General features: G+C 45.5%; 1 long non-coding RNA gene across 3 annotated transcripts; it reads left to right on the top strand.

The window, feature by feature from the left end:
• The first annotated feature begins 14,785 nt into the window (after nt 1-14,785).
• On the top strand, nt 14,786-44,130 carry LOC148138617 (uncharacterized). Of its 3 annotated transcripts, none has more exons than XR_015753894.1 (7): nt 14,786-14,893; nt 17,874-18,048; nt 20,413-20,512; nt 34,973-35,042; nt 39,450-39,568; nt 40,589-40,780; nt 43,389-44,130. It is a non-coding gene; the product is annotated as an uncharacterized LOC148138617 (long non-coding RNA). The 3 variants fall into 3 exon arrangements; XR_015753893.1 differs by having other exon boundaries at nt 34,970-35,042; XR_015753895.1 differs by having other exon boundaries at nt 34,914-35,042.
• Nucleotides 44,131-72,089: the final 27,959 nt, after the last annotated feature.

The following is a 72,089-nucleotide window of genomic DNA, read 5'->3' as shown; positions in this document are numbered from 1 at the left end:
CCCGTTCGAACTGGTCACATATGCGCATGGGTCTGCGCACGGACAGCGGATCCGAGCAGAAAACGGCGACGTCATCCATGTACAGGGAGGCCTTAACCTGCAGGCCCCCACTGCCAGGAACAGTCACCCCTCTCAGGCTCGCATCCTTCCTGATGGACTCGCCAAATGGCTCCATGCAGCACATAAACAAGGCAAGAGAGAGAGGGCAGCCCTGCCTGACTCCAGATCTGACTGGGAAGCTATCTGATTCCCACCCATTGATTGAGACTGCACTGACAATGTTGGTGTAGAGCAGTCTGATCCAATTGCAGATTCCCTCCCCAAAGCCCATTTGGGAGAGAACATCTCTCATATACCTGTGTGATATCCTGTCAAAGGCTTTCTCCTGGTCCTGGCTGATCAGGCAGGTGTCCAACCCTCTGTCCTGCACGTAGGCGATTGTATCCCTGAGGAGTGAGAGACTCTCAGCGATCTTCCTGCCCGGCACAGCACAGGTTTGGTCAGGGTGAATCACCGACCCCAGAGCAGACCTGACCCGGTTGGCGATTACCTTTGACAGAATATTTTAATCCGCATTCAACAGTGAGATTGGTCTCCAATTTTTGAGTTCCTCCCTCTCCCCCTTCCGCTTGTAGATGAGGGTGATGATGCCTTTCCTCGTGGATTCACTCATGGTACCTGCCCGAAGCAGACTGACATCCACCTCCAGCAGGTCCTGGCCAATCAAGTCCCACAGAGTGGAATACAGCTCGACCGGTAAGCCGTCACTTCCGGGAGTTTTATTCTTTTTGAAGGACTCGAGGGCCTTGGTCAGCTCGTCCAGAGATAGCGGCTGGTCCAGCCTCTCCCGTGTTCTGTCGTCTAAGGCCTCCGTGATAGAGGACAGGAACGACTGGGAGGCCGCGCTGTCGGTCGGCTTCGCGTCATACAGACTGGCATAGAAGGATTTACTGATCCTCATGATGTCAGCCTGAGATGAAGTTACCGAGCCATCTTCTTCCTTCAGGCTGCTGAGCACGGAGCTCTCTTTGTGCACCTTCTGGAAGAAGAAACGTGAGCACGTCTCGTCCTGCTCCACCGAGCGGACCCTGGACCGGAAGATTATCTTGGAGGCCTCCAAAGCAAAGAGCGAGGCTTGCTGGGCCTTCACCTCCTTGAGGTCCTCTGTGACATCGACCCCCATCGTCTGCAGCAGGAGCAGGTTCTGCATACTTTCCTGGAGCTGGGACAGTTTTCCCCGCCTCTTTCTCGCCTCCTGAACACCTTTGAGGATGAAGAACCTCTTGATGTTCCCTTTTACTGTTTCCCACCAGTCCGCTGGGGACTCAAAGAGGGGCTTCACGGTTCTCCAACCTGTGTAGTCCCTCTTGCGCTCCTCAATGTTTCCCGGGTCAACAGCTTTGTGTTCAGTTTCCACGTTCCCTTACCAGCCTGCTGCTCGTCCTGTAGGTGACAGTCGGCCAGCAGGAGGCAGTGGTCAGAGAAGAACACTGGCTTGACGTCGGTGGATCTGACCGAGAGCGTTCGGGACACAAACAGGTAATCTATCCTTGAGCGGATAGACCCGTCTGCCCGTGACCAGGTGTATCTACGCTGCGCTCTGTCTGCAGGGGCGCTGAAGATGTCATGCAGCTTGGCATCTTTTACCGTGTCCATCAGGGCTCTGGACGTGGTGTCCAGTTTACTGTTTCCCCCCGCCGGATCGTCCATCTGCATCAATGATACAGTTGAAGTCTCCGGCCAGAATGACCGGCCTGGACGTAGCCAGCAACAGTGGAAGCGTGCTGCAGGACGGCCAACCGTTCCCTCTTACCCACTGGGGCGTACACATTAATCAGTCTCAGGGGAGCATTCCTCTACATGACGTCGGCGATGAGGAGGCGCCCGCCCACCACCTCCTTAACCTCGGAGATGGTGAAGTTGCCTCCTCTCAACAGGATACCCAGGCCGGAGGCGCGGCTATCGTTGCCCCCCGACAAAACTGACGGCCCATGGGCCCACAAGCTCGACCATCTCCTGTAGCTGCTGAGGTGCGGTATCCCATACTCCTGCAGGAACAGGACGTCGGCTTTAACGTTGGCCAGGAAGGCCATCGTAGAAACACATTGCGTAGCCGATTTGATGCTACGCACATTGATGCTGGCAATTTTTAACCACATTTTAACAGTTTACAAGGTTGACACTGTCCATTTGCTGCTGGTCTTGCCCCTCTGGGGTAGCTGTGTGCATCCCCATGGTGACGGCAAACTGCTGGACCCTCCCAGGGCTGCCCGCTGTCCGGCTCCACGCTGGAGCCATTTCCCCGCTCTGGTGTCTTCGGGTCGGGCCCAGGGTCCGTATAGTTCAGTTCTCCATCTGACAGCGGGGCTGTCACAGAACCGCTGCTCCCAGTTACCTGGAGCTGTGGGCCGGTGGGTACCTCTTGGTTCTCACCGGGTGGGGGGAGGGCTTTACCCGTCCCCTCAGAGGGATCGTCTTTTCCTGCTTGGGTGGTGCTGCCCTCCTTTTTCCCCACGGCGCTCTGAGTCTTCCTCTGGTGACGACCCTTCTTGCGCCCGTCCTCACCGTCGGAAGAGCTGCCTGTATTCTCGCCGTGTAGGTGTCGCTTCCCCCCTCGCTGGGTGGCTTTGGGAGGTTTCCTCTTCCTGCTTTTCACGGTAATCCAATCCTCTGCCTCCTTTGATCCCTTCCCTTCCATTTCCTCCGTCTGTCCTGAAGGAGCTTGGATCGGCTGTTGCACCTCCCCGCTGTCTGCCGTCTGCTCCGCTACAGCCCGCCCTTCCTTCTGGTTGCCTCCAGACACCGTTCCCGTGCTGTTTTGTGGTACCTTGCTGATCTTTGGCGGTCCACGGCTCATGTTGCCACCTCCGGCCATCTGTGCGTAGGTGGCGGCCCCTCATCTTGGGCTGGCCTTGTACATGTGGCCCGTCTCTCCGCACAGATTACAGTTCTTGGCCTCCTTACAGTCCTTGGTCGGGTGGTCTTCCTGCTTGCAGTTTCGGCAGACGGTCACCTTGCAATCCGCTGCCATGTGGCCTGACCTCCCGCAGGTTCGGCACACTTTTGGCTGCCCTGCGTATGTCAGGTAACCTCTGCTTCCTCCGATGGCAAAGCTGGAGGGTGGGTGAAGGATGTTCCCACTGGCATCGACCCTCAGGGTTACCCTGACCTGTCGTTTGCTGGTCCAGATCCCGAAAGGATCGACCACATCGGTACTCTCTCCCTCGACCTGGACGTATCTCCTCAAGAAGATCAGGACATCTGCTGCTGGGACGTGAGGGTTGTACATCTGGATTGTTACAACCCGACTCCTCTGCGCAGGAAGCACACACAATGGGACCACCGACAAGATGGAGAACAGAGGTTCCCCTTCCTTCTCCTTGAAGACCTTCAGGAGCTGCTCGCAATTCTTCACGCTCCTGAAGGTCACATCGAAATAGCCTGCCCCAGGGAAATCCTGCAGGCAGTACACGTCCGCTGCTTCGAACCCGCAGCACACCAGCAAAATCTTCTTCACAAACACTCTCCGATCGACCGGTGTGTGCTCCTCCACCTTCTTCACAGTCACCCTGACTGTGTTGCGAATGCCCTGGCCAGGGCTGCGAGCGGCTGCTGAGGCCATAGCTCTGAGGTTGGCTGGTACCTGAATTGGCATTAGGCCGAAGCCAGCATAAAGATCCACCAAGAGCAGGTCAGCACAACCAAACGATCCTCCAACGTCCAATCACGATCCAGCGATGGTATCCAGCAGCTCCGACGACTCGCAACACGATCCCCGTGGTTTCTCCCCCGCCAGCACACTTCCGCTGTGTCGAACCGACAGCCCTCGAGCAGAATCTCTTCCTCCGGTCCTCAGGAACTACCCATATTCCGAGCCAAAAGGCCAAGAAGCGAACGTCCACTGCTTCAAACCCACAGCACTCCAGCAAAATCAGTCGCTGGAAGATAGGACAGTGAAGAAGGCATTTGGTATGCTTCCCTTTATTGTTCAGAGCATTGGGTAAAGGAGCTGGACAGGACATTGGTTAGGTCACTTTTGGAATATTGTGTGCAGTTCTGGTCTCCCTCCTATCAGAGGGAGGCACAGAAATTTGAAAGGTTTGAGAATTGATTTTCAAGGGGTTGCAGGACTTGAGTTGCAGGGAGAGGCATAATAGGCTGAGGTCATTTTCCCTGGAGTGTCATAGGCTAAGGTGTGATGTTATAGAGGTTTATAAAATCGTGAGGGACATGGATAGCATAAATAGACAAAGGTTGGTGGAGCCCAGAACTAGAGGATATAGGTTTAGTGTGGGGGGGGGGGGGGGGGGAGGGGCGGGGGGGCGGGAGGCGGGTGGGAAATTCAAAAAGAGCCTAAAGGGCAACTAAAATTGTAACATTTAAAAGCATTTGAATAGGAAGGGTTCAGAGGGATGTTGGCCATGTGCTGGCAAATGGGAATAGATAAGGTTAGAATATCTGGTTGGCATAGATGGGTTGGACCGAAGATCTGTTTCTGTGCTAGACATCTCTGACTGTGGGATCATAAAAGTGAACATTGCTCTGATTCATCTCTGGGCTCCTTGATGTCCACTTGTTTGTTATCCAGCTTCCTCAGTCTCTCGTGTGTATTTTTGTTCTGTATAGTATTTTACAATTATATTCACAGATCTTTTTGTAAATGAAGTCTTCACTGCTGCCCAGGTCCTGACCATATGCTCCATTATCAAGTTATTTTTTCCACAATATCTTTGACAGCCAAGAATTCTTTTTTCCAGTAAGTGAGTGGATTTTCCTTCCATTTCTGACAGTCAAATTCTGCACCATTTTCATTCCCCCATAAATCATATTGCACTCCCTGAAACATGATGTGTATTTCTCCTTCCACAGATACCAGTGATCAAGGCCAAAGCCTTGTTGCCTGTGGAGAGGGTGATGTTTGACTTCCTTGTACTGCTGCAGTTCGTATGGTGAAGGTGCTCCCACAACGTGGTTGGGTAAGAGACATTACAGATTATGCACTCAGAGATAGTGAAGAGTAGAAGATATCTGTACAAATCAACACGTTTTAATTTCACAAATATATTGAGAACTTTTAACATAAGGCCACAGATGGAGAATATTATGTCCGGTGACCAAAACCTTTGTGAAATAAGCAATTTTTCGGGAATGACTTAAAGGAAGAAAGCAGATCTTAGAGGGTGGGAATTCCAGACCGTGTTGCCTTGGAATCTGTAGAAACAGTCACACAGCTGAACTCAAAAATAAACATATCATTGGGAGTCTAAACTGAAATGAGTTATTGAGATGTGAAAGGGTTATCTGGTGCATGGAGATAGGAATGATTACAGCCAGGAATTAAGTCAAGGGTGTGAAAGTAAATTGTTGTTGCTTATAAATGGGAGCCTTCTGACGGATCAGCAAGTTCTGGAACAAGTGAGCACTTGGGCGGTAGAGTTTTCAATATTCTGGAGATTATAGGGAGGGTGATTGTGGGATGCTGGCCAGGAGTGGGTTTAGATAATGAAATCTAGAGTTAACAAAATGAATGAATGAGAGTTTCAGTAAATGAGCTGAGACTGTGGTGAAGTCAGGTGATATCACTGAAGTCGAAGTAGTGGTCTTGGAGTGGGACTGGGCTATCACCCTCACCTCACCTCTGGAATTCAGCTGTTTGTCAGTTTGTGAATCAAATCTGTAACAAGCTCAGGAGCTGAGTGGCCCTGGCAGAACTCAAACTGGGTGTCACCGAAGGTTATTGCTGAGCAACTGCGTGACAGCACTGTTGATGACACCTTCCATCACTTCACTGCTGAGCGAGTGTCGACTGATGGAGGGAAATTGGCTGGGTTGGCTCTGTCCTGCATTTTTGTGTTGACCATCCCTGGGAAATGTTCCACAATGTCAGTAGGTGCCAGTGTTGGACTTGTCTGGTAGGCAGCAATTTCTGGAGCACAGCCATCAGTATTATTGCCACAATGTTGGTAGGGCTGACAGCCTTTACACTACTTCTCCATTTCTTGATCTGATTTGAAATAAGTTTTCAACCAATTCGATTCACATCTGTGATGTGAGGGACCAATGGAGAAGGCTCATCCACTTGGCACTGCTGGCTGAAGATTGCTGCAAATGCTGTTGTCTTGTCTGTTGCATGGATGTGTGAGACCCCTCCATCAGTAAGGGTGGGGATATCTGTGATGCTTCCTCCAGTGAGTTGTTTAATTGCCCATCACCATTCCTGACTAGGTGTGGCAGAACTGCAGAGCTCAGATCTGATCCATTGGTTGATGGATCACATAGTTCTATTTGGTGTTGCTTGCGCTGTTTCGCTTCACCAGGTTGGCACCACATTTTTAGGTATGCCTGGTATTGCTCCTGGCATGCGCTGTGGAACTCTCCATTGAACTAGGGTTGATCCCCTGGCTTGATGTTAATGGCTGAATGGGGGATATACCAGGCCATGAGATTTCAGATTGGGCTGGAGTACAGTTAGAACATAGAACAGTACAGTACAGAACAGGCCATTCAGCCCACGATGTTGTGCCAACCATTGATCCTCATGTATGCACCCTTAACTTTCTGTGACCATATGCATGTCCAGGAGTCTCTTAAATGTCCCCAATGACCCTGGCTCCACAACTGCTGCTGGCAATGCATTCCATGCTCTCACAACTCTCTGTGTAAAGAACCCACCCCTGACATTCCCTCTATACTTTCCTCCAACCAGCTTAAAACTATGACCCCTCATGTTAGTCATTACTGCCCTGGGAAATAGGCTCTGCCTGTCGACTCTATCTATGCCTCTCATTATCTTGTATACCTCAATTAGGTCCCCTCTTCACCTCCTTTTCTCCAATGAAAACAGTCCGAGCTCAGTCAACCTCTCCTCATAAGATAAGCCCTCCAGTCCAGGCAGCATCCTGGTAAACCTCCTCTGAACCCTCTCCAAAGCATCCACATCTTTCTTATAATAGGGCGACCAGAACTGGACGCAATATTCCAAGTGCGGTCTAACCAAAGTTTTATAGAGCTGCAACAAGGTCTCACGTCTCTTAAACTCAATACCCCTGTAAATGAAAGCCAAAACACCATAAGCTTTCTTAACAACCCTGGCCACTTGGGTGGCCATTTTAAGCGATCTATGTACCTGCACACCAAGATTCCTTTGTTCCTCCACACTGCCAAGAATCCTATCCTTAATCCTGTACTCAGCTTTCAAATTCAACCTTCCAAAATGCATCACCTCGCATTTATCCAGGTTGAACTCCATAAACAGCAGTTCTGCTGCTGTTGTTGGCCCACAGTGAGGCAGAAGTTGCAGGGTCAAGAGGGCTGATTGTGTTGTTGTATTTTCTGGTGCATTGGTAGATGTAATGTGGTTCATCCAGTTTCATTCCTTTGTTGAGACTGTGCAATGATTAATACAATGAGTGATTGGGTGTGCCACTGTCAGGAATGCAACTTTTTAAAAAAGATTTTGTGATTTACTCATGACAGAAATGAAACTATCATGGTATACGAACATGAAAGGTGAAAGACTCAACAGACAATCAATGGATATTTCAATGGATAATTTCAGTTACATCACACTGTAAATTTTTGCTATAAATTCTGTGCCTCAGAATTGTGCCCTCCACAATCACCTGATGAACGAATGGCGCTCTGAAAGCTAGTGTGCTTCCAATTAAACCTGTTGGACTATAACCTGGTGTTGTGTGATTCTTAACTTAGAATATTACAGCACTAACACCAGGGCTGCATGTAAACAGGCTCAGTGCAGTTAATCAATACATTCGGAAGGATTTCCTCCAAGTTTGATGACGCAATATTAGTCAAAACCGTCACCTTCAACCTGCAATATAGTTCTTAACAAAAACTTCAGGCTGACACAAAGCTCCCCACCCAACTGCAATGTGGTAACTGGGCCCGGCCCAGGAATTGGAACTGGGACATTTGTGGACTGTGATCTCAAAGGAAGTAAGCAAACAGAATTCTGACAGATTAGTTCTCAAAGATGAGTAGCAAGTTTGAGACAAGGCAGGTGGTATGCCGCCTTGCACTTAGCTTAATTGCATTTCTTATTTACAGTCGTGTTTTGCAAAGTATAACGAACCGGTGTGTTTTCCGTGGTTGGGGAGTTTTATCCCAGTTGATCACAGTTGCTGCCTCTCGCTCCCCAAGTCAAATCATAGGATCGATAACAAAACAATAAACTGCAGGTGCTGGAGATCTGAACCCCAGAAACAAAGTGCTGGAGAAACTCAGCAGTTCTGAGGGCATCGGTGAAGAGAAAAACATGTTACACTTCAATTTCAGTGACTCTTCGTCTGAACGGACAAAAGGTCACTGGACTTGGAACTTACAATGTGTTATTCCCCACAGAGATGCTGCTGGACCTGCGGTTCTCCAGCACTGTGCTTTCTATATTGAGCTTTATTTACAAAACACATTGGAAAATTACTGATCTTCACATGTGAAAGGTTCAATGCAAACACGAGCATAGTTTCCAAACTTGAGTTACACAAGCACGCCTCAGTTTAAAAACAAGATTTAACTCAAAGTGACATTCCATCTCAAAATTAGCCAAGTTACACCAGTTGTAAAGCTCCTCCACCCAATGAGGCACTTCAGCACAACATCCTGCAGTGTTGCACACAGCCAACTTTATCAAAGAATGATCACATGTCACAAAATTGAAGGCCAAGAGCATGTCTCTTTAAAGGAGCTGAAATCAAACTCTCAGTTTTTGAAGGATTTTTATTAAACCTGATTGAACATTTAAACCTCAGAGCATAATCTTTGCTTTTTTAAACAAAATGTGTGGGAAACATCCCACATCTTGCTAAAGGTTCAGTTTAGTCTGATACATAGAGCCAAAGGTCAAGCAAACATCACACTTTCCATTCACCCCTACAAAGGGCTGACATCACATTTCTTCAGGATTTAAAGTATTTTATAAATTGTTTGTAAAATCATTGTCACTTTAAAGAACTGGACATTAAATGTCATTGTATACAATAAGAGTGAAGCCTGTGACAGCAGATTTAGCTTTGGAGGGCAGTGTGTGCGCTTCCTAAATTCTGGGAGCATTTTGGGAGACTGCTCCCAGATGGTGATAGTGAGCATATCTGGAATGCACTGTTTAGATTTTGGAATCCTTGGGAGACTATCTGTGGTTTCAATAGTACTTGGCTAACGTTGTTGGTGTACAGTAAGCAATTCAAAAGATTATTTATGCATTGTTTTTGACGACCAGGTTGCCTCAATAGTGTAAATGCATCTATTGTAAATATTTGGAATATTCCAGAACTGCCCAGTGCTTGGAAAATTCAGGGGGGAAAAAAATCACATTGAGTAATTCGAAATTAAGAATGCACGAGGACTTAAGTACTTCAGTGATTAATTCAAATAGTTAAATGGAGTGCTCAGATTTAAAATATCTCTTATCCATAGGAATGGATGGACCGACAAAACAGGAACCAAATTCCTAGCTGGGGAGTGTGAAATGTGTTTTGATAATGTCACCTGCATTTAGCAACAATAATTTGGCAAGTTTGGAAATTTAACAAAGAATACTAACTTCGGTGATGCTCTCGTCAGGTCCCAAGCTCTATGAAAAAAATAACAATGTTCAGGTTTATTGCATACACTCTGAAACACGTGTTTCTTCTACAGATCCTGCAAGTTTCCCCAATGAGCACAGTCCATCCAAATGATGTTGCTAACTTTGGCCAACTCATTTCTTTCCTAGCCTCTATAGCCTGAAGAGTGACCAGAAGCAATTACTCCACATATGTGGGAACATTACTGACGAGAATTTTTTTCCTTTAGAATTGACTTCCATATATTCAGTGCTCAGAAAAAATAAAAAGCTTGTCACCTTTTATAGAGCAATGATTCAGTGGGAGTAAATCACTAACCTATTCTTGCTTAATAATCAAACTGCTTAAATTTTAAACATGAACACTTCTTAATAGTTCACTAGATCGTAACGAAATATTTTGTACGAAATAAATCACATGATACATAGTTATTCAGATAACAAAACATGTTTGGTCATTGAAGAATCAAGAGGAAAAAGTAATGAAACAATGTGAGTTTGATATACCTCAATCATCATTTCAGGTGCATTTTATACATAAATCCTTTTCCTCCTCGAAGTATTAAACTTCTTGAATAATTGAGAGAATGAAGTCACAATTGTACAACACACAATCAGACCCTTCAGTCCAACTTGCCCATGCTGACCAGATATCCTAAATTAATCTAGTCCCATTTGCCAGCATTTGTTCCATATCCATCTTAACCCCTTTCTACTGAGTATCAGTTTATTTTACTTTATTAGCACTTGAAACACTGACGTTTTTCTCCCAACATTGGTTAAAGAAATCGTAAGTTCATTCATCCATGTTAATTTTGTAATCTTTCACAAAGAAACAAGTGAGAACAACAAATAGCTGAGTGCAAAATAAAATACTGCAGCTGTGCGATATCTGGAAACACTCTAAAGGTCAGGGAGTATTAATCTTTCTGGTCAATGACCTTATACTCGCTAAGTACAACATACAGGCAAAGCAGAAGGAAAGTAGAATTTGGAAGGGTGTATAATGACCCAATTGGCACTGCCCCATGGCACAGCTTTATGTAACCTAACAATAGTTGAATGGCATTACATGCAGTTTGAAAAGAACAACAAATCAACAGGAGGAGATGGGGAAGGTGGGTGCAAAAATGACTATTTCAGCGATCTGCATAATACAGGGTTACTGAATCACTGATACTGCACGAGTTTGTCAGTATGGTTTCGATTATTGATAATAATTTGGTAATGTCTTAGCCTTCACATAATTAGGGTAAATGTGCAATATCTGAATTTCATGAATTGGTTCCTATTGCACTTTGATCAATAAAAATTTTTCTTGGTTTAATCTACACAAAGGAGAAAGTGACGGCGCAGAAGCTGGATTTCAGAGTCGAAAAGTGTCATACTGGAAAAGCACAGCAAGTCAAGGCAGCATCTGAAAAGCAGGTGAGTCGATGTTTTGGGCATAAGCCCTTCATCAGGAATCATAGGCTTCAGAAAAATAACTGGCATAGACTTATGCCAATATATTACCTAAAAGGGTCAGAGCATGTTACTATCAGATTAGAGACTAATCTCAGATTTGGTACCATTCGGTGCAACATTTCAGTATGGTAATTACATATGTACCTAAAAGAGAAGTTGTCAAAAATTACAAGCTCGAGAATGATTTTAGCATTAAACCTGGATATAAAGTCGTTGAGCAAGAATGGCAAAGTGAAGTCCCAACAGTATCGCCTTGGGCAGTGGCAAGGTAAAAATTTGAGAGCAGAGTTGCAACTTTAGTGTAATCTTCAGTCTGGCCAAATTGCAGCAAACATCTGTTCAATTTTAACTGCAAATTACTGAATGCAAAATCCTCCTTACACAATAATGAGGGAGCATTTTGGGATGTCATTTTTAAAATATATTATTTTCAAAGTTATTCACAATTCAGAGTGATCACTTAGTGCTGTCTGTATAACATAGTATGAAAAGGAATTAATGGAAAAAAAAAACATAACCCAAAATCAGAGTCCCGAATTAATTGATATTGCATGGGTCCAGCATTTACAAGTAATTGATTTTTAAAAATATATACAGATACATTTACTAACTATATTGGAGTACAGTCAAGTTTCTTACTGAACAATGACAGGATTGGACAGAGTTCGCATGGATTTAAGAGAGGGGAATCATACTTAGCAAATCTACTAAAAGAATCTACAGAGTCGAATATTAAAGTAAGAAATTGCAGACCATTTGGAAAAACTTATCATTAAACATGGTAGACTGAGTTTTGTGAAAGAGAAACTATATTTGACAAATTTGCGACAATTCATTGAGGAGATAACAAGCAGGGTTGATAAAGGGCAACCAATGATGTTCTGTATTTGGATTTTTAAAATGCAAATGATTAGATGCTACGTAAAAGTTAATTGCACAATATCGGAGCTCACAGTATCGGGGTAATGTATTAGCATGGACTGAGAATTGGTTAACCACACTGGCTGTTGCTGAGACCTCACTTGGAGTACTGTATACGATGTTAGCTCCCATATTTAATAAAGGATAAATCAACATTTGTGACCATTTAAAAAAGGATTCACTTAGCTGCTTCGATGATGAAATGGTTGACCTACCAAGAATAGATAAGCAGGTTAGGACATTATTCAATAGAATCTTGATAAATAAGGGGTGATCTTATGTAAAAAAGATTGAGGAGCTTGACAGGGTAGATGTTGACTAGATCTTCTCACACCAGTGAAATCTCAAACCAGGGGACATTACATTATAGAATATTTTTTTTTTAAATGTAAAGAAGTTTTTTCTCTGTGAATGGCTATAATTTTCTAGCCCAAACAATTGTGAAAGTTAAATGTGGGAGGGGAATGGTTGAGTTACTCTTTGGACGGCCAGTGTGGCTTGTTGGTCTGAAGGGCCTGTTTCCACGCAGTAGGGAATCTATGATTCTATCTCAAATTATTTTAAAAGAGGGCAGATAGATTTTTGAAATATTGAGCAGTTGAGGGCTATGCGGATCAAGCATAAAAGAGGTATTGAGGTCTGGGTTGGCCAAGCCATTATCTTATAGAATGGGGGAACAACTGAAGGCGATGAATCCACTACTCCTGCTCCGCTTCCTTGAGGCTTCATTTCATACTTTTTTGTCTCCAAAGAAGAGCTTGATATATTGTGTAAAGATCTCAGATGTTGTGAAGGAGTAAAAATGGGGTGTTTATGTATCGATTCAGATGGCATTGATTCAACAATCACAACTATGCAGTCATGAGTAGGAAGACAATTCCCTCCATGAATAAAGGAAATCAACTGCAGAGCTCACACAAAGGGAATCCTTCCCCTCAATAAACTCTCCCATCACATTACCCAACATATCAGCTAACGCAGGACGCAGGACGCAGTGCGCATGCTCTAGCCAACAAAGGGACCCCGGGTGATGTCAGCACCGGGCCAATGAAAGGACAGTGGGCGGAACTGGATGACCTAGCGGGAGGTTGGTCCAACCAATGAAAGTGAATGTAGGGCGGAACTAGACCACGTGATCACCTTCGAGTTCGGCGCAGAGTCACTGTAATGAATGTTCAGGAAGTTATGGAGCGAAAGGATACGGTAAGGAAAGAAATAAACAGAGGAAAACGGGAGAAAAACTGTGTTGCTAAGAGCGGAGAGGTTTTACAAACATGTTGTGCACGTCGGAAAACACAAATTTGAACGTCCCAGTCCCGTGGTTGCAGTAAATGAGGAATGGCCTCGGCGCGGCTGCAGGCCTGAGTGCACGCCGCCATCTTTATTCGGGGCAATGACTCACTGGACACGTGCGTGGCCGCCATCTTTGTAGCGGGCAAGATGCAGCCAAGCGCATGTGCAGCCTTTCTCTGGTACTGAGTCATTGGGCAGGATTTTCTCAGAGCACATTCAAACTCAGAGAAATAGATGTTTATTTCTGGATTTGTTTCGTCATTCATTTAAATGATTTGGTATCGTAAATGAGTTTGCATATCATACAAAATTGGAGATATTGTGGATAGTGAAGAAGGTTACCTCAGATTACAATGAGATATTGATCAGATGGGGTTTAATTTAGATAAATGTGAGGTGTTGCATTTTGGAAAAGCAAATCAGGGCAGGACTTGTACACTGAATGGCAAGGCCCTGGAGATGCTTGTCGATCAAAGAGACCTTGGATTGCAGGTTCATAGTCCTTGCAAGTCAAGTTGCAGGTACATAGGATGATGAAGAAGGTGTTTGGTAAGTTTTCCTTCATTGGTTAGAGCATTGAGTATAGAATGTGGGAGGTCATATCGCTGTACAGGACATTCGTTAGGCCACTTTTGGAATAGTGTGTGCAGTTCTGGCCTGCCTCCTATCGGAAGGGTGCTGTGAAGCTTGAAAGGTTTCAAAAAAGACTTACAAGGATGTTGTTAGGGCTGGAGGATTTGAGCTGTAGGGTGAGGCATAAAAGGCTGGGGCTGTTTTCCCTGGAGTGCCAGAGGCTGAGCAGTGATGTTATGGAGATTTATACAATCATGAGGGGCATGAATAGAGTAAATGAACAAAGGTGTTTTCCCTGGAGTAGGAGTGTTCAGAAGTAGAGGGCATTGCTTTCGGGTGAACGGGGAAAAATTTCAAAGTGACCAAAAGGGCAACTCTTTCATGCAGTGGATGGAATGAGCTGCCAGAGGAAATGGTGGAGGCTAGTACAATTAAATTTTGTTAAAGGCATCTAAATGGACACATGATATGATTAGGAATCTTTTACAGGGAAATGGGTCAAGTGCTGGCAAATGGGAATAGATTAGGTTTGGATACCTGGTTGGCTTGGATGAGTTAGACTGTCGGGTCTGTGTCGGTGCTATACATCTCTATGACTGTGGGATCATAACAACTTATACTGCTCTGTTTCATCTCTGGGCTCCCTCATGACCACTTTGTCAATATCTAGCTTCCTCAGTCTTGAACAATGGGTGTATATTTGGTCTGTTTAGTATTTTACGATTACTTTTACAGACATTTTTGTAAGTTATTATTTTCTCTGCCGATCAGCCCCTGACCATGTGCTGCTTCTTCATTTTTTTCTGGAAAATCTTTGACAGTCAAGAATTCTTTTTTCCAATAAGCAAGTGTATTTTCCTTCCATTTCTGACTTTCAAATTCTACACCATTTTCATTACCTGTAATCCGTTTTGCACTCCCTGAAACATCAACTGTGTTTCTCCTTCCACAGATACCAGTGATTAATGCCAAAACCCTGTTGCCTGGGGAGAGGGTGATGTTTGACTTTCTTGTACAGCTGCAGTTTGTGTGGTGAAGGTGCTCCCACAATGTGGTTGGGTACGAGACATTACAGAGTATTCATTCAGCAACAGTGATGATTTGAAGATAATGTCCAAATCAAGAACAGTTTGTGGTTTTATTATCCTGCTTATAATTTCACAAAAATATTAGTGGGAATTTCAGACCTCAGGCCAGAGAAGGATGATATTAGGTCAGGTGACCAAAAGCATTGCCAAATAAGCAGGTTTTGAGGAATGTCTTAAAGGGGGAAAGCAGACCTGAGAGGTTTTGCCTGCGAATTTCAGACCTTGTTGCTTTGGCAACTGTAAAAGCAGCCACAAAGGTGAAGTAATGAATTAACAGATCATTGGGAGTCTCGAAGAGAATGTTGTCGAGGTCTCAAAGGGTGTGTTTTGCAGCGAGCTCGGGATGATCACAACCAGGAATTGAATCCAGGGTGAGAATTTTAAATTGAGGGATGTGGGACTGATGCTGGCAGGTGAGACTAGATTGGGTTGGGATATCTGGTCGGCATGGACGGGTTGGGTTGAAGGGTCTGTTTCCATGCTATACATCTCTGTGGCTCTATGTTGTTGATTATGAATAGGAGCCTTTTGATGGATCAACAAGTTTTGGTACGAGGGAGTACTTGGGTAGCAGAGATTTAGAATTTCTTGAGATTACAGGGAGGTTGAATGTGGTAAGCTGGCCAGGAGTGTGTTTGGATAATGAAGTCTGGAGAAAACACAAGGTGGATGAGAGTATATGAGCTGAGACAAGGGTAGACACAGCTAGAAATAGAGGGTTTGGAGTGGGACTGGGCTGTCACCCTCAACTCACCTCCGGGATTCAACTGGTTGTCAGGTTGTGAATCAGGGCGGTCACACAATCGGGAGCTGAGTGGTCCTGGTGGAGCCTAAAATGAGTGTCACTCAGCTGGCTGTTGCTGAGCAGCTGCTGCTTGGTAGCTCTGTTGATGACATCTTCCATCACTTTACTGCTGATCGAGTGTGGACTGATAGATGGAAATTGGCTGGGTTGGATTGCCCTGTGTTTTTGTGTTGAACATGCCTGGGCAATGTTCCACATTGTCGGTATATGCCAGTGCTGGAGCGGTACGTGACTTGGTGGGTGGCAAGTTCTGGAGCACAAACCATCAGTATTATTGCCAGAATGTTGGCAGGGCCAGTAGCCTTTACACTACTTAACCATTTCCTGATATTATTCAAACTGGCTTAAAACTCACATCTGTGATGTTGGAAATCACTGGAGAAGGCTGAGATGGATCATCCTGCTTTGCACTTCTGGCTGCAGATTCCTGCAAATGCTGTTGTCTTATCTGGTGCATGGATGTGTGAGGCCCCTCCATCAGGAAGGGTGGGGATATCTGTGATCCTTCCTCCAGTGAGTTGTTTAATTGTCCATCACCATTCACAACTAGGTGTGGCAGAACTCCAGAGGACACAGCTGCAGATGGGCGGCACGGTGGCACAGCGGTTAGCACTGCTGCCTCACAGCTGCAGAATCCCAGGTTCTATTCCTGCATCAGGCAACTGTCTGTGTGGAGTTTGCACATTCTCCCATGTCTGCGTGGGTGCTCCGGTTTCCTCCCACAGTTCACAAATGTGCGGGTTAGGTGAATTGGCCACTAAATTGTCGTTGTGTTAGATGTAGGGGAATAGTCTGGGTGGGTTGCTCTTTGGATGGTTTGTCTAAGTAATCTAATCTAAAAAAATCCTCTTAAATATCATTCCTAACCCCCTCTGTACTCCTCAAAGATGTATCTTAAAATTGTTCTCTTTAGTCAACGTTTCCAGCATTCATGAAGCACTTTAGGTGAATTGTCGTGTGAAAGGCTCCATACAATGCAGGAAGTTGTTATTAATGTCTGACATTAGGAGAAACAGGAATTAACCCTCTCTATTATACATGATGAATAGCAGCAAAAGCAGGAAACACTGAGCATGCTCCAGCCCACAATGGGCATCTGGTGATTGATCTCATTGCAGGACCAATAAGATGATGGGGATGGGTCTAGAAGACTAGCCAGTGCCGGTTGATCCTCCAACCAATCTGAGTGAATGAGGGGCGTGGCTATACTCAACCACGTGATAAGCTTCACTGGCAGCACAGTGTTGTTGGGACCAAGCCATTGGAAATGTGTGAAGGTGCAGGGCACGGTTAAGGAAAGATCTATTGACCAGGAAGGGAAGGAAATTTTAATGGAATGGGCTGAGACGTTTTACAGAACTTAGTGCACGTCGGAAAATACAAATTTGAAAATCCCAGGCCCGTGTTTGTGGCAAACCAGAAAATGGTGAAAGGCGTGAGTGATCACCACCATCCTTATTGGGGGCAGTGATCCATGGGACACGTGTGTGGCTGTCGACTTTGTGAGGGGCAAGCTGCAGGGGGACGCATGCGCAGCCTTCCCTGGCAGGCTGTGATAGGGCAAGATTTACACAGTGTCAGCGTCAGGATGTTTTCAATGTCAAAGAGTGTGATGCTAGAAAATCACAGCCGGTCAGGCAGCAGCCGATCAGTGGGAAGGAAGATAGACATGTAGGACAGGTCAAGAGGACGGTGCTGAGTTGGAAGGCTGGATTGGGATAAGGTGAGGGGAGTGGAAATGAGGAAACTGGTGAAATCCACATTGATCCCATGTGGTTGGAGGATCCGAACACAGAAGATGAGGCGTTCTTCCTCCAGGCATTAGATGCCTGGGATTTGGCGGTGGCGGTGGCCCAGGACCTGCATGTCCTTGGTGGAGCAGGAAGGGGAGTTAACGTTTTGGGATACAGGGTGTTTGGCTTGTTTAGTGTTTTACTGTTCGTTCACAGACCTTTTGTAAGTTAATTTTCCTCTGCTGCCCAACCACTGGCAATGTGCTGCTCTCTAAATGGACTAAATTTTCCACAGTATCTTTGCCAGTGAATAATTTTTTTCAACAAGAGTGCATTTTCCTTCCATTTCTGACCATTAAATTTTGCAACATTCTCACTTCCTGTAATGCATCCCTGTGTTTCTCTCTCCACAGATACCAGTGATTAATGCTAAAGCCCCATTGCCTGTGGAGAGGGTGATGTTTGACTTCCTTGTACAGCTGCAGTTCGTGTGGTGAAGGTGCTCCCACAATGTAGTTGGGGAAGAGCTGTTACAGATTGTTCACTGCGACAGTGAAGAGTTGACAATGTGTCTGCAAATCAACAACAGTTTGTATTTTTATCATTTTTATAATTTCACAGAAGTTGAGAATTTCTGACATAAGGCCACAGATGGGGATATTAGGTCAGGTGATCAAAAGTATTGCCAAATAAGCAGGTTTTCAGGAATACATTAAAAGAGGAAAGCAGGTCTGAGAGGGTCAGGGTGCGAATTCCAGATTGTGTTGCCTTGACCGTGTCGAAACAGCCAGACCGGTGAAGCAATGAATAAATGCATCTTTGGGAGTCTGAAAGAAAATGAGTTGTCGAGGTCTCACAGGTTGTGTGGTGCAGGGAGACAGGGATGTTCACAGCCAGGAATTACATCAAGGGAGAGAATTTTAAATTGTTGCTTGTAAATAGGAGCCTTTTGATGAATCAGCAAGTTTTGGTACAAGTGAACACTTGGGCAGTAGATATATAGATATTCTTGAGATTATATGTAAGTTGAATGTGGGAGGCTGGCCAGGACTGTGTTTGGATAACGAAGTCTAGAGATAACACAAGTATGGATGAGTATTTCAGTGAATGAGCTGAGACTAGGGTGGAGTTGGGTGATGTCACTGATGTAGAAATAGTAGTTTTGGAGTCTGACTCCTCCTCATCACTCCCCCTCACCAATTCACAAATTATGTTCCTTGTTCTGTCTGTCTTTTCTGGTTATGTCCTTCTCTCCAATTCTGCTCAGAACTAATATTTGACATCAAGGTTGTTGGAAAATCCTGCTCCATCTCCACTCTCCCTTTCCTTTCTGAATTCTTCATATGTGGTGTCCATCCAGGATCTATCTTTGTCCCCTCCTGTATCTCACCTATATACTGCCAGGAGGTGACATCGTATTGGTTTCACATGTACACTGACAATGCCCAGCTCTCTCTCCCCATCATCCCTCTCCATTGCTCCACTGTTACTCATTCATCAAACTGCTCACCACACGCCTACAACTTGATTGGCTGCAATTTCCTCCAATGAAACACTGCAATGATTAAATCCATTGCCTTCAGTTGCTATTACAAATTTCTTTCCCTTACTGCTGGGCCCCTCCCTCTCACTGGGAAATGCCTGAGGCAGAACTACACTCTTCACAATATTGCTCTCATATTATGACCCCAAGGTAATCTTCTGATCAGATGTTTACACAATTGCAAACACCAGGAATTCCAATCTCTAAAATGTTGCTTTTCTCCACCTCACCCCAGCTCCATTGCTACTGAAACCCCTTACCCATGTCTGTGTTGCATTAAAATTGGCAAATCTAAAACAGAACCCTTGATTCTGCAACTGACCCAGAATCTGGTTCTAGGTTCCCTCATGATGGGACACATCCTCTCAGTATATACCCTGTCATACTCCTTAATAAGCCTATATGTTTCAATAAGATCCCCTCTCATTCTCCCCCAAATCCAATGAGTCGAGTCCCAACTTCTTCAGCCTTTTCTTAAAAGATAGTCCCTGCAAACCAGGGATCATCCCACTCAATCTTCTCTGAATGCTTCAGATGAAGTGATGTATTTCCTTAAATAAAGGGACCAAACCTTCTCTCATTACTCCAGATGTGGTCTCACTTGCACTATATAAAGTGGCTCTCAGGTATATACTCCAAACTCTTATACTGCAAATCCCCTGAAATCAGGAACAATATTCCTTTTCCCTTCCTGATGACCTGTTGTAACTGTGTGCTAGCCTTCTTTGTTTCCTGCACAGTTACCCACTGGTCCCTTTTGTGTTGCAGGTTTCTACAGTTTCCACCATTTAAATAGTCCTCTGTTCTTTTATTACCTCCTCCAAAATGAACAACTTCACATTATCCCAAGTTATGCTCCATTTACCAACTTATCCACTTCTCCAACGAATCCCTCCCTGTAAGCAGTTTATAATCCTTTTGGAAGTTTACTGTTCTGCATTTTCTAGGAGATTCCCCCGTCATTCTAAATCTTTCCAGGGAGCACCGGGCAGTGGGAAGCATGCTGAGTTGCTGTCTTTTCAGAGAGACGCTTTGGAGTGACTGGGAGGATCTTGCTGCCCATTGGTTAGAATGGAGACTACTTGCCCATCAAGCTGCATGAACCTTTCACTCCCCATGTCTTATTGATGAGGCACAGCGGCAACACGGAAGGAAAGAAAAGGAAGCAAATCCTACTCTCCGCATCTCACTGACTCTTGGAACATTCTGTACCATGTGTCAAAGATCTGCCCTGTTCAGTCACATGAAGTACCAAGGTGGAAACTCATAGAAACCCACATAGATTTCCCCCTGAACTGACTGATGACCTCAAGGAGTAATGTCTACAGTCGTCCTGGGCCAGGTGGAGGGGATGGTGTGAGTTACTAACCTGACCTGACAGTGACAGATTTTATAAACTTGTATTACAGGATACTACAGGTGGATATTCAGATGGGAATCTCAGTAATTGTAACGCCAAACTCTGACTGAATTACTCCATTCATCAGGACCTGGATATTTGCACTGTGTGTGAGTATTTTGTTCCTGCTCAATTCCATTTTCTGCATAAAAATTCTCCTTTGAATCAAACCACCCTGTCAATAGATCTCCCCGAAATCTTCAATATGTGTCCAGTAATCCTTTTATGATGAGTTGATGAGTGTAAGGTTTAACATCCTAATGTATATGTTTTGTAAGCACTTGTTTCTCAGCTCTCTTCAATTTCCTTTGCTACAAGGAGAACAATCTCAGTTTCCCCAAACCCCAGATTCCCCAATGTCTGATTGTTGTCTATAAGGCACACATGGGTTGTTTTGGAACATTCTCCACTTGCCTGCATCAGTGCAGCTCCCAGCAATGTTAAAGAAAGTGAACATCCTCCAAGAAAAAGCACTCTGCCTGAGTGAAGTCCCATCCACCACATTCAGCATTCCCTCTCTCCACCCCCGAGGTACAGTGGCATCACTGCGCAAAAGGTATAGTCAGTATTGTCCTACCAGACCATCGGGCTGCTCTCTCGTTATGGAGAGATGTCTGGTGGTGGTTTAACCTGAAGGTTACCACAGCCCAGGCAAGGGGAGAGGTTGAGAACAAGAGTCCATCTATTATAGATGGATATTCTTGATATGTATTAACAACACCCATGTCCCTGCAACTAAAATCCCCCATTCCTTGAACCATCCTGGTAACTCTCCTGTGCCCCCTCTCAGGGATCCTGCCATCCTTCCCAATGTGTGGGCGACCTCTGGTTTGCACAGACCCAGCTGCTCTGTGTTTCTGCGGGTGATGTCGTCATCGAGCAACAGTTGCACTAAACCTCACTGTCTGTGAGGGTGGGAGACACAGAAATCCCGAAAACATTTGAGATGTATTTAGTGTGCACTTGCGATGCCATGATACATGACACTTTTCCACAAGTAATGGAAAATAGATGAGGATAGTTCGGTGGTAGTTTTTTTTTCTCACAGACCCGATGGACCACCAGACCTTTTTCTGTTCTGTAGACCGCTGAGCTGTTTATTATAGGAATATGACAGGCTCCATTGGACATCAGGTCAGAAAAGGTGATACGAGAATTGATGACACGTGATTGGTAAATGTTTTTGGGAGGAAAGTGAGACGCAGAGGTTTAAGAGGAAATTCAGAAGCTCAGCACAGGAATTGGAAAGGGCCATCATCAAGTGAGAAATAAACATTGGGCATCTTGAAAGCTGGAAATAAAGAAAGGCACATATAGCAGAGCTTTGAGAGACTGGAGGGGATTAGACATGGGGAGGATAATGAAACTGGAGGAGATGCAAATTGGTAAGGATTGTGAGGATGGAGGATATTACAGAGATAGAGATATTTGTGATAGAGATTTTTGGATTTTGAGGCTGGAGAGGAATTATAGAGATGAGGAGGGTTTGTAAGGCTGGGTGAGGTGGCACTGGTAGGGAGAGATCCAAGCATAGAGGAATTTACAGAGGTAATGAGTCATAAAGTTATACAGCATCGACACAGACCCTGTGGTCCAATCGGTCCGTGTCGACCATAAATTCGAACTGAACTAATCGCATCTGCCTCCACTTGGTCCAAGTCCATCCTAGCATTCCCTATTGATATATGGGTCCAAATGTTTTTTTCCTATTAGAATCCCATTCCACTACCCTTTTGCTCTACATTTACCCCTGACTAATTCACTCAACTCAATCATTCCTGAACACTATGGGCAATTGAGCGCAGCCAGTTCACCTTCCCTGTACATCTATGGATTGTGGAAGGAAACGGGAGCACCTGGAGGAACCCACGCTGACATGGGGAGGAATATGCAAACTCCACATGGACAGTGACCCAATACAGGAATTAAGCCTGTGTCCCTGGCGCTGAGAGTTAGCAGTGCGAATCGTTGAGCCACTGTGCCACCCTGAAATTGCAATTGTATTCACAGCTGCCATGTCCTCTGCAAGTTTATTCCACATGTGAAACACTCTCTGTGCAAAAACAAAAAATAAAATCCGGAACTTCTTTTTAAAGCCTTCCTTTTCTTACGTTAAAAAGTATGTCCCCAATCTTGAATCGCGCCCCCTCCTGGAAAGGGCACCTGCTGTTCACATTACTGAAACTCTTTAGGATTTTATAAACCTCTAATAAGGTCACCCCTCAGCCTCCTGTGCTCCAGTGAAAAAGGACCCAGCCTATCCAGACTCTGCTTATAATTCAATCCCTCCGTTCCCATCACCATCCTGGTAAATCTCTTCTGAAAGTGCTCCGATTTAATAATATCCTTCCTATAACAGCACAACCAGAACTGGGCACAGTATTCCAGAAGAGGCCTCACAACACCCTGTACAACCTCAACATAACGTCCCAACTCCGAGGTTCAAAGATCTGAGCAATGAAGGCAAATGTGCGAAACCCTTTCTCAACCACCGTGTCTGCATGTGACACATACTTCAAAGACCTGAACCCCTCGGTCTCTTTGTTCCATATCACTATCCGAGGCCCAACTTTTAATCAGTGTAAGTCCTGCCCTCGTTTGTTTTACCAAGATGTAATATTTTGCATTTATTCCAATCCAAAAAATCACAAACATCCTTCGAGTATAAAGGCAAGAATAGTATACTTAAGAGTAAAATCAGTAAGGCAAAAAAGGGGACAGGACTCCGCTTTGGCGAATAGGATAAGGAATAGGGAAAGGGTTTTTAGAAATGCATTAAGAGCAAATGGGTCACTAGAGAGAGAATAGGCCACTTCAAAGATCAACAAGGCAGCCTTTGTGTGGAGACGCAGGAGATGGGGTTGTTGGGGGGGATACTAAACAAGAGGCATCAGTGTTTACTGTGGAGAAGGACAGATTTGTGGGGGTTGTCAAGATTTGAGATCGTGAGGGTGATGAGATGGGAGGAGATTGGAGGATGTTACAGAGATTGTTATTTGTGATACCAGAGATAGTGATGGTCCTGAGTCTAGGGAGGATTTCTAGAGATAAGGAAGGGTTTAGTCTGGATGAGGTGAAAGTGATCTGAGGAGTTGTGAGGACCGAGGAATTCACAGTGATAGCGAGAGTTAGTCATAATGTTATACAGCAAAGTAACAGACCCTGTGATTAAACCAGTCCATGCTGACCATAATTCCCAACTAATCTAATCGCACCTGCCTCCGCTTGGTCCACATTTATCCAAATATTTCCTATTTATATACTTGTCTGAATGTATTTTAAACATTCTAATTGTTTGTTCCATATCACGACTCAAAGCCTTACTTTTAATTAGTGTAAGTCCTGCCCTCATTTGTTTTATCAAGATGTAATATTTTGCATCAGTATTTACTGTGGAGAAGGACACCGGAAATGTAGAATGTGGGGAAATAAATGGTGACATCTTGAAAAATGTCCATACTACAGAGTACTGGATGTCTTGAAACGCATAAAGGTGGACCTATCCCCAAGCTTTGTTCAGGTGTACCCTAAAATTCTGTAGGAAGCGTGGGATGTGATTTCTGGGCTTCTTGCTGAGATTTTTGTATTATTGATAGTTACAGCTGAGGTGCCAGAAGACTGCGGGTTAGTTAATATGGCGCCACTATTTAACGGAGGCGGTTTGGACAAGCCCGGGAACTACAGACGCTGTGCTAGACTAGGTGTTGGAGGGAGCCCTGAGCGACAGGATTTGCGTGTATTTGGAAAAGCACGGACTGATTAGGGATAGTCAGCATAACGTTCTGCATGGGAAATCATGTGTCACGTACTTGATCTGGTTTTTAAGAAGTAACAAACAGGATTGATGAGAGCAGAGCAGTAGATGTGATCTATATGGACTTCAGTAAGGCGTTCGACAAGGTTTCCCATGGGAGACTGGTTAGAAAGGTTAGATCTCACGGAAGTAGCCATTTTGATATAGAACTGGCTCAAAGGCAGAAGACAGAGGGTGGTGGTGATGGATGATTATTTTTCAGACTGGAGGCCTGTGACTAGTGGAGTGCCACAAGGATCGGTGCTGGGTCCACTACTTCTCATCAATTATATAAATGAATTGGATGTGAACACAGGAGGTATAATTAGTAGGTTTGTAGATGGCACCAAAATTGGAGGTGTAGTGGACAGTGAAGAATGTTACCTCAGATTTCAATGGGATTTTGATCAGATGGGCAAATAGGCTTAGGAGTGGCAGATGGAGTTCAATTCAGATAAGTGCGAGGTGCTGCATTTTGGAAAAGCAAAGCTTAGCAGGACTGATACCCATCATGGTCAGGTCCTGGGGAGTGTTGCTGAACAAAGAGACCTTGCTGTGCAGGTTCATAGCTCCTTGAAAGTAGAGGCGCAGGTAGATAGGATAGTGAAGGTGTTTGGTATGATTTCCTTCATTGGTCAGAGTATTGAGTAAGAGAGTTGGGAGATCATGTTGCGGCTGTTCAGGTCATTGGTTTGGCCACTCTTGCAATATTGTGTGCAATTCTGTTCTCCACCTATCAGAAGGATGTTGTGTAACTTGAAAGGTTCACATAAGATTTATAAGGATATTGCCAGGGTTGGAGGGTTTGAGATATAGGGAGAGGCTGTATAGGCTGGGGCTGTTTTCCCTGAAGTGTCAGAGGCTGAGGCGTGATCTCAGATTAGATTAGATTAGATTACTTTACAGTGTGGAAACAGGCCCTTCGGCCCAACAAGTCCACACCGACCCGCCGAAGTGTAAACCACCCATACCCCTACATTTACCCCTTACCTAACACTACGGACAATTTAGCATGGCCAATTCACCTGACCTGCACATCTTTGGATTGTGGGAGGAAACCGGAGCACCCGGAGGAAACCCACGCAGACACGGGGAGAATGTGCAAACTCCACACAGTCAGTCGCCTGAGGCGGGAATTGAACCCGGGTCTCTGGCGCTGTGAGGCAGCAGTGCTAACCACTGTGCCACCGTGCCGCCCAGAGATTTATAAAATCATGAGCATGGATCGGATAGATAGACAAGGTACTTTCACTGGAGTGAGGGAGTCTAGAACCAGAGGGCATCGATTTAGCACGAGAGGGGAAAGATATAAAAGGGACCTAAGGGGCAACATTTTCATGCGACGGTGGTGCGTTTATGGAATGAGCTGCCAAAGGGAGTTGTGAAGGCTGCTACAATTGCAACATTTATTAGGCATCTGGATGGGTATATGAATAGCAAGGGTTTACAGGGATATCGACCAAGTGCTGGCAAATGGGAAGGGATTAGTTTCTGATATCTGGTCGGCAGGGACGAGTTTGACTGAAGGGTCTGTTTCCGTGCTGTATGTCTGTGACCCACAGCCGGGGATCAGCTCAGTGGGTTTCAGTCTCTTAAAAGGTAAATCTTACTCTGTTTTACATTTTAAAATCTGCAACATTCAGTAGAGTGAGTGTTTATTAGTTTAAATGCTTCTATTATGATCTTTTGGTTGAACGTTTTAAATATAAAATACAGGTACTACTGTATTCGAGTAGTCTTTTGTAAAGCTGTAAGACTGCCTTTTTCTGGGTCTACCGATTAAAATGCAGAGATGGCCATTCATACAGTGATGTGCACTTCCTGGAGGAGAGTAGGGAGAGGTTGAATGATCCTGATGATAGCGTGCAGGAAGTGAAGCAATACCTCTTGTATCACATGCATCTGATGGAACGGTGCTTAATGGTAATGAAGAATTTACAAGAGTCAGGTGTGTGATAGGTGGCAGTTTCAGGCCGGAAAACTGCAGATACAGTTAGGTAGATAGGTTACCTCTCGGTAAGGTAGGAGAGGGAGATAGGTAGAGCAGGAGTCTCCTGTGGCTATCCCCATCTGAAACAAGTATACTATTTTGGATAATGTAGGTGGTCATAGACTCTCAGGGGAATGTTGCACTGACAGCCAAGTTACTGCTACTGAGACTGGCTCTGCTATAATAAGAGGTATATCAGATTCCAAACACTCAATGATGATAAGGGACTCTGTAGTCGGGCACAGACTGCTGTTTCTGCAGCTGACAGTGAGACATCAGAATGGGATGGCACCTCCCTGGTGCCAGGATCAAGGATGTTTCGGACAGGTAGCAGAATATTCTCAAAGGGAAGAACGACCAGTGGGAGGTCATTGTACATTGGTACCAATGACATAGGAAGGGGAAAAGATGAAGTCCTGATGAGAGAATATAGCAAATTAGCCTGGAATATAAAAAAGTAGGTCCTCGGTCATAATATCTGCATTACTCCCGGTGTTACACGCTAGTGAGAGTAGGAATAGCAGGATGGAGGAGATGAATGATTAGTTAAGTAGCTGGTGTAGGGCAGAAGGATTCACATCTTTTGATCATTGTAATCTCCTCTGGAGTAGAGTGGACCTGCATAAGAAGGATGGATTGTACCTGAATTGGAAAGTGTCTAATATCCAGGCAGGGAGATTTGCTAGTGTTACTCAGGAGGCATTAATCCAGTGAGGGTAAACCCAAAGAGATAGTGAGAAAAGAGTTATGTCTGAGACTGGTACAGTTCAGAAGTCAAACAGTTAAGGCAGGCAAGGGCAAGGCACTGAACCAGGTAGAACTGACAAGTTACACTGCAGTTACTTCAATGCAAGAGGCCTGACAGGGAAGGCAGATGGGCTCAGGGTATGGTTTTGAACATGGGACTATGATATCAAGAGTATGACAGAATCGTTGCTCAGGGATGAGTGGGACTGGCAGCTTAATGTTCCAGGGTGTCGATGCAAGAGGAAGGATAGAAAGGGGGACATGAGAGGAGGCGGAGTGGCCTTTTTGTTTCGGGATAGCATTATAGTTGTGCTTAGGGAGGATATTCCTGGGAGTACGTCCAGTGACGTTATTTTGGTGGAACTGGGAAATAAGAAAGGAATGATTACCTTGTTGTTATTATCTGCGTGGGCTTTGTCTGTTTGCTCTGGTTTCCTCCCACTATCTAAAGATATGCAGGTTGTGTGGATATTCTGGGCTGAATTGCCCATATTGTTCAGGGATGTGCAGGTTAGGTGGATTGGCCGTGTGAAATTGCCCATAGTGTTCAGGGATGTGCACGCTAGGTGGATTAGCCATGGGAAATGCAGCGTTACAGTGGTAAGGTAGGAGTCTCTGAGGGTCGGTGTGGTTGTGATGGGCTGAATGGCCAACTTCCACGCTGTCCGGATTCTCTGATAATTCTTCTAGTTTTAAAATAGTTACAGAAAATAATAGACCAGATATAAACGGTGTTCTAAATTGGACAAAGGTGAATTTTGACAGCACAAGGCCGAGAAATTTTAATATTCCTTTGCTATTCCCAGGGAAAGGGACGGCTGGAAAGTGGGAACATAAGAACATAAGAAAGAGGAGCTGCAGCAGGCTACCTGGCCCCTCAAGCCTGCTCTGCCATTCAGTAAGATCAGGGCTAATCTTTTCATGTCCTCAGATCCACATTCCTGATCTCTCACCATCATCCTTAATTCCTTTCCTGTTCACAAATCTACCTTTTGACCTAAAGATAGTCAAGTTGATAATCTAAACTGCTGCACTCAGCAGCAAATTCCACAGATTCACAGATTTAGCTGAAGAAGTCCATCCTGAACTCAGTCCAAAATCTGATACCCCCTTATTTTGATGCTCTGCTTCCTAGTTTGACCCACCCCCAGCGGAAATCACCTCCTTGCTTATATCTTATCTACTCCGTTCATAATTTCCTATCCAACCTCCCATACTTCGAGATTCCAATGAGCATACTACCAGTTTCCTCAATCTCTCCGCATACACTAACCCTCTGAAATCCTGACTAAAACTAGTGAGCCTCCTTGTGGTGTAAAATTATGTCCCAATACATGTGTGAATCATAATGTAACACATGTATTGGGCCAAGCAGTGGAATGTGGTGAAACGGTTAAAAATTATGTCCCAATATATGTGTGAATCTAACCGGAATGGAGGTGTTGCTTAGTCCCGTGTGAATCTTATTACACACCTCCCCGTGTGAATCTTCTTATCTGTATGTAACCAGAATGGAATGTGTTTTTTAGCCTTGCTCTGCTGTTCACATGAATGTTTATATCTGGAAAAGAGTATATCAGCTGGAAAAGTCTCCAGTTCGGTGAGTCTGCTCCGGGGTTACGTTTAACCGCCGAGCGTGGGTTGTTGGCAACCGCTCTACGAGAACTGACAGCTCCCAGTTCCGGTAACATGTAGAGTGAGTATAAGCCAGACCCGTTGTATGAGACCTGGTTGTGGCGACGCTGCGGGGAATAAAATGCCCATATTCTAGCAGACTCGCCTCTTGGTCGTTTGTTCTGTGTCAGACTACTCTCCTACGAACCTGACCTTGAGAATTTTTTAAAACACTCCTCTACACTTCCTCCAGTGTCAGTACATCCTTCCTGAAGTAAGGGCACCAAACCTGTACACAGTATTCCAGGTGTGACCTCACCAGCACCCTGTACAGCTGCAGCATAACCCTCCCTCTAGGAATGAAGGACAATATTCCCTTCACTGCCTTAATTACTTGCTGTATCTGCAAACCAACTTCCTGTGATTCATGCACAAGGACACCCAACTCCCTCTGTACAGCAGCATGCTGCAAGTTTTCACCATTTCATCATCAGTTTGCTGTTGGTCCGACCAAAATGTATGACCTCACCTTTCCCAACATTGAACTCCATCTGCCAAATTCTTACCCACTCACGTAACCTACCTGTATCCCTGTGCAGACTTACAGTGGCCTTGGCACACACTACCACTCATCTTAGTGAAGTTTACCTTTCATGAATCGATGCTGTGTCTGGTTGATGAGACAGTTTCTATCCACATAGCTCACTATTTCTTCCTTAAGAGATCGGGCATCTTCCCCACTAAGGACGTTATGCTAACGGGTCCATTTTAAAATATTCGCATCACATTTGCAACTTGCCAATCTGTCAGAACTGTCCCAGAGTCCAGCAAATTTTAGTGAATTATCACGAGTGCATTTGCTATTTACACTTTACCATCTGTTAACGTCCCCTGGGATGCATTCCATCACGGCCAGGCGACCCATCTATCTTTAGGCTGTTATCTTTCCCAACACGACCTCTTTACTGAGAATCATTGCTTCTCTGTCCTCATCTGCCGTTGCGTCCATAGGCCTGCGACAACGAGAGTACACAGACAGTATGATCCTGTTAAGGCCTTAGCAGGTAGTGTGGGAAATGCTGCCCGTTGAGAAAAATTGAGGGTCTGGTCAAGAAAATGAAGGAGGGATATGGCAGGTGCAGACATCTGTGTTTGTGTGAATTCCTGGAGGAGTATAGGGGAAGTAGGAGTATACTCGAGGGAAACCAGGAGAGCAAAACGGGACATGAGAGAGCTTTGGGAAATAGGTTCCCGGAGAATCCAGAGATTCCAGAAATACACTAAGGATAAACGAGTAACCAGGCAGAGAATAGGAACCCTCAAAGATCAAGGAAAAGCTCCTGTTTGTCCTAGATAAGTATATACCTGTCAGGCAGGGAGGAAGCTGTAGAGTGCGGGAGCTGTGGTTTACAAAGGAAATGGAATCTCTCTTCAAAAGGAAGAAGGCGGCTTATGTTAGGATGAGATGTGAAGGCTCAGTTAGGGCGCTTGAGGGTTACAAGATAGCCAGGGGAGTCCTAAAGAAAGAGCTCAGAAGTGCCAGGAGGAGACATGAGAAATTGTTGGCGGATAGGATCAGGGTAAACCCTAAGGCTTTCTATAGGTATTTAAGGAATAAAAGAATGACGAATAAGATTGGGCCAATCAAGGATAGTAGTGGGAAGTTGGATGTGGAGTCAGAGGAGATAGGGGAAGCACTAAATGAATATTTTTCAACTGTATTCACTTTAGAAAACGAAAATGTTGTCGAGATTACTGAGATACAGGCTACTCGACTAGGTGGGATTGAGGTTCATAAGGAAGAGCTATTAGAAATCCTGCAGAGTGTGAAAATAGATAAAACCCATCCGGCCCAGTGGCCTTATCCTCGGATCCTCTGGGAAGCCAGGGAGGAGATTGCCGAGCCTGTGGCATTGATCTTTAAATCGTCATTGTCTACAGGAATAGTGCCAGAAGACTGGAGGATGGCACATGTGGTTCCCCTGTTCAAGAAGGGGAGTAGAGACAACCCTGGTAATTCTCGACCAGTGAGCCTTACTTCAGTTGTTAGTAAAGTGTTGGAAAAGGTTATAAGAGATAGGATTTATAATCAGCTAGGAAAGAGTAAATTGATTAGGGATAGTCAGCACGGTTTTGTGAAGGGTAGGTCGTGTCTCACAAACCTTTATTGAGTTCTTTGAGAAGGTGATCAAACAGGTAGATGAGAGTAAACCGGTTGATGTGGTGTATATGGATTTCAGCAAGGCGTTCGGTAAGGTTCCCCACAATAGGCTATTGTACAAAATGCAGAAGGACGGGATTGTGGGAGATAAAGCAGTTTGGATCAGTGATTAGCTTGCTGAAAGCAGACAGAGTGGTGGTTGATGGGAAATGTTCATCCTGGAGTCCAGTTACCAGGGGTGTACCGCAAGGGTCAGTGTTGTGTCCACTGCTGTTCGTCATTTTCATAAACGACCAGGATGAGGGCGTAGAAGGGTGTGTTAGTAAATTTGCAGACAACACTAAGGTCGGTGGAGTTGTGGATAGTGATGAAGGATGCTCTACGTTAGAGAGAGACTTGGATAAGCTGCAGAGCTGGGCTGAGAGCTGGCAAATGGAGATTAATGCAGACAAGTGTGAGGTGATTCACTTTGGTCAGAGTAACTGGAATGCAAAGTACTGGGCTAATGGTATGATTCTTGGTAGTGTAGATGAGCAGAGAGATCTCAGTGTCCAAATACACAGATCCTTGAAAGTTGCCACGCAGGTTGACGGGGTTGTTTAGAAGGCATACAGTGTTTTAGCTTTTCTTAATAGAGGGATCGAGTTCCGGAACCATGAGGTCATCTCTATGTGGAGAGTTAGGAGAAGGTCGGATAATTCTCCTTGCAGCTCGGAAGGTTAAGCAGTGATTTCATCCAGGAGCAGATTTCTTTCCAAGATATTTAATTTAAAGAGAGACAGATGGAGAAATTATTAACGTCATAATTTTTAGTAACTGCTTTAAAGTAATTGGCAAATAATGCAGGTTAAAAATGTGAACATTATTTTATTCCGTAAGTTCTAAGCATGTGGATCAGTTTGAACGACAGCTGGATGCAGATTCAGTAATTATTGTCAAAATAAATTTGCAATTTAGCTTCTTTTAAGGAAGGATTTGGAGGAATACAGGCAAATGGGAGGTGAGTTGGGACAGACTGGCACCATCTCCAGAGGGAGAGAGGACAGCCCCAATGGGATGAATAGCCCCCAGTCCCTCTACTGTGATACTGCCCTCTTTCACTGAATGTTGAAGCTCATTCTAGTGCAGAGCCATAGAGATGTACAGCATGAAAACAACCCCTTTGGTCAAACTAGTCCATGCTGACCAGATGTCCTAACCTAATCTCGTCCCATTTGCCAACACGTGGCACACATCCCACTACATCCTTCCAATACATATACCCATCCAGATGCTAAATGGTCTAATTGTAGCAACCTCCACCCCTTCCCCTGACAGAAGATTCCATACACGCACCACCTGCTGTGAAAAAAGTTAACCCTCTGATCCCTTTTAAATCTTTCCCCTCTCACATTAAACCTATGCCCTCTCGTTCTGGACTCCCCCACCCCAGGGAAAAGACATTGTCTATTTATCCTACCCGTGCCCCTCATGATTTTATAAACCTCAGTAAGGTCACCCTTCAGCCTCCAATAATCCTGGGAGGAGCGCATAACTCGTGTCACAATGGGGTCCGGGTGATTGATGGCAGCTTCAGACCAATAGGAGAGTTGGTGTGATCCTCCAGACAATGGGAGTGAATGAGGGGTGGGTCCAGTGGGCCAACACCTGACCATGAACTGTGCAGGTGCAGTGTCACTGTGGTGGGGGTGCACTCAGTGAGTGTGAAGGGAGTGAGAGAGACAGCAGAGACTGGGAGAGAAATTGTGTTTGTGTGGACTGGGAGTGTTTATAAACACGGTTTTAGGCGGCTAGATCTGAATTAGAAATTCCTGGTAAATTAGAACCAAAAGAACTGCGGATGCTGTAAATCTCACACAACAACCAAAAGGTACTGGTAAAGCTCAGCAGGTCTGGCAGTATTTGTGAAGAGAAATCAGAGTTAACATTTTGGATCCGCTGACCCTTCCTCAGAACTGATGCGACTGAAAAGAAATGTCAGTTTATATGCAGAAGGTTGGAGTTAAGGAGTAAATGATAGGTGGTGATAGAGTCCAAAGAAAGAGATGGGAGCGTTGGAGGGGGAGGGTAAATAGCTGTTTATGGGGACTGTTAGTGGCTAAGCATAGGTAGTGTGTAATGGCAGGCTATATGATAACAAGGACTGGTGTGTGGGTTAAGAGGCTAGGGCGCTAGGACATTGAAGAGTTCAGGACCTAAAATTATTGAATTTGATACTGGGGATAGAGGTGTGCAGGGTCCCCAAGTGGAAGATGACGTGTTGTTCTTCCAGCTTGCGTTAAAGTGTGGCGCTGGAAAAGCATAGCAGGTCAGGTAGCATCCCAGGAGCAAGAGTTTAGGGCATAAGCCTTTCATCAGGAATGCTGGGATTGGAGGGGGAGGGGTGTAGTAAGAGGGCTGAGAGATAAATAAGAGGGATGTGTGGGGTTGGTGGGAAGGGAGCTAGGAAGGCAATAGGTAGATGTAGGTGGAGGGTAATGGAGAGAGGGTGGAGTGAATAATTGGAAAGGAAGTTGAACAGGTGGGACAGCTCAAGAGGGTGGTGACGAGTTGGAGGGTTGGATCTGGGATAAGGCAGGGGCGGGGAGATGAGGAAACCTTGATTCTGTGGTTAAAGGGTCCCAATGTGGAAGATGAGGTTTTCTTCCTCCAGGCATCAGGTGGCTGGGATTTGGTGGTGGAGGCAGCCCAGGACTTGCATGTCCTTGGCGGAGTGGGTGGGGAAGTTGAAGTGGTCGGCCACAGGATGGTGGGGTTTGTTGGTGGATGTGTCCCAGAAATGTTCCCTGAAACATTCCGCAAGTTGGTGTCCTGACTCCACAGTGGAGAGGAGACCACACCGAAATCAAAGGCCGTAATAGGTGAGGTGTTTGGATGTGCTGGAAAATCTCTGCTGGATGTGGAAGGGTCCTTTGGGGGTGAGGGGGAGGTGTGGGCACAGGTTTTACACCTCTTGCATTGGCAAGTGAAGGGGCTGGGAGTGGAGGGTGGATGGATCTGACTGGGAATTCACAGGGAATCGTCTCTGTGGAATGCTGAAAGGAATGGAGAGGAAAATATATCTGGTGGGATCTGATTGTAGGTGGTGGAATTGCGGAGGATGATGCGTTGTATCTGGGTGGAAGGGGAGGACTAGGGGGTTCTATCCTTGTTGCAGTTGGAGAGGTGTGGTTCAATGTCAGAGGTGTGGGAAGTGGTGGAGATACACTGGAGAGTATTGTTGACCACATGGGAGGGGAAATTGCAGTCCTTGAAATACGGGGTGTTTTGGTATGTTCTGGAGTGTTCTGCCAGCTTGCACCAAGCTTCACTGGAACACTGCAGTAAGCATGAGACAGATGTTGGCCAGGGAACAGACTCGTGTGTTAAAGTAGCAGGCAGCTGGAAGTTTAGGGTCTTTTTTGTAGCAGAACGTAGATCATCAGCTGCCATTTCCAGCACCTCCACTGAGATGCTGCCAGACACAGGTTCCTGTGCCCTTCATTAACAGCCAAGCACCCTCCCACTAGATTGTTATCCACTCCTTTGTCTTTCCAAATGTTACTGTTTCTTTTGGGCACTGACCTCACCTATTATCTACTCTTTATACCCCTATTTCCTGCAGTCCAAAGGTATGCAGGTTAGGTGAATTGGCCAAGCAGAATTTCTCGTAGTGTTCAGGTATGTATAGGTTAGGTGCATTAGTCAGGGGAAGTGTAGAATAATAGGGTCGGGGGATGGGCTTGGTTGAGAAACTCTTCAGAGGGTGGGTGTGGACTTGTTGGGCCGAATGGCCTGTTTCCACACTGTAGGTATTCTAATTTTCCCAGCTGCCATCGGTTCTGAGGAAGGGTCACTGGACCTAGAATGACCCTTGGTGTGTGCAGGAAGAGGAAACGGGAAAGGGGAGTTGGATCCAGTTTAGACTGGGAGGGTTTAATTACACTCTGTACAGGTAGTTAGGCCTGAATTAGAAACTCTTGGTCCCACGTTTACAGCAAATGGGAAAATGGCTGTGGCCCTCAGGCGGTGATAGGTCCTGGGTTATGGCCGCCATCTTTATTGGGGGCAAGGTACAGCGAGGCACATGGACATGTCCTCTTCCTGGGTGGGGGCGGGGTGATTGAAAGAGGAGCATTTACACATCAAACACATAACAAGAGAAATATTTGTCTTTACTGTTCAGCCTGCACTGACTGAGTTTTGTTTTGTCAATTCATTTTATAGGATATTAATTGAGAATAATTGAGACAGGGATCTCAAAAGCATTTTTCTATCATCAGCAGGGTCATCAGGATCTGAATACCATTGACATTTAACTGTGGAAGGAGAAAGGTGTGTCTGTTCTGTCTGTGGGCAAGTATCTGGTTTTTATTTCAAACAAAAAGCAGAAAGATGTTCAAATTTGTGGTTGGATCACCCTTGGGGTTTGTGTTCAATTCTGGGCCCTGCAGCTGTGGAAGGAGGTATTGGCCTGAGAGGGAGCACAGATTTATCCAAATTACACCTCGTCTCTTGATAGGAACTGTCAGATTTAGACCCAATCACCCACTTCATGATGTTAATCTGTAAACTCCTTATTTTCAATTCCTGCAAACTTCTCATTAAAATTCCTTATGGACTCAATTTCCAGCACCATTTCAGGTGGAATGTTCCAGGTTCTGACAACTGTCTATTCATTCAGAAACTGCTGAAGTCCTTGTTGACTCTGGGATTACAAAGGGCTGAATTGAGAGATGAGATGCTGTTCCTGAGCTCCCATTGAGATGCATTGGAGGTTGGGGCAGTGTAGGTCGGAGTAGACAATGAAAATGATAGGGCTGCACTGTGGGTGCTGCTTGGCTCAATGAGAGTGTTTTGGAGTTGCTGGTAAACCGAGCGAGGGGAGACAGGGAGAATGTGAACCCACAGCTTCAGTTTTAGTGCAGGCCATTCATAACTTCACATGATCTCAATGGGAACAGCCAAGTTGTAAGATACCTGCTGAGTTTTTTTTTTAAAAACAGTTTTTAAAGTATAAAATGTCAGCTTAAGTAAAGATAGGGGCTTTTGATTATAATGGAAATGTTTGAAGAGAAGGAAGGTTGCTAGCTCATTTAAATTCTCCTAATGGGAGTAACTAACTGAAACGAGAGAGACATTGTGATCGGAGACCTCAGACCAGTGGTGTGCTCCTCTTGCGCAATGTGGGAAATAAGGGACACTTCCTGTGTCCGTGACGGCAATGTGTGCAGGAAGACTGCCCATCTGCAACTACTGGGAAACTGCTTTTCAGAGCTGGAGCTGAGAGTGAACTCACTGTGGAGCAATACTGAGAATGTTATGGACAGCAGGTTCAGTGAGTTACTCACACTGCAGGTGAGGGTTACTTAGGCAGAAAGGGAATGGGTGACCATCAGATCAAGTCAAAGGCTCAGGAAGGAAGTGCAGGACTCCCCAGTCATCATTCCCCTTCTCAAACAGATATTGTGCACCGTTTGGGATTCTATAAGGGGGGGGGGGGTGGTGGGGGGAACAGGTGGGGTGGACTCTCAGGGGAAATCAGCAACAGCCAGGTTCATGACACCACAGATAGCTCCGCTGCACAGAACGGGAGGAAGGAGAATGGCAGAGCTGTAGTCAGGGTCAGAGACAGGCGCCTCTGTGGCCACAGACATGAATCCAGGACAGTGGAATCGAACCCAGGTCCATTTATTGATAAGTGCACAGACCCTTAAAGGTCAGCGTCCCAAATGCAACCTTCAGCACTTGATCACCCTGAAGCTCTACTTTCCAGGGACTGTGCACTTGTTCTGAGCCCTTCAGAGAGATTGAAGGGGTTAGGGAGAAAACAGGAACAGGGTTGTGTTGTAGCTCTACAAAATAACGGTCACCCTTCCCTCTCAGTCTCCCTCCTCTGTCTCCCACCTCCCATCGTGCCTCCTCCCCACCGCAGGGAAAATACCTTGTGTATTTACCCTATCCATGCCCCTACTGATTTTATAAACCTCTCTAAGGTCACCCATCAGCATCTGACGCTCCAGGGAAAACAGTGTATTTATCCTCTCCCTGTAGCTCAAATCCTCCAACCCTGACAACATGCTTGTAATACTATTCTGGCCACTTTCAACTTTCACAATATTGTTTTGATAGGAAGGAGACCAGAATTGCACGCAATATTCCAAGCGTGACCTAACCAATGTCCTGTACAGCCGCAATATGACCTCCCAACTGCGATACTCAGTGCTCTGACCAATAAAGGAAAGCATACTAAACACCTTCTTCACTATCCTATCTACCTGTGATTCTGCTTTCAAGGAGCTATGAACCTGCACTCCAAGGTCTCTTTGTTCAGCAGCACTCCCGAGGACCTTACCATTAAGTGTATACTTCCTGCTAAGATTTGCTTTCCCAAAATGCAGCACCTCACATTTATCTAAATTAAACTCCATCTGCCAGTCCTCAGCACATTCAACCATCTGATCAAGATCCCGTTGTAATCTGAGGTAATCCTCTTCACTGTCCACTACACCTCAAATTTTGGTGTCATCTTACTAACAATACTTCCTATATTCGCATCCAAATCATTTATATAAATTATGAAAATTAGTGGATCCAGCACTGATACTTTGTGACACCCCACTGGTCACAGGTCTCCAATCTGAAAAGCAACCTTCCACCACCACCATCTGTCTTCTACCTTTGAGCCAGTTTTGTATCCAAATGGCTAGTTCTCTCTGTATTCCATGAGATCAACCTTGCTAACCAGTCTGCCATGGGGAACCTTGTTGAACGCCTTACTGAAGTCCATGTAGATCATTTCCACTGCTTTGCCCTCATCAATCCTCTTTGTTACTTCAAAAAAATTGACTCAAGTTCATGAGACGTGATTTCTCACACACAAAGCCATTATTAATATCCAGGACTTAACTCTGTACATTGGGATCTGTGTCACCCAGTTATGGGTGTTAATATTCTGGATAAAGTTCAAGTACACCAGCTTTATGTTAGTGACTGTGTTGAGTCTTGTTAATATCACCCACACAGGTAAGTTCCATTTGAAAGGCAGTCCCTATATCCCTAACCCCGCTCTCATCCCCACCATAGACAGTAAGTGGGAGGAGCTCATGGAGTTTCCATGTGAGAGAGATTGAGAAAACCTTCCCTTCTTTCTACTAGCCCACCAGGAAATGGTGGTAGTGTCCTTACCTCTGAACCAGAAGGATCGGGCTCAGAGTTGAGTAACAGCATCTTTGAAAAGGCTGATTGGAAAACATGCCCAAGCCGCCAGGCCATATTGTCTCCCAGCTGTCCCTACCTGAGACTCTAAACAGAACCTTCCGGTAGTTTCTCTCCTGTCAGACTCTCTCTCCCATTGCTCACTTTGTCCAGGGTCCCCTCCTACTGCTGCACTGATCCTGTCCCTCTCTGACCTGTCCATCCCCCAGTCCCCTCCACATTCATTCATTGTTTACAATCTCCAGCCCTGCCCCCTCCACCCTATTGGGCAGCAGCTGCTGTCAATCATCCAGCTTCGTGTGTGATCTGGAGCATGTGCTGTAGGAGGGGAGACAGTGCACGTGCGCAGTGCTGGCCAATTGTTGGTGTATGTGCAGGGCGGGTCAGTGCCAGGAGGGAGGCTGTGCGTGTATGGGATTAATCTGTCATTCGCAGTTTCCTCCCTCTGGGAACAGGACCCAGGGAAATGGCCCCTGCCCTGATATCATGACAAGTGGCACAGTGGTTAGCACTGCTGCCTCACAGCGCCAAAGACCCGGGTTCAATTCCCGCCTCAGGTGACTGACTGTGTGGAGTTTGCATATTCTCCCCGTGTCTGCGTAGGTTTCCTGCGGGTGCTCTAGTTTGCTCCCACAGTCCAAAGATGTGCAGGTCAGGTGAATTGGCCATGCTAAATTGCCCGTTAGTGTCAGGTAAGTGGTAAATGTAGGGGCATGGGTGGGTTGCGCTTCGGCGGGTCGGTGTGGACTTGTTGGGCCGAAGGGCCTGTTTCCACACTGTAATGTAATCTGTAATGTGTAAGTGGTCGGCTATCAGTGGGGGGAGCATTTTGCAGAAAGTTATCAGAACTCGTGTGAAGATTCAGGAATGTTATGGAAAGGAACACAGATGGGCCTGCAATGAAAGTTCTAATTTGGTTCATCTTAGTTCAATCAGATATGACTTGGCCAGTGTGTGCAGGATGGTTCTCATCAGAGGGTCCGTGTGGGGGAAATAAATAAAATGTTCCAGACTGGGGAAAAGAAATATCAGTTTGGTTCTGACCAGGAAGGAAACCTGGGAGGTGGGGGAAGGATTCACCAACATCCAGGAGGCTCCGAGTCAGACTCATTGATTTGATTTGATTAGATTTCCTACAGTGTGGAAACAGGCCTTCGGCCCAACCAGTCCACACCAACCTTCAGAAGAGTTACCCACCCAGACCCATTTCCCTCTGACTAATGCATCTAACACTGTGGGCAATTTAGCATGGCCGATTCACCTGACCTGCGCATATTTGGATTGTGGGAGGAAACCTTTTTTTGGTTCTTAGTCTGCAGGCAGGAGCTAGGAAGCTGATTTCAAAGAGAAGAGAGAGTGTCTGAGAACTGGGTGTGGAGGAAAAATGGTGAGGAGATTGGTTTGGATTTCAGTTCACAGAAGAGAGCAATTGTGAGACTGAGATTTAAAGCTTTGGGGGAGCAAAGAAACTACAATTTAATACTATCACTGTCTTATGAATTTCCATCCTGTGTTAACGGTGGTGACCTGTTTTCTCTGTTGTAGGGTTCTGAAAGGGCGGATTTGTGGATGAGAAATTCAAATTGAACTTCCTGTTCAGTTTTGATAGTTACTTGATCCGTGCCGATCTGAATATCATTTGGCCTTTTCATGTGGAAGGAAAGGTGTGTATTCTGTCCATGGGCGAATATTTCAAATGTCAGTGTGTCTGGAAAAAGTACTGAGACACAGCCAAGTCCATGTTAGCGTGGTGACTGTGGAGAAAGAGTTCATTTGTTGTTAAAAGTCTGAAAAAACATGGCACATTTCCCAGGAACGATTAAGCTACAGATTTGTTTTGTATGAGGACAAAGTTTTAATTAATCATGCAACCAGAAAGACACAAGGATGCCTGCAGTATGGAAAATGCTATGAAAACGGGATTGTTGTAAAGGAGTTGATTATCGATCGTGGCTTGTAATCCATTGGCGTTGTCACGTCAGTTCCAGCGCCGTGGGGAAACACTGGAAATGTGATGAGTGCAGTGTAGGTTTCAGTTATTAAACTGGAAAAAGTGCAGAAGAAATTTACAAGAATTTTTGCCAGGGCTCAGGGGTCTGAGTTAAAGGGAGAGGTTGGACAAGCGAGGATTTTTTTTTTTGTTTAGAGCAGAGGAAACAGAGGGGGAATGTTTTCTGGAAGTGTATAAGACCATGAGAGGCCTGGGTAAGGTGAATGCATTCAATCTTTTTCCCAGGGAATCAAGGAGTGGAGGGCATCAGTTTAAGGTTAGAGGAGAAATTATGAAAGGGAACCTGAGGGGCACATGTTTTACACAGAGGGTGGTATGTATATGGACTGAGCTGCCAGTGGAAGTGCTTGAGGTGGGTACATTAACAACATGTAAAAGACATTTGGACAAATACATGGATAGGAAAGGGTCAGAAGCAGATGGGTCAAGTGCAGGGAAATGGGGTTAGCGTGGATGGACATTCTAGTCAGTATTGGCCAGTTTGGGCCAAAGGCCTGTCTCTGCTGTAGGACTCTGACTCTAAGTATATTTACTATTTCTCCCGCTATCTCTGGTAGCAACCTGGGATGTATTCCATCTGAGCGACGAGTCTTGTCTACCTTTAGCTCCATTAACTTGCCCAGCTCTAACACTTTCGTGATAATGGTTGTTTCTTGTTCCTCACCTTCCTCAGTTTCCTTATCATTTACTGGCATGTTCTTCGTGTTCTCCACTGTGAAGACTGACTGCTGTGAAGACTTCCTGAACCCTGCTGGATAGGAATAACTGGGCACAGAACTCTGAGAGGTCTTCTTTGAGTCTTTATTAATGAGACATGGCAGTTACCTGGATAGTGTACATGCAGAACACCTCCAGGCAGCATCAGGTAACTCCCCGCCTGTCCGATGTGCCACTCCCATTCTTATACCTTTGTGGTTTGTGGTTTTGAATGGACGCTGTCTCTCAGTATTATCTCCATGGCAATGGCAGTTTAAAAGTTGAGTTCAGCCCAGCACTGATTGGTTAAACCACAAAACCCCTCCCCCACGCCCCTGTGGCTCAGTCAGGTATCTGACAGGCGCTTCAGTTTCAGTGGGGCTGTCTGTCAGGATTCTGATGTGAAAGAGCCGGTGTTGGAACGGGGTGGACAAAGTTAAAAACCACACATCACCAGGTTATAGTCCAACAGGTTTATTTAGAAGTACAAGCTTTTGGAGTGTGCTGTGATTTTTAACTTGATCAGGATTATCTCTATGGTAACGGTTAAGTGCTTCAACAATTACAGAGGCCATATGTTCCCCACACAATAGGTTCCCCTCTCGCAGTGTAAACTGCTATTCTGTCCCTGGGGATAGCTACTCATCACTTTTCTCCCCCAATCCCATCTAGCTTTCTGTTGATCTTTAAAGTTTTTCTCATCTCCTAGTTTCTCCTTGGTCTTTGCCAATTTGTATGCTTTCTATTTCAATTTCATAGACTCCCTTATTTCCTTAGCCATCAATGGCAGATTACTCCTTTTCCTACAGTCCTTCCTTTTCACTAATATATACTTTTGCTGAGCAGTTTGAAAAAATTCTTTGATATTCCTCCACTGTCCGTCAACTGTCCCACCGTAAAGTCTTTGCTACCAGTCTACATTAGCCAACTCCTGTCTCATCTTATTGTAGTCTCCTTTGTTTAAGCACAGAATCTGGATTGGATTTAATCTTCCCGCTTTCCAACTGTATTCTAAATTTGACCATATTTATCACAAGTCTTTTATCAGATTACGAGGTGAGACGATGTTACCTGGGTGTTTTGGTTTTCATTGTCAGAGACCTTGGCTTTGTAATAAAGTACAGGATAGATATTCACAACAGAGTATTCTGGACGGTGTGAATTTACTACACAATCAAAAACCATAAATCACTGTCTCCCCTCAGTTTAAAATTGCAAAATCATTATCTCCTACACGCTTCCTCATCTTCTAAGTTTGAAATGCTAATCCCCCTGACTATCCTACTTTTCCCGAAAATCTCCTTTGGCGAAGGTGGTGATTTTTGGATTCAGCTTTCCAGTTATTAACGTAAGAAGATAAGCACTGGGCACAGGAGAGGGAATGCAGCCCTTTGAACCAGCTCCACCATTTAATACCATGATGACTGAGCTCACCTCGGTCTCAGCTGGATTTTCCCGCCTGCTCTATCTCACCCTTCAACTCATTGAAAATTAAAAATCTGTATCTCTTCATTAAATTTGCTCATTGTTCTGGCATCCACCGCATTTTGAATAGGGAATTCCACAGATTCACAACACATTGAGTTAGGTACATTCTCCTTCATGAGAATACAATAGAGTTCTTATAGTGCAGAGTCCACACCAACCCAATGATGAGCCTCCCATTCAGACCCACCCATTCCCTGTAACCCTGCATTTCCCGTGGCTAATTGCCTAAACAGCACATGCATGGAAACTGCGAAATTTAACATGGGCAATCCACCTAATCTGCACATATTTGGGCTATGGGAGGAAACTGGAGCACGGTTGGAAACTCGTACAGACATGGGGGGGAATGTGTAAACTCCACACAGTCGCCTAAGGCTGGAATCAAACCCAGATCGCTAACGCTGTGAGGCAGCAGTGCTAACCACTCAGCTACCTCTGCTTAAACTCTGCTCCTCCTTATTAACCTCTCTATCACCCAATTTGCTGAATCTATATTCCTCACGTCAGAAATCAGGTCGTGGAAACGAATGTCTCAGTGAAACCCAATGACAGCCCATATGTCCTGTGTGTGTGAATGGGGATTTGATAGACAACACCCTCCAGCCCACACTTTTCATTCACTTTCCAGAGACAGGGCTCAAGTAGCTTCCTGGGGACTACAACTCCCACAATCCCTGAGGCAGGGACCACACGTGAGTGGGGAAACCCGGCACTGTCCATGTACAGAATGTGGGTGGGCTTTGGAGCATGTGCTTTGGGGTACCGAGCGGAAAGTACTTCACACTGTGATTGGCTGGAGGAGTAACATATCAGCTTTTAGTATTGATCTGCCGGGGAGTTAAGGTGTCACCACACCCACGTGGGACCAAGTTCCATCCCCAATGCGTCATAATGCTGGGAATCGACCAATGGGAAACCAAGGATGATCTAACCCATTCTCCCAGACTGAAGGTTCCTCTTCTGTCCAGGATCTGCCACCTCCCTGTCTGTTTCCTTTTGTTTCATTCTGCTGTTACATTATTGACTTGCAGCAACTGAAGGGAAAGGAAGTGAACCCAGAAAGGGTGCAGCATCTAACCAGGGACGGGAAGTGGTGGCATGGATCTGTTTATCAGTTACTCCATGAGAATGGGGAGGGTGTACATTAGGGGGTAGCAGAGTCAGAATGGTGGGAGAGAGTAAGTGGGCTGCAGGGTTACAGCTTTAGGGAAAGACTGGGAAAAAGATATTCCAGAGAAACTAAAATTGCCTGTTCTGAATTTCTAACCTGTACATATTCCTTTATATAGGGTGCTAGATTGTGAAGATTCACAGACTGAAATCTCAAAATCATGTGCAGATTGTGATTAAGTTAACCAGCATTTGACGAACCAAAGACTGAGAGTCAATCGGCCAAAATCCTGCAACACTCTCCCTCACAGCATTGTCGGTCTATCTGCGCCAAATGAACTGCAAATGGTTCGAGACAGCAGTTCACTACCATCTTGTCAAGGGTAACTAGAGATGGGGAATAAATGCTGGCTGAGCCAGTGATGCCCATATCCTGGAAATGGTTTCTATCTCTATTTACTGAAACCTGATTGTTACTGCAGGATGATGATGGATGATGAGTGCATGCATCACATTACCCCTGCCTACACCCACACAGTAACACCGCAATGGCACTGGAACAAAAGGCAATGAAGCTAAAGGAGGACTTAGATATAGTTCTTAAAGGTAAAGGCATCAAAGGGGATTGGAGCACAGCAGGAACAGGAGACTGAGCTGGATGGTCAGCTGTTTCCCATTGAATGGTGGCGCAGGATTGAAAAGCCGAAAGCCCCCCTCCTGCCCCTATCTCCCAGGTCTGTATGTAACCATGGAACCCGGGTAGGAAGGAGTAGGCAGGACAGGGACTCTCCAGGAGATTGCACTTCCACATCAGTTTTCAGTGAGGGATGGTTTGATGGACTTTGTTTAACATTTGTCTTTAATGCAAAGTTTGTAAATTTGGTTTTAAAACATGTACGAGTTTATTCCACGATAAATGAAACAAAAAGAAAAGAAACAAAACGCTCTGAATATAACAGTTTTAAAATTTCAACGCCGTATAAAACAAAATCCCGACGACTCCCGGACACCATCACTTTCCAGTTTCTCAAACTCCAGGAGATATTCCCCCCCCCGTCGGAACCTTTGGTTTGATTTAACTGCTTTTCAGTTCTCGTTGTGTGAGCTGTGGAGTTTTCTTTTTTCCCCATTTCTCCGACCCAGAAGTGTTATCACAGCAACCTTCCCACCATCAAAATCATCATTTTGCCATTATAGCAGTAAACCACCTGAATAACCAATTGAATATTTATAAACAAAGCCCATTATGGGCAAAGCAAACCACTACAAGTGGCAGAGTGGGAAAGGACGTAATCAAAGTAGAGTTGGGGGTGAGGGGGCAGCGCTGGAGATAAAGGGGTGCCCACCTCTATCTAAAGGCATCAAGAGCACTGATACACACCACATGCTCCTTCTCCAAGGACACCCTGCTGTGTAGCCTTTATCCTCAATCATAGAGTAGAATCCCTACAGTGTGGAAGGAGAGCATTGGCCCATCAAATCCCACCAACCATCCGAAGAGCATCCCACCCAGAGCAATCCAGAGTAACACTGCATTTCCCATGGCTGATCCACTAGTCTACACAATCCTCGACACTATGGGCAATTTAGCACGACCGATCCACCTAACCTGCACATCTTTAGTCTGTGGGAGGAAACCAGGGCACCGGGAGGGGACCCACACTATCATGGGGAGAATGTGGGAACTCCACACAGGCCGTTGGCCAACGCTGGACTCCGACCTTATACCTGATGTTGTGAAGCAGCAGTGCTACAATCACAATTTAAATCAAATTGGATGGCCCCTTCTCATTGTCACATTGCTGTTTGTGGAGACTCACTACCCAGATAGACATCTCAAAGTTCAGAAAGTGGCAATATAAATTCAGTCAACTCCAGCCCAGTTAATGTGATTAACAACCACAACATCAATACTCCAACAGTGTCATCATGAACACAGTCCAGTCCTGACTCTGATGGACAGTAACATCAGAATCAGAGTCCTGCAGTGATGTGTGAACTCTACCCCACACGGAGCAGGTGGATGACCACTTCCCTGTGTCCACTCACTGGGCTCTCAGTCGTGTTGAAGACTCAGCAAATCCCTTGTCACGCAGTGACGATCCTACCCAGTGTGAACGCGCTGGGGTCTCAGGGGACAGGATGAATAATTGAATCCTCTCTTCCACACTGAGCATCTGAATGGCCTCTCCCCTGTGTGGGCTCGCTGGGGTCTCAGGGGGTGGGATGAATCACTGAATCCCCTCTCACACACTGATCATCTGAATGGCCTGTCCCGTGTGGGCTCAGTGGTGTCTCGGGGGGTGATGCATTTGAGTGAATCTCTCCCCACACGCTGGGAGCAAGTGAATGGCCTTTCCCCAGAGTGAGCTCTCTGGGGTCACTGCAGGTAGTGCATTTGAGTGAATGTCTCCCCACACTGTGAGAAAGTGAATGGCCTTTCCCCAGAGTGAGCTCGGTGTTTCAGCATTTCAGAGGACCTAGTGTATCCTTTACCACACACTGAGCAGGTGAATGGCCTCTCCCCAGTGGGAATGCACCGATGTCTCTGCAGGTGAGAGATTTGAATGAATTATTTCTCACACATGGAGCAGGTGAAGGGTCGATATCCTCTGTGCCCTCTCTGGTGCCTCAGCAGATTGTAAGATTGAGTAAATCCCTTCCCATACGTGGGGCAGGTGAATGGCCTCTCCCCAGTGTGACTGTGTCAGTGTGTGTCCTGCTGGGAGGGGTAAGCGAATTCCTTCCCACAGTCCCCACATTTACATACCCTAGCCCTGGTCCCGTCCCATTGGTGTCTTCGCAAATCACATGACCGGTTAAATATTCAACTGCATGCAGAGCAGAGGAATTATTTCTCTGGGCTAGGCATGCTGCTTTCCCTTTCCATATTACCGATAAGGATCAGGACCTGCGGAATTGGACGACTCTGCAGTTGATGTGATGTTAAAGCTGAGTTTCCCATGTGGAACTTTCTCTCTGTAAAAAAAAAGTTTCTCCATATCATTAATACAACTCCCAACACCAGCTCTCCCTTCAGTTCTCCTGAATTTCTAATTTTGGACTAATGCAATGACCTCAGTAATGTGCCTTTCTCTCACTTGTTTCTGAAAGTAAATTAGGACCATTTTGAATAACTTTACAAGAAGGACCCACACCTATTCTATCATGTACGAGTTCTAATCCATGGGAAGTTTGTTGCCAGCTCCGATGACAGTCATAATGCTCCGACCACTTCACCGGAGCCAGTGCAAGTCAATTCTAACAATTATCAATAGATTTTATCTAAGCAGGATGCCCCCACAATGGACACTCAATGCCCGTAAGTTGTCATTTTTCTTAAAGCCGCTCATGTGTCCGGCAATCTGGCAATACAATTGAAGATATTTTATACAGTAACCTTACAGTCTCAATTGCCAGTTCCAGTCCATGAAGCAGCCAGTAACATGCCGCAGTGAATTGAATTCTAACAACAGCATTGCCCTGGCAGGAGAGATTGCAGAGCATGAAACTGTCTTCTCTGGAGTATCTAAAATGAAACACTTGAAATGAACAAAATTCTTCAGGAGCTCGATGGGATAAATACAGCAAGGATGTGCTCCCTGGCTGGTGTGTCTGGAATGAAATAAGCGCTAACGGTGTTATCTTTACCCAGCACCCCCTTCAGCTGCATAAATGTTTAGGATTTAGTTGCTGCTCTTATTCCATGCTCTTGATCACCCCTGTTTGTAACTGCTGTAATGTTGGTGGCTGTGCAAATTGATAACATTTGATTCAATCCATCCCAAAACCTTTCTGTATCTGTGTCTCACTTTTGTTCACCAAGACCCTCATTCAATCTGACCTCTTTGCAAACCCTGCCCTGATATTTCCTTAGAGGGCTCAGAATTAATTGTTCACAGAATTATTACTGTGCAAAAGGAGGCTGATTGGCTTATCAGTTCTCCAAAGGATCACCTCACTGAATGCTATTCTTCTGCCTTTACCCCATAAACCTTCCCATTCATCCTCTTCCAATGACTGTTCAATTCTATCCTCTTCATTGTACCTGACTCCACCACACTCTTTGGTAGTGCATTCCTGACCATAAACTTTCTCTGCATGAAAACATTTTGTCTCATGTCCCATGTGCTTCTTTTGTCAATCCCTTTACAGCGGTGCCTCCTCATTATTGATTCTTTCATGCATGTGAACAGTTTGTCTTGATCTACTCTCACTAGATCCCTTTTGGAGATATCTTTACCCACCATACCCTGGGATAGTGTCTACATCTCTCCCGGTCACAGGAGAGCAGTGCGAGACCATTCAGGTGCTCTCATTCTGGGATTGGGTTCAGGACATTATTCAGCCTCACTGTACTCCAGTGAATACACAACAGGGAGAGGCCATTCACCTGCTCTCAGTGTGGGAAGAAATTCACTCAGATATCCAGCTTGATGAAACACCGGCGAGTTCACAGGTAACCACAGTGATCGGATTTATTTTGTTTGTTCATGGGATCATGGCATCACTTCCTGGGGCAGCATTTGTCATCCATTCTAACTGCACAGAAGATGGTTCAGAGGCAACCCCATTATTCAGGGTCTGGATTCACATGCCGGCTGGACCAGGTCAGAAGTAACAGTTTCCTAGACTCAGTGACATTAAGAGTTGATTTATGATCTATTATCCTATTTTGGAAATGGTAATGAATAATGTTTGCAGTTGAATTAAAAGTGCAAGACCAAAATGGGTTTTAGCGCTGAAAATGTGTTGCTGGAAAAGCGCAGCAGGTCAGGCAGCATCCAAGGAACAGGAGAATCGACGTTTCGGGCATGAGCCCTTCTTCATTCCTGAAGAAGGGCTCATGCCCGAAACGTCGATTCTCCTGCTCCTTGGATGCTGCCTGACCTGCTGTGCTTTTCCAGCAACACTTTTTCAGCTCTGATCTCCAGCATTTGCAGTCCTCACTTTTTCCAAAATGGGTTTTATTCTAATTGAGCATGCCCTCCTGTTTGCTCAGTTGTTATTGACAATCTCATCCCCCTCTCACAGACAACCTGTTCCAGATAGTGTTACAGAAAAGGAAGAATGGTCAGCTGCAGCTGGTCACCTGACCCCAAAGGTTCACTCTCCACAGATGCTACCAAATCTGCTGAATTTCTCCAGCAATTTCTGTTTTTGTGTCTGATTTACCAGCATTTGCAGATCGTTAGTTTTTCAATGTTGATCTTGTCTGTTGCAGAGGAGTTTATTGATGAGTTTGGAGAGTTTTGAACATTGCAAGTTAGGCCAGAAATCAGCCATGATCTATTGAATGGCAGAGCAGGGTTGAGGGGTTGAATAGCCTCCTCCTGTTCCAATGAAATTTGCCCATCTGCAGCTTTCGGCAACATTTCCCCTCACTGCTCACTTCACTTCCATGTCTAACACACTGTTACTGACTGAACAAACCTGTGTTTGAGCTAAACCTGCTAATGTTCAGTGGCTCCCTCTCCTGCCATCCGGGTTTAACTCTCATCATGGAATGTTGTCTCGTATTACTGCGGGAATGCCCACAAAGGACCCAACCTGGAGTCTGTATCCCCTGGGATCCACAAACCCGGTTTATTTCCTTCTTCCTATTTCATTCTGGCTATTGAACTCTCGGTTTCAATCCAATCTCCTGTCATGCTCTTCAACATGCCCATGTGGGTGGGCTATAGGCAGCTGGGATTTAATGATGGGAAATGGGGATTAGGCAGAAGCACGAGAAGAGGCGACAGCAAAGACAGTTCTCATTGTAATGGCAGAGTTTCTCCATGACCCAGTGAGTGGTGAGGCACCTGAGATTGTGGGGGAGGAAGATTCAATCAGGGATTTGGGAAAACACTCAGATACTGACCTGTCCACCTGATTGTTAACTCAGATAGATAGACAGAAAGAAAGATGCACATTTAGGTAGCAACTTTGATGACCTGGGGCATTGAACCATGCTCCAGACCCAATGATCCCCACATCAAATCTCTGAACACAAAAACACAAAGCTTCCTACTTGTAAAAGGCTGTCTCTCAGCCTCCTCTTTTCTTGAGAAAAGAGTTTTGAGCTGTTCAGCATTTCCTGGTGTTTATAATCTCTATGCTCCTGTAAGTTGCGTGACTGAACTTTTATTTTCCTGTTCCTGTGAGTGACGGCAGCAGCAGAAACAGGTCCTGACCTGTGAGTGGTTTTGGTTGGAATATTTGTATTTACAAATTCATTCTCAGCCTCACCTACAGTGAGAAATTGATGTAAACAGAAGGAAAGGAGTGAGTGAGCACCCACAGAAACACAAAGGCAGCATGTGTACCTGAGCTGAATGAACCGGGCATCAGGAAAATGTGATGACAATCACAACTCGTTCGAATCCCTGAGGTGCAGAAAGAGGCTACTCAGCTCATCGAGTCTGCAATGACCTGCTCTCCCACCCTATCCCTATTACCCCACATTTACCATGGCTAACCCAACCCACCTAACCTGCACACTCCAGACCATGTTAGCACAGCCAATAGAGCAAAACTGCACATCTGTGGGAGAGTCACAAATTACATCAAAATGCTTGGAATTGTGGATGAATTCTCACAAATACTTGACTGATGCAAATACTGTGTTTTCGAAAATAAATTCTGGGGGAAACTGCAGCCAGAAAGATTTCTGATTATCTCTGGAGGAAGAGAATTCAAAACTCGTGCCATTGACCCAGGGGACACAGTGAAGTCACAGAGACTTGGGAACCATCAGAAATGTAACAGGTTGTGAGGAAGGTGGAGGTGAGACAAAGACAAAAAGACAGTCTGTCACACGGGAGAAGGCAGGAGAGATTAAACAGCAGAAATGGTATTGCCTCAAGGCCACGGGGAATGGAGTTAGGGCTGGGAAACAAATAAGGAAACAAGGTATGCAGCTGTCAATGAAAACAAAAACAGAAAAAAAAGGCCGAATTCAGAGTCTGAAATTATTGCTCATTGGTGAGTACAGAATACTGTAAAGCCTGGGTAGTTCTATTACAGCCATCACAGGCAAGAACTGATTTGGGATAGTCAACATGGCATTGTGCATGGGAAATCTTGTCTCACAAACTGGATTGAGTTTTTTGAAGAAGTAACAAAGAGGATTGATGAGAGCAGAGCAATAGATGTGATCTATATGGACTTCAGTAAGGCATTCGATAAGGTTGCCCATGGGAGACTAATTAGCAAGGTTAGATTTCATGGAATACAGGGAGAACTAACCATTTGGATATAGAACTGGCTCAAAGGTAGAAGACAGAGGGTGGTGGTGGAGGGTTGATTTTCAGACTGGAGGCCTCTGACCAGTGGAGTGCCACAGGAATCGGTGTTGATTCCTCTACTTTTTGTTATTTACATAAATGATTTGGGTGCGAGCATAAGAGGTACAATTAGTAAGTTTGCAGATAAGAGCAACATTGGAGGTGTAGTGGAGAGCGAAGAGGGTTACCTCAGATTACAGCAGGATATGGACCAGATGGGCCAATGGGCTGAGAAGTAGTGATGGAGTCAGATAAATGCGAGGTGCTGCATTTTGGGAAAGCAATTCTGAGCAGGACTTATTCACTTAATGATAAGGTCCTAGGGAGTGTTGCTGAACAAAGAGACCTTGGAGTGCAGGTTAATAGCTCCTTGAAAGTGGAGTCGCAGGTAGATAGGATAGTGAAGAAGACTTTTGGTATGCTTTCCTTTCTTGGTCAGAGTATTGAGTACAGGAGTTAGGAGGTCATATTGTGGCTGTACAGGACATTGGTTAGACCACTGTTAGAATATTGTGTGCAATTCTGGTTGCCTTCCTATCGGAAAGATGTTGTGAAACTTGAAAGGGTTCAGAAAAGATTTACAAGGATGTTGCCAGGGTTGGAGGATTTTAGCTATAGGGAGAGGCTGAACAGGCTGGGTCTGTATTCCATGGAGTGTCGGAGGCTGAGGGTTGACCTTCCAGGTGTTTACAAAATTATGAGGGGCATGGATAGGATAAATAGACAAAGTCTTTTCCCTGGGGTTGGGGAGTCCAGAACTAGAGGGCATAGGTTTAGGGTGAGAGGGGAAAGATATAAAAGAGACCTAAGGGGCAACTTTTTTATGCAGAGGGTGGTATGTGCATGGAATGAGCTGCCAGAGGAAGTGTTAGAAGCTGGTACAATTGCAACACTTAAATGCATTTGGATGGGTATATGAATAGGAAAGGTTTGGTGGGACTCGATTGGGTTGGGTTATCTGGTCAGCACAGACGAGTTGGACCCAAGGGTCTGTTTCCATGCTGGACATCTCTATGTCTCTATGACTGTATGTATAGAGAGAGGGCCGGCATTGGGTGGGATGACCCACCGCCCTGTAAAGTCCAGAAGGCCGTGTCTATGGCACCGCCTGGCATCAAAACTCAAACTTGGACAGACAGGAGGGGGCAACAAAGGGAACTGACAGAAACTAAACCTGAACTGTTTACCTGGCTGAATGACAGATGTTGGTGAATGAACACCCAGCCTGATAGAGAAATGGTAATAATGGGTCTTATTGGGAGAATATGGATGAATTAATTGAAGTACACAATCTCACTGATGAGGATGTCAGGCCAAAACCTTGCAGGCCAAGCTGCCCTGACGTGTACAGCAGAATCTGTCCCTGCAATGAGAGGGTGGGGGTGTGAGCCGGTTCCCTTCAGTGCACAGCCGATCAGTGGCTCCAGGCATTTACAGATATTACAGGGACACACTGGGGAGGGGACAGGCTGAATGGGCTAAAATAACCTTAGTGACTCAGGGCCGCAAGGGTAATATCAACGATCGTACAGAGAGGAAGCTTGAGGTGTATAAGGACCACGGGGGATTACCAAACCTCAACCTGTGGTGATGAAATTTGTTTGATGTATTTAAAAGATGACATGGGACCCCATGTAACTGTAATTATAAACATGGGACTCCCAGTGGGAGATAATTCTAAACAAATTCTGAATTGGGCCATGAGAGCTGAGGCAAACTCAGAAACACAAGGGAATAGCTGCAGTACAGGGAGGGGAACCAGACTCGCAATGTTGCAAGGGAAGCAGAAAAGGGCATATAGACAAGGAACGTAGGCAGAGAGAGGGAGATATGTGCTCACATTGTGTGTGGCCTGTGTTCACGTGTGCACATGCATAGCCCATAAATATTTATTGACACGCTGTTAGGGCTCCAGCAACACATGATGTTAACACAGGCGCATCTATATCAGTTACTGATATGGATTTACCCCTCACCCTTTCAATTACTAAAATGAGAGCAGTCTGAGTGGGAACTGAGGAAGCTGGATGAAGCTGGAGGAAGCTATCCTGATGTAGATCAGGAATATGACAAAATGCATTCAGATATGGGAGTGTGAAACTGAGGAAAAGACCATTCTGGGAGTTGCCATTTTAGAACAATTCGGAGCAACTATTGATGTAGAGACCTGGACTATAACATAGGGATGCTCCAGCCAGTAATAGGACAGGAAGAAAATAAGAGGCGACATCACCAAAGTAGCTGAATTGCTGGGAGAGTGGGACTGTCAGGGAATCTTGGGAGTTACAGCTAGGACCCACTCAGCGGTGTGGGTAACCCAAACAGGAATGTGGGTTATTATCTGTAGATCCTGTAAAGATTGAGGGCCCTCTTACTCCCCACACAAACAGGATCCCATTAAAGCTGGGGATGGGGAGGCAGTAATTGTGACAGTAACAGATTGAGAGAAGTAGAGAATCATCAGACTGACAGTATCCCTTACTAATTGACAGAAGCCGGATAGCTGTCTGAGGAAACAGTGCACCTTGATCCAGTTACCTCAGGGATCCCACAATATTCCAGTATATCCCACCGGTATATGGCTGATGGAGTTAGTCAAATTGATCTTACCAACACCTTATCACCTCAGTCGGTGAGATAGAACATCTCTGGATATTAAACAGAGTATTGGGTCAGGTCATCCAGGCTGGGCTTAAAATTAACTCACAGAGAGTGCAACTGGGAAGGTAGGGATATCATGCTGGGGAGATCAAATCATGAAGCGTGAGGGGACAGTCCCAGCAGAACCAAAAACTATGATATTAAAACTGACCACCCGCACACCGTGAAGGGCATAAGGCAAACCTTAGGATTGTTTTACTACTGTGGGAATTTTGTACGTAATATTCAGAATTGGCAGAGCCATCGAAAGCCCTGAAAGAAGCACTGGCGTTAGCCAGGGTCAGGGAGGAAACATGTACACAGCATGCCTTTGACATTGTTCATGACCATGTGTTGGCCTGGGCTCGGTGAGGGTTCATCACCCTCTGGGGGCCACATAGAGCATGAGGAACAGGTCAGAGACTTAGTGGAAACAGCTAAATTTCCCAGTGAAGCAACAATGATGAAGATTAGAGCTCACAAAAGTAGAAACTCCATGCCAACAGAGCAGTGAGTATGTGGGTAAGGCAGGTAAAATACTGACTGAAACAGTGCAGACATTTGGGGAGTGACAGTGACAGTAGCTACAGAAGCAAGAAAGGAAAGTTTAAAGACATTCTTAGACACAGTCACACAACTGGAGAAACAGGAACAGGAAAAGGGTGGGGCAATAATAGGACACGGCAGAGTCTGGATGATCCAGCAGTGCCACTACACTGTTTCAGACAAACATTATTAAAAACATATCATAGGCTGAACCATATTGGGCAGGATACATGCAATATCAGATGACCTACTACCGGGGTGACCTGGAACAGGGAGAGGTTTTGTCGAAGGTGTGTAGTCTGTACACTGTGTGAGCCAGAGAAAGCAATCAGGGTAAAGTGGATCGAGCAGCTGAGACCCAGAATGACATGGGAATAATTAAGATGGATTTTACATACACCTCCATCCCAAGCCCAGGGAAGGAAATCCTGCTGGATCTTAATAAATAGGTTTACGCAGTGGGTGAAAGCATTCCCCTGCAGATTCTGACCAAGGGACACATAGTTAAACACATCTGTGCCCTGTTTGATACTGAACAGAAATCCCATCTCCCACACCACTCCCAGTGCTCAGGTACAGCAGAAGGAATGAAGCAGACACAGACAGCTAGTCTGACTAAGGCCCTGACAGAGACAGGCAGGGATGGTTAGAGTACTCCCCATCATCCCAATGAAACTGAGGGCAACCCCAGCAAAGGAAACAGGACTGTTTACCTTTGAATTAGTGACTGAATGGACTATGCAGCTACCAGAGGGCGTGGCAGTGGGAGGGCTCGAGATGTGCAATGGTAAGGATAGGGTTAAACAATTTGTGAAAGAACTGGATAAGCAACTGCATGAGCTGAGAGGGGAAGTTGCAGAACGGTAGAGAATCAGAAACTGGAAAAGGGAGCAGAGAAACCTCCAAGCTGACATCCCAAACCCAGGAGATTGGGTCAGGGGGGATATATTACCGGAACGTATGAAGGAAATGCAGCAGAATGCTGGATTTGGTTGGGGGAGCCAGAGAGGGAACTCTCCCATCATGCGTTAGTAAGCTCTGAATAAACATTGGTCATGCTGCACAGCACAGAACTGAAGGCTCCTCTTTGATATTTCTCCCAACAACAGTTGTGCTGGGGCAAGTTGCCGGCTGGAGGTCTGTGGCTAGTGCTGTTCCACAAGGATCAGAACTGGGACATCAGTTGTTTGTAATGTATATAAATGATTAGTTTGAAAATGTAAACGATTTAATTTGCAAGTTTGTCGATGGTACATGGTACATGAAGAATGTTGTCAAAGGATACAGCAAGGAAGAGGGCAGGTGGAAGGTTATGTGTAGAAATTGCAGACAGATTTTAATTCAGATAAGTGTGAGGTGATACATTTTGGGAGGCTCATTGTAAGAGGAATGTACACACTAAACGGAAGGGCCCTGAGCAGCATTGGGATACAGAGGGATCTTCAGGTGTTAGTTCACAGCTCCCTGAATGTGGTGAAGAAGGTGGATGGCAGGCTTGCCTTCTGCTGGATTAGTGGTGCTGGAAGAGCACAGCAGTTCAGGCAGCATCCGAGGAACACGAAAATCAACGTTTTGGGCAAGAGCCCTTCATCAGGAATAAAGCTTTCTTCTGTCAGGGGAGTGAATATAAAACTGTCATTAGGCCACCTTTGGAGGATTTTGTGCTGTTTGGATCACCACGTTATAATGAGGATGTGGAGGCTTTGGAGAGAGTGGAAACAGGTTTACCAGGATGTTGCCTGGATTGGGAGAGGTTGGAAAATCTTGAATTGCTGCCTTTGGAAAGTCAGTGGCTGCGGAATAATCCGAGAGGCACAGACAGAGTGAATAATCTGAATCTTTTTCCATGGTGGAAATGATAAATTCTAGAGGCCATAGATTTAAGGGGAGAGGGGGAAGTTCAAAGGAAATGAAAACCGAAAGAACAGCAGATGCTGTAAACCAGAAGTTTCTGGAAAAAAACTCAGCAGTTCTATCAGCACCTGTGAAGAGAAATCAGAGTTAACGTTTCTGTTGAAGTGTGACCAGAACCAAAACATTAACTGAGTTTTCTTCACAGATGCTGCATGACCTGGTGAGCATTTCCAACAACATCTTTGCAAGTTTAAAGGAAGCTGTGTCAGACAAGTTTCTTGAGCAGAAGGTGGTGAGTGACTAGAATGTACTCTCCTGGGAGTCGGTAAAAGCAGAAACAATCACAACTTTCAAGAGGCATTTGGACAGGCACATAAGCGGGCATGGGTTGTCAGGGATATGGATCATATACAGGGAGATTGAATTAGTTTGGAATAGCATCATGATCCGCACAGACATAGTGGGCTGATTATTCCGGTGCTGTGCTGTTCTGTTTTCCAGGCGGTAGAATGTATGGAGTGACAGTTAATATTTTGAATGGAATATGTCTCTTCTTTAGAACATACAGTAAGTTGATGCATTTTGAGAGAAGCAATGTAGAAAGGGAATATATAATTTGAATGGCACAGAAACAGAGAGCGTGACAGCAGGAATGGGGAACAAAGTGTACAAATCATTAAGGGAGAGAGAACATAAATTGTTTTGAGGAAAACATATGGGATGCTCCGCTTCATTAATGGGGGAATGATAACAAACTCATGGAAAAAATGTGGTTTGGAGATGCCGGTGTTGGACTGGGGTGTACAAATTTAAAATTCACACAACACCAGGTTATAGTCCAACATAAACCTGATGAAGGAGCGTCGCACCGAAAGCTAGTGTGCTTCCAATTAAACCTGTTGGACTATAACCTGGTGTTATGTGATTTTTAACTTTATACACGGAAAAGATGCTAACCCTTGACAAAGCTCTAGTTAGGTCACAGACAATCATTGCATCCAATTCTGGTCAACAGATTTCTGATCAGAATGAGGAAGTTAAAATACCACAGAGGGGCCAGTTCCATAATTTGCTTCTCTTTCAGGACATATGGATTCCACCATATCCCCAGACAGACAAATTTGCCCTTGCCAGACAAGACTGAGAGTCCTGGGCACAACCCTGTTAAACTGCCACCCGCTCCATTGTCTTACATCCCCTCCATATGAGCATAGGTAAGTGAATGCCCCATTAACTGAAGGAAGAACCTTTCTGCCTTAATCTCTTCCCATCAACACATAAACATGAACAATATGATAATCAGTTTCTGTAATCCATCATACATTATCACAGGACATCGCCATTCATCAAGCTTTGTAAGGTCATAATTACCTACTTTAAACTATGTAATGACAACTGCCCATGTGACTAGTATGCCTTTTTTCTAATTCCTTTTAAATATACTGTCTCTGTGGGTAAGGCAGAGATTCAGGAAGAACAGCCTCTGCAAGTAGACACTCAGCTACTTTAGAGATGCTTTGAAGCTCTCGCCGGCTGTCCAATAATAAAGCTACTGCTGTTGTGCAGAAAACTTGTGTCATCTGGATTTGTGGAACAAAATAGACATCAACAATGAAGGATATGAGTGATCTTCAGAGTATAGAGTACAGACTTACTGGAGAGGTTCACTGATGAAGAAAATGCTGTCACTGGATTGATTTGAAGAAATTGCTATTTTCTTTGAAGTGAAGAAATAGAATAAATTTTTGATAGAGCGGTATAAGATTATAACAGACCTAGACATAGCAGACAAAAATATCTGTATTCGATAGGTGATGGCATAAGAATTAAGATCAGATGTAAGGTTTTGAGACAGCAGGAGTTGAAAAATGTGGTGCTGGAAAAACACAGCAGGCCAGGCAGCATCCGAGGAGCAGGAGAATCGACGTTTTGGGCATAAGCCCTTCTGCACGAATGATACTAGTGCGCCAATCGGGCCGCGATAAAAGGTAGGGGGGAGGGAATTTGGGGGAGGGGTGCTGGGAATACAATTGGTGGAAGGAGGTGAGGGTGACGGTGATAGGCCGGAGAGTGGGTGGGGGCGGAGAGGTCGGAAAGAAGATTGCAGGTCAAGAAGGCGGTGCTGAATCCGAGGGTTGGGACTGAGATAAGGTGGGGGGAGGGGAAATGAGGAAGCTGGAGAAATCTACATGCATCCCTCGTGGTTGGTGGATGCCTAGGCGGCAGATGAGGTGCTCCTCCTCCAGCCGTCATGTGTCCAGGGGCTGGCGATGGAGGAGGCCAAGGACCTGCATGTCATTGGTGGAGTGGGAGGGGGAGTTAAAGTGTTCCGCCATGGGGCGGTTGGGTTGGTTGGTGTGGGTGTCCCAGAGGTGTTCCCTGAAACGTTCTGCAAGTAGGCGGCCTGTCTCCCCAATGTAGAGGAGACCACATCAGGTGCGGCGGATACAGTAAATGGTGCGTATGGAGGTGCAGGTGAATTTGCGACGGATATGGAAGGATCCATTGGGACCTTGGAGGGAGGTGAGGGGGGAGGTGGGGGCGCAAGTGTTGCACTTTTTGTGGTTGCAGGGGAAGGTGCCGGGAGTGGAGGTTGGGTTGCTGGGGTGTGTGGATCTGACGAGGGAGTCGCGGAGGGAGTGGTCTCTCCTGAATGCTGATAGGAGTGGAGAGGGAAATATATCCCTGGTGGTGGGGTCTGTCTGGAGGTGGCAGAAATGACGAAGAATGATACGATGTATCCAGAGGTTGGTGGGATGGAAGGTGAGGACCAGTGGGGTTCTGTCCTGGTGGCGATTGGAGGGGTGGGGTTAAAGGGCAGAGGTGCGGGAAGTTGAGGAGATGTGATGGAGAGCATCGTCGACCACATCGGAGGGGAAATTGCGGTCTTTGAAGAAGGAGGCAATTTGAGTTGTTCGGTATTCGAATTGGTCCTCCTGGGAGCAGATGCGGCGGAGACGAAGGAATTGGGAATATGTGATGGCGTTTTTAAAGGGGATAGGGTGGGAGGGGGTGTAATCTAGGTGGCTGTGGGAGTCGGTCGGTTTATAGTAAATGTTCATGTTGAGTCAGTCGCCCAAGATAGAAATGGAGTGGTCTTGGAAGGGGAGGGAGGAGTCTGAGATAGTCCAGGTGAATTTGAGGTCGGGGTGGAAGGTGTTAGTAAAGTGGATGAACTGTTCAACCTCCTCGTGGGAGCACCAATACAATCATCGATGTAGCAGAGGAAAAGGTGGGGAGTGGTGCCAGTGTAGCTGCAGAAGATGGACTGTTCCACATATCTGATGAAGAGGCAGGCATAGCCGGGGCCCATGCGGGTGCCCATGGCTACTCCTTTGGTTTGGAGGAAGTGGGAGGATTGAAAGGAGAAGTTGTTAAGAGTGAGGACCAGTTCAGTCAGTCCAAGGAGGGTATCAGTGGAAGGGTACTGGTTGGGTCAGCGGGAAAGGAAGAAGTGGAGAGCTTGAAGGCCTTCGTGATGGGGGATGGAGGTGTATAGCAACTGGATGTCCATGGTGAAGATAAGGCGTTGGGGGCCGGGAAAGCGAAAATCATGGAGGAGGTAGAGGGCTTGGGTGGTGTCCCGAATGTAGGTGGGGAGTTCTTGGACTAAGGGGGACAGGACCGTGTCGAGGTATGCAGAGATGAGTTCAGTGGGGCAGGAGCAGACTGAGACAATGGGTCGGCCGGGGCAGTCACGTTTGTGGATTTTGGGCAGGAGGTAGAAACGGGCGGTGCGGGGTTGTGGGACTATGAGGTTGGAGACGGTGGATGGGAGATCTCCTGAGGTGATGAGGTTATGGATGGTCTGGAGATGATGGTTTGGTGGTGGGGTCATGGTCAAGGGGGCAGTAGGAGGAGGTGTTCGTGAGCTGGCGTTTAGCCTCAGCGGTGTAAAGATCAGTGCGCCAAACTACCAGTGCGCCTCCCCATCTCACCATCAAACCAACAAAAACCTCCACCCCCATCCGCTCTAACACCAAACTCACCATCAAACTGGCAAAAACGCCACCCCCACTTTGAGACAGTGGGAGATAAGCCAGTGTTTCTGCTGCCTGTATTGGCTGGAAATATGCAGAACATACTGCCTATTATGGTGGTGCAGGCAGAGGAGAAGATGAATAATTGATAAAAACAATTATATCAGATCTGAGGGAAGTAAACTTGCAGAGTTTGGGGGAAGTATAGGGAGCGAGAATATGGGATTCTGCTACAGAGAGCCAGCTTGGATTTGATGGGCCTCTCTCTGTGCTATAATGCATTTTATTTGGACTTGCTTAACTTGCTCTGGTCACCGATTAAATTGTCATTGAGGTAAATCTGCTCAGTGTTCCTCTTCAGACTAATACAGTCTGTCCTTCCACAGCAAGAGATAATGTTTACTATTTTATACTGGGTTCGGGGGTGGGGGAAGGGAGGGGGGTGTAACGGTGTGTATAACAGTCTGCCAGCATTTGTCTGAAATGGCAAAACACCAGTGCAGCCAAACTAGGGACTGACTCTGGAAATGTGGGGAATGCCAGAAGGGAATTCTTTACCCATCCCACCTGGAAACTGGCCAAACCAGTCAGACTGGGGAGAAGCTGTTCACCTGCTCTCTCTGTGTGTGGGTGTGTGTGTGTGTGTGTGTGGTGGGTGGGTGGGAAGGGATTCACTCAGGCATCCATCCTGCTGAGACACCAGTCAATTTACTCATAACCACAAGTTGAAGGATTTTTTTTCTCTTGTTCACACCAAGTAATGAACAATGGTTTTGGCAGTTCATAAAGTTTTGTATATAGAGAACTTAGTTTTGGAAATGTTCACAACATCATTGAACATGCAGATTCACACTGGGTAGAGACTTTTATTTTCCTTTATTCATTGCAAGAGTTAGATGTTGATGAGCTATTGACATCCAGCTCTGAACCATGTATTCTGGGATTTGTTTCTGATGCCTTGTTATCTATTGGGGATAAAAACAGTTTCAATTAGCTTTCTGTTAAATGCATGGCAATCAAGTCAATCCCATAACTCTCAGGCAGATTAGTTTCTTTTGAAGGACTCTCCATCTCCCCAACCTCCTCCATCCTCACCCCCAACAATACAATAATCTCACCGAGTCTCTTTGTGACTCTGAATGAGACAATCTGATCAGCTGCTTCTTTCCATACTCCTATGTCGGGTTGGATCTTAAACTCCCCTTGCTGCAGTTGTGATCCTGCATCATTGTACAGAGTTGCTCGTATTTCATGTCTTGGCCTTTCAGTGTTCATGATACTGCATGTAGCTTCTTGTGTATGGGGCCGACAGTGTAAGATTTTAGCTCTTTCCTTCCACCAACAGCAGTAAAATTATACTCCAACAAAACTTACAGTAAAAGCAGCATGAATACCTAAAAATGAGGTGTTAACCTGATGAAGTTACCAAAGAGGACTACTTGTGTTCCAAACAGCATAAGCGGCAAGTGATAGACAGGCGAAGAAATCTGGGAAACAACAGAACAGATCTAAGATCTGCAGTCCAGCCATGGACTGTTGTGAATGAAGTCAGAACACAGCTGGAGTTCTGAGGACAGTTCTCTTCAAGATATTAACCAACAAGAATGTCAGACTGGATTAATTATCATAAAACTCAAGTCCTTTTGTTATTCATATATTTACAATCAATGTTCAGTTCACCAAATGTAGCTGAATGTAAAGATAATCTTCAAGTCATTGTAACAGTGGAGACATCTGAACACTTGTTCAGCACATTAAAGCCTGTTGTGTTTACATAGTAATAATTTTAAAGATATTTTTAAAAAAGGTGACTTGAATATAATGGAAGAAGTTGATTGGTGGGTAGCCGATAATCTTGTTTTAATCTGAAGCTAATTTAGGATTAGTTAACAAATAAACACATGGTAGGGAATTCCAGCCCCATGAAGTGCACATCCAGTTCCATGTGGGAAATCCAGGACACTTCTTGTCTGAGCGACAACCACAAGAACACGGAGGTGACACGGGAAATGCCAGGATCACTCGTTTGACCACAGTTAAAGTACTGCACACATTTCTGATCCCCACATTCCAGGGTTGATGTGATCACACCAGAGAGGATACACAGGAGACTGATCAGAATGTTTCTCCGATTGGAAATTTCTGCTCTGAGGAAAAGTTGGATAGGCTGGGGATGATTTCCGAGGAGGGTGAGCTCAGATTTAATTGAAGTGATAAAATGCTGAGGAATCCAGATCGAGTGGATAGGAAGGAGCTATTCATTAACTGAGAGGTCAGAAACTGAAGGTTTTAGATTGAAACTAATTCTCAGAAAGAAGGGGAGGGGAGAATTCATTTCACTCGGAGATGGTGGGGAGCAGGAACTCACTGATGGGGTGGCAGAGGCAGTAACCAGCATCACATTAGGACAAACGGTCATGGATGTAACTGAGATGCTGGAACATGCAGGGCTGCGGACTAAAGTCTGCAGAATGGGATCAATGTGATTTATTTGACATTTCTCCAGCATATTCAACTCAAGTCGAATTTGAGAATTTATGAGCATCATCAGACTTGATATCCAAATGTCGGAATAAATTTATCAGAAAGTTAGAGCACAGATCGCGGCCACTTGGCCCATCCTGTATGTGTTGATTGTAATAGAACTATCCAGGCTTTACAGCATTCTGTACTCACCATTGACAGCAACAATTTCAGACTGTGAACTCTGCCCTCTATGTTCTTATTATCTGTTTTACAACGTATTTCTTTGACAGCTGCACACCTTGTTTCCTAGTTTCAATCCCAGCCTGAACTCTATTCCCTGTGGCCTTGAGGGACTACCATTTCTGCTGTTTAATCTCTCCTGCCTTCCCCTGTGTGACAGACTGTCTTTTTGTCCTTGTCTCACCCCCACCTTGCTCACAACCTGTTACATTTCTGATGGTTCCCAGACCTCTGTGACTTCACTGTGTTCCCTGGGTCAATGGCACGAGTTTTGAATTCTCTTCCTCCAGAGATAATTGGAAATCTTTCTGGTTGCAGTTTCTCCCAGATTTTAATTTTAAAAACAGAGCATTTGTATCAGAGTCAAATATTCGTGAGACATCATCCACAATTCCGCGCATTTGGATGTAATCTGTGACCCTCCCACAGATGAGCAGGTTTGCTCTATTGGCTGTGCTAACATGGCCTGTAGTGTGCAGGTTTAGCGGGTTGGGTTAGCCATGGTAAATGAGAGGTTATGGAGGTAGGGTGGGAGAGCAGGTCATTGTAGGCTTGATGGACCTAATAGCCTCTTTCTGCACCTACGAGATTCTGTGATTCTAACTAGTTGTGATTGTCGTCACGTTTTCCTCATGCCAGGTTCATTCAGCTCAGGTACACACGCTGCCTTTGTGTTTCTGTGGGTTCTCACTCAATCCTTTCCTTCTGTTTTACAGCAATTTCACACTGTACGTGAGGGTGAGAATGAATTTGTAAATACAAAAACTCCAATCAAAACCCGCACAGGTCAGGAGCTGTTTCTGCTGCTGGCATCACTCACAAGGAACAATAAAATAAAGGTTCAGTCACAAATCTTACAGGAACACAGAGGTTATAATCACCAGGAAAGGCTAAACAGCTTAAAACTCTTTTCTCAAGAGGAGGCTGAAAGACAACCTGGTACAAGTAGGAAGCTTTGTGCCTGTGTTTTCAGAGATTTGTGGTTGAAATCATTGGGTTGGAAGCATGTTTTATTGCCCCAGGTCATCAAAGGTGCTATCTAAATGTGCATCTTTCTTTCTGTCTTTCTGTCTGAGTTAACAATCAGATGGGTTGGTCAGTGTCTGAGTGTTTTCCCAAATCCCTGATTGAATCTGTCTCCCCCCACAATCTCAGGTGCCTCACCACTCCCTGGGTCATGGAGAAGCTCTGCCGTTACAATGAGAACTGTCTTTGCTGTCACCGCTCCTTGTGCTTCCGCCTAATCCCCACTTCCCTTCATTAAATCCCAGCTTCCTCGAGCCCATCCACATGGGCATGTTGAAGAGCATGACAGGAGATTGGATTGAAACCGAGAGTTCAATAGCCAGAATGAAATAGGAAGAAGGAAATAAACGGGGTTTGTGGATCCCAGGGAATACAGACTCCAGGCTGAGTCCTTTGTGGGCATTCCCGCAGTAATACGAGACAGCATTCCATGATGAGAGTTAAACCCGGGTGGCAGGAGAGGGAGCCACTGAACATTAGCAGGTTTAACTCAAACACAGGAGGTTTGCTCAGTCAGTAACAGTGTGTTAGACATGGATGTGAAGTGAGCAGCGAGGGGAAATGTTGACACAAGCTGCAGATGGACAACTTTCACTGGAAGAGGAGGTGGACATTCAGCCCCTCAACCCTGCTACGCCATTCAAAACTCTCCAAACTCATCAATAAACTCCTCTGCAATAGACAAGATGAATATTGAAAAACTAACCATCTGCAAATGCTGGGAAATCAGAAATAAAAAAAGAAATTTTCAGCAGGTCTGGCAGCATCTGTGGAGAGTGAACCTTTCGGGTCCAGTGACCGGTCAGGTGACCAGCTGCAGCTGACCATTCTGCCTTTTCTGTAACACTCTCTGGAACAGGTTCTGGTGCGAGGGGAATGAGACTATCAATAACAACTGAGAAAACAGGAGGATGTGCTCAATCAGAATAAAACACATTTTGGTCTTTCACTTTTAATTCAACTGCAAAAATTATTCATTATCATTACATAAATAATAGGCCAGAAATCAACTCTTCATGTCACTGGGTCTCAGAAACTGTGTTAATTCTGACCTTGACCAGCCTACATGTGAATCCAGACCCTGAATAATGGGGTTGACCCTGGACCATCTTCTTGGCAGTCAGAATGAATGTGATTTGGGAAGACACCAATGTGATAGGACCAGGGCGAGGTTGTATAAACGTGGGGACTGTGGGAAGGAATTCACTTACCCCTCCCAGCAGGACACTCACTGTCAGAGTCACACTGGGAAGAGGCTGGTCACCTGCCTCATGGATGGGAAGGGATTTACTAAATCTTACAATCTGCTGAGGCACCAAAGAGGGCACAGAGGATTTAGACTCTTCACCTGCTCCATGTGTTAGAAAGGATTCATTCAGATCTCTCTCCTGCAGAGACATCAGTGCGTTCCCACCGGGGAGAGGCCATTCACCTGCTCCATGTGTGGGAAAGGATTCACCCAGTCTTCTGATCTGCTGAGACCCCAGTGAGCCCACTCTGGGGAACGGCCATTCAGATGCTCAGTGTGTGAAAAGGGTATCAGTGATTCATCCCTCCTGCTGATACACCAGAGGGTTCACACTGGGTAGGAGTTGTTTACCTCTCAGTGTGACAAGGGATTTGCTGCATCTTCAACATGATTGAGAGACCAGTGAGTGCACACAGGGAAGTGGTCATCCCCCTGCTCCGTGTGGGGTAGAGTTCACACATCACTCTCATTCTGCAGTTACTGTTAATCAGAGTCAGGAGTGGACCTTGTACATGATGACACTGTTGGAGTATTGATGTTGTTGTTGGGGTTAACCACATTAACTGGGCTGGAGTTGACTGAATTTATATTGCCACTTTCTGAACTTCAGGATGTCTCTCTGAGCACAAGGCGACACAAACAGCAATGTGACAATGAGGATGGATCATCTGTTTTGATTTATATTGGGATTGAAGCACCTCTGCTTCAAAGCACCAGATACAAGGTCAGAGGCCAGCCTTGGTCAACGGCCATTGTGGAGTTTCCACATTCTCCCACAATAGTGTGGGTCTTCTGGTTTCCTCCCACAGTCAAAAGATGTGCAGGTTATGTGGATCAGTTGTGCTACATTGCCCATGGTGTCCAGGAATGTGCAGACTAGGTGGATCAGCCATGCGAAATGCAGTGTTACAGGGATGGAGTGCAGTGGGTGGGATGTTCTTCAGATGGTCGGTGGGATTTGATGGGCCAATGCTCTCCTTCCACACTGTAGGGATTTTATTCTATGATTGAGGATAAACGCTACACAGCAGGGTGTCCCTGGAGAAGGAGCATGTGGTGTATCAATGCTCTCAATGACTTTAGACAGAGGTGGGCACCGCAGGGGATACGTGCTTTATCTCTGTCGCTGCCCCCTCCCTACAACTCTGCCTTGATTTAGTCCCTTCTCACTTTGTCACTTGTAATGGTTTGCTTTGCCTGTAAGGGGTCTTGTTTGGAAATATTCAATTGGTTACACGGGTGACTTCCTGCTGGTAACAAAAAGCAAAATGGAGTAATGATGATGTTGACGGTGGGAAGGTTGCACAGCTGTGTGAGATAACATTTCTGGGTCGGAGAAATGGGGGTAAAAAGAACGCTTCACAGCTCACAAAACGAGAACTGAAAAGCAGTTAAATAAAACTAAAGGTTCAGACAGGGAGGGAATATTTCCCTGGAGTTTGAGTAACTGGGAAGTGATGGTTTCCGGGAATAGACAGGATTTTGTTTTACAGGGCGTTTGAAATTTTAAAAACTGTTATATTCAGATCGTTTCGATTCTTTCACTTTTATTCTGGGATAAACCTGAATACAAGGTTTGCAAATTTATTTTTTTAATGTAAAAGACAAATATTAAATAAAATCCATCAAACCTTCCCTCACTGAAAACTGATGTGGAGGTGCAATCTCCTGGAGAATCCCTGCCCTGCCTACTTCTTCCTATTCGGGCTCCATGGCTACATACATTCCTGGGAGAGAGCAGGAAGCAGCTATTCGGCTTTTCAATCCTGCTCCACCAACCAATGGGAACCAGCTGACCATCCAGCTCAGTCTCCTGTTCCTGCTGTGTCCCAATCCCCTTAGATATAGTTCTTCGAGGTAAATTCATCGAAGTCCTCCTTTGGCTTCACCACCTTTTGTTTCAGTGGCGTTGCGGTGTTACTGTGTGGGTGTAGGCAGGGGTAATGTGATGGTGCTGCCTCCTGGAGGATGCACTCAGCGTCCCTCATCATCCTGCAGTAACATCAACCGGGGTTCAGCAACTAGAGAGAGAACCCATTTCCAGGATATGGGCATCACTGGCTCAGCCAGCATTTATACCCAATCTCTAGTTACCCTTGAGAAGATGGTAGTGAGCTGCTGTCTTGAACCATTCACAGTCCATTTGGTGCAGAGAGACTGACAATGCTGGGAGGGAGAGTGTTCAGGATTTTGGTCGAGTGAGTCTCTATCTTTGGTTCTTCAAACGCTGGTTAACTTAATCACGATCTGCACATAATTTTGAGATTTCAGTCTGCAGATCTTCACCATCTAGCACCCTGTATAACGGAATATGTACAGATTAGAAATTCAGAACAGACAATTCTAATTTCTCTGGAATATTTTTCCCCTTTCTTCCCCCAAAGCTGTAACCCTGCAGCCCACTTACTCTCTCCCTCCATTCTGACTCTGCTACCCCTAATGTACACCCTCCCCATTCTCATGGAGTTGCTGATAAACAGATCCATGCCACCACTTCCCGTCCCTGGTTAGACTCTGCACCCTTTCGGGTTCACTTCCTTTCCCTTCAGTTGCTGCAAGTCAGTAATGTAACAGCAGAATGAAACAAAAGGAAACAGACAGGGAGGTGGCAGATCCTGGACAGAACAGGAACCTTCAGTCTGGGAGAAGGTGTCAGATCCTTCCTTGTTTCCCATAGGTCGATTCTCAGCATTACAACAAGTTGGGGATGGAACTTGGTTCCACGTGGGTGTGATGGCACATTGACCCCTCCCCCCACCGATCAATACTATAAGTAGATGCGTCCCTTCTCCAGCCAATCAGTGTGAAATACTTTCCGCTAGTTACCCAAAACACATGCTCCAAAACACGCCCACATTCCGTACATGTACAGTGCCGGGTTTCCCCACACATGTGTGGTCCCTGCCTCAGGGATTGTGGGAGTTGTTGTCCCCATGAAGCCTCTGCAAAGTGAATGAAAATTGTGGGCTGGAGGGTGTTGGATCCCCATTCAGACACACAGAACATGTGGGCTGCCACTGGGTTTTACTGAGACATCTGCTTATACAACCCGAGTTCTGACGTAAGGAATATACATTCAGCCAATTGCGGGGTGGGGAGGTTAATAAGGGGCAGCAAATTTTAAGAGAGGTGGCTCAGTGGCTAGCACTGCTGCCTCACAGCGTCAGAGAGCCGGATTTGATTCCAGCCTTCGGCGACTGTATGGAGTTTACACATTCTCCCTATGCCTGCGTGGGTTTCCTCTGGGTGCTCCGGTTTCTTTCCACAGTCCAAAGATGTGCAGGTTTGATGGATTGGCCATGCTAAATTGCCCGCAGGGTCCACACATGTGCCAGTTAGACAATTAACAACAGGAAATGCAGGGTTACAGGGAATGGATGGGTCTGAATGGGATGCTCACTATAGGGTTGGTGTGGACTCGATGGATGAACACCCTGTTTCTGCACTGTAGGGACTCTATTCTATTCTCATGAAGAAGAATGTACCTATCTCAATGTGTTCTGAATCTGTGGAATTCCCTATTCAAAATGCAGTGGATGCCAGGGCAATGAACAAACTTAATGAAAAGATACAGATGTTTCATTTGCAATGAGTTGAAGGGTGAGAGAGCGCAGGCGGGAAAATCCAGCTGAGAGCAAGGGGAGCTCAATCATCATTGTATTAAATGGTGGAGCTGGTTCGAAGGGCTGCATTGCCTCTCCTGTGCCCAGTGCTTATCTTCTTACGGTAATAACTGGAAAGCTGAATCCAAAAATCACCAACTTCAGAAAATGCAGGATACTCAGGTGGATTAGCGTTCCAAACTTAGATAGTGAGGAAGAGAGTAGGAGATAATGATTTTGCAATTTCACACTGAGGGGACACAGTGATTTATGGTGTTCGACTGTGTAGGACATTCACAGCGTCCAGAATACTCTGTTGGGAATATCTATCCTGTACTTTACTACAAAGCCAAGGTCTTTGACAATAAAACCCAAAACACCGCCTCCCCACGTAATCTGATAAAAGACTTGAGAAGTCTGGTTGAATTTAGAACACAAATGGAAAGCAGGAAGATTAAATCCAATCCCAAGATCCTGTGCTTAAACAAAGGAGACTACAATAGGATGAGGCAGGAGTTGGCTAATGCAGACTGGAAGCAAAGACTTTAGGGTGGGACAGTTGATGGACAGTGGAGGAATATCAAAGCAATTTTTCAAAGTGCTCAGTAAAAACATATGTCAGTGAAAAGGGAGGACTGTAGGAAAAGGAGTAATCTGCCATGGGTGGCTAAGGAAATAATGGAGTCTGTCAAATTGAAATTGAAGGCATACAAATTGGTAAAGACCAAGGAGAAACTGGGAGATTAGAAAAACTTCAAAGATTAACAGAAAGCTTCATGGGATTAGAGATAAAATGTAATGAGTAGCTATCTCCAGGGACAGAATAGCAGTTTACACTGCTGGAGGGGAACCTATTGTGTGGGGAACATATGGCCTCTGTAATTGTTGAAGAACTTAACTGTTACCATAGGGACAATCCTGATCAAGTTAAAAATCACAGCACACTCCAAAAACTTGTATTTCCAAATACAAGTTGGACTATAACCTGGTGTTGTGTGGTTTTTAACTTTGTCCATCCCACCCCAACCCCGGCTCCTCCACATCAGAATCCTGGCAGACAGCCCCCAGAAACTGAAGCGCCTGTCAGGCACTTGAGGGAGCCAAAGGGGCGTGGGGGGAGGGGTGCGTGGTTTAACCACAAAGTGCTGAACTGGACTAGACTTTCTAACTGCTGTTGCCATGGAGATAATCCTTAGAGATAGACTCTATTCAAAGTCACAAACCACAAAGGTAGAAAAATGGGAGGCGTACATCGGACAGGCGGGGAGTTACCTGATGCTGCCTGGAGGTGTTTTGCACGTAAAATATCCAGGTAACTACCATGTCTCATCAATAAAGACTCAAAGAAGACCTCTCAGAGTTCTGTGCCTAGTTATTCCTATCCAGCAGGGTTCAGGAATATGAGTACACAGCAGTCAGTCTTCACAGTGGAGGATACGAAGAACATGCCAATAATTGATAAGGAGACTGAGGAAGGTGAGGACCAAGATAACCATTATCATGAAAGAGTTAGAGCTGGGCAAGGTATTGGAGCTAAAGGTAGACAAGTCTCTTTGCCCTGATAGAATACATCCCAGGATACCAACAGAGTTAGGGGGAGAAATAGCAAATGCACTTAGTCATAGAATCCTACAGCAGAGACAGGCCCTTTGGCCCAAGCCGATCAGAATGTCCATCCATGCTAACCCCATTTCCCTACACTTGGCTCATCTGCTTCTGAAACTTTCCTATCCATGTATTTGTCCAAATGCCTTTTACATGTTGTTAACAGACCCGCCTCAACCACTTCCACTGGCAGCTCAGTCTGTACACATTCCACCCTCTGTGTAGAACAGTTGCCCCTCAGGTTCGCTTTTATTCTTTCTCCTCTTCCCTTAAACTGATACCCTCCAGTCCTTATTTCCCTGGGAAAAAGACTGAGTGCATTCACCTTACCCAGGCCTCTCGTGATCTTATACACTTCTTTAATATATTCCCCCTCGGTTTCCTCTGCTCTAAACAAAAAAGTCCTCGCTTGTCCAACCTCTCCCTATAACTCAGACCCCTGAGACCTGGCATCATTCTTGTAAATTTCTTCTGCACCTTTCCAGTTGAATAACTGAAACCTACACTGCATCCATCACATTTCCCTTGTTTCCCCACGGCACTGGAACCGACGTGACAACGCCAATGGATTACAATCCATGATCGATAATTCACTCCGTTACAACAATCCCATTTTCAAAGCTTTTTCCATGATGCAGGAATCCTTTTGTCTTCCTGGTTTCATGGTTAATTGTCCTCATACAAAACCAATCTGTGGCTTAACTGTTCCTGGGAAATGTGCCATGATTTTTTAAACTTTCAAAAACCAAATGAAATCTCTCTCTACAGTCATCACACTAACACGGACTTTGCTGTCTCAGTACTTTTTCCAGCCACACTGACATTTGAAATATTCGTTCACGGGCAGAATGCACACCTTTCGTTCCAGATGAAAAGGCCAATGATATCCAGATCGGCATGGATCCAGTAACTATCAAAATTGAACATGAAATTCAATTTGAATTTCTCAACTGCAAATCCCCCCTTTCAGTACTCTACAACAGAGAAAACAAAGTGCTGGAGATCCTCAGCAGGTCTGGCAGCATCTGAAATGGTGACAGATGTAGGAAACATTGCAGCCTGAAAGAAGTGTTTAGATGATTACACCAGGCACGTGCGCTTGATGACCAATATGGAGAAGATGGGGAAATTGTGTTCAACAGTTTTAGACCAGAGACTCTGACCCCATTTTATTCGGTGTTTCTCTGAGATTCCCTCTTTTCGGAAGCAGGCAGGAGTGGGAAGCAGTGGAGAATGTAAATGATGTGTGACCTTCCTAGTGAGAGGATTCGAGTACAGGAGCAGGGATCCCTTTCTGGAAGGGCCTTGGTGAGACCACACCTGGGGTACTGTGTGTACCTTTGTTCCCCTTTCCCAAGTAAAGTTATCCTGGTTATTGAGAGAGAGTAAAGGAGGGTCACCAGCCTGAGTCCTGGGATGTGTAGATAGTTAAGGGCTGCAGATGCTGGAAGTCAGAGTTGATCTGGGGACGTGCAGCAGGTCAGGCAGCATCAGAGGGGCAGGAAAGTTGATGTTTTGGGTCAGGCCAGTTTGTCAGTCCGGATGAATAGTCCTGACCCGAAACATCAACTTTCCAGCCCCATCGTATTCATGCTGGTCATCAAGCGCCTATTTATTCTAGTCCCACGTTCTGGCACTCAGCGTGTAACCGATGTTGTACATAGAACATAGAACATAGAAGAATACAGCGCAGTACAGGCCCTTGGGCCCTCGATGTTGCACCGATCCAAGCCCACCTAAACTACACTAACCCACTATCCTCCATATACCTATCCAATGCCCTCTTAAATGCCCATAAAGAGGGAGAGTCCACCACTGTTACTGGCAGGGCATTCCATGAACTAACGACTCGCTGAGTGAAGAACCTACCCCTAACATCAGTCCTATATCTACCCCCCCTTAATTTAAAGCTATGCCCCCTTGTAATACCCGACTCAATACGCGGGAAAAGGTTCATACTGTCGACCCTATCTAACCCCCTAATCATCTTGTAAATCACATTGTAGTGCTTGGTGTGATCATCTTAACACTTCTTCAAGGCTGCAATGTTTCCTGCATCTGTCACCATTTCAGATGCTGACAGACTTGCTTAGGATGTCCAGCAATTTATGTTCTTATTGTAGATTTCCACCATTTTGCTGAAGCACCTAGAGTCATAGACATGTATACAGCTCCATATTTTCTTGACTCACATTTCTGAGATGGCAGGACTGATGGCTGAAGAGGGACTCAATCCTCGTTTAATCCTCCTTTTCTTTGGCTTTCTGAGCTGCTGACTGCATCACTAATATTCTACCTCCCATTCCCTGACCTGAATCTGACCCATCTAAGCCGACACTTTAATTCCCATCCCCCAGCCAGACTAGTTACAAACTCACCAATAGAACTGGCAAAACCACCCACC

The sequence above is a fragment of the Chiloscyllium plagiosum genome, unplaced genomic scaffold, assembly GCF_037043375.1.
Source record: "Chiloscyllium plagiosum isolate Xiang-an unplaced genomic scaffold, Cpla_swu_hap1 HiC_scaffold_40, whole genome shotgun sequence".
In the NCBI taxonomy this organism is placed as follows: domain Eukaryota; kingdom Metazoa; phylum Chordata; class Chondrichthyes; order Orectolobiformes; family Hemiscylliidae; genus Chiloscyllium; species Chiloscyllium plagiosum.
Note: the sequence above shows the minus strand (reverse complement) of the source record. Positions and strands in the feature narration are given on the sequence as shown.